The following is a 60,948-nucleotide window of genomic DNA, read 5'->3' on the forward strand; positions in this document are numbered from 1 at the left end:
ATTTTTCTTATTTTGCCTAAATTTTTTTCATTTAGTACTGCCTTTCAGAAGTGTTTACATGTTTCCCAGAAAATAAGTTAAATTTACCCTAATCAATCAAATTCAAAAAGTTTTCACCCCATGGCTCTTAATGCATGTTTTTTCCTTCTGGAGCATCATTGAGAGTTTAAACCTTCATGAACAACTATCACTAAACAAAAAAACACAACTATGGATCATTCAGGTAACAACACAGTATTAAGAATCAACCGTATGTAAACTTTTGAATGGGTCATTTTTATAAATTCAACTCTCTTGTGGGCTATATTTAAACATCTTTTATGTGAAATATCTTATTCGGGTTAGTACTAAATAAAAATGACATGCATTTTGTATGATCCCTCTTATTTTGGTAAAATACTTAACATTTTGCAAGGTGCATGTACACTTTTGACCTCAACTGTATATAACATAAATTTAGGCTATATTTGGGGTTGTGCCGATAGACAAAAGTATGGTGTATCGATGATAATCAGAGATATTTGCTGTGGCTGATGCCTTTGACAATATCATTAGGGCTTATTTGTTCCCTCATATTTCTTTTTACACGTTTTACAGTGTTGCACGTTATATTCCATTGAGTTCATGAACGCAATGGCCAATCAGAGGCATTCAGATGAGTCATCGTTAGCTGACTGAATTTTGCTCTGTTGCGAATTCTCTCTGCAGATGTACGTGCGATGTAAGTAAAAGAGATTTATTCATCATACAGTGTAAACAGCTTCTCAGATTATAACGGGAATGTATTTTAAAGTGCATAAAAGTGAAGAAATGTAAGCATTATAATTAACTTGTTAACAATGTTTTTATTAAATTGCTATATGTTAAATACAAATTCAGTCGTATTAGAAATATTTTATGACCTGACATTGATATGCTAGGCTACTACAAAGATACAATGTTTAGTTAATATATCACACTTACATTAGGCTGCTTTTAAAGATTCACCCTAGAGTTGGTTCACTCTCCAGCTATGAAACGAAGTAGGCTAATAAATAATTAAATAAATTAGCACGATAATGTCGTGTATCAGCAATCTCACAGGCTGAAGATAGATTTAGTTAGACTGGACCCTAAATAGCTTTAATGATGAAATTATACATTCCCTCTGCGTAATGGACACTAATAAAACCTGCTAATAAACAACAAAAAAATCACCCTATTTTTCCTTAACAATTTAAAATGTTTTCTCTTTTGCTTTTTTCCTGAGAAGAATGCCAATGCAAACATTATTTTAGAAGGCTGTCACTTAAATGTGGTGTTATGACATCAGCTAAGACTAGAGTACTGCTTTCCCACACCCTTAAATGGGTCTCATACTTCTCAAAGATGGATTTATAGCCAAAACGGAGTGGGAAACTATGAAAAGCAGCAATAGAATATAGCATTTATTAAAAATGAATAACTTAAAATTCCTTTAAACATTATATAACAAACGTTTATTTAAAGATCATATGTTTTATATATATATATACTGTATATATTTACAATATTTACAAACGGAACTCTAACTTAGATGTTTATACATTTGACAATAGCAATATTTAATAGCTTGAATGTATAAATACATAATATAAGACATTCAATATTAGCAAAACGCAAATAATTTCTTTCACAGAATAAACTGCAACCAGTAGCGTTCATCACTGCCAAGACATGTCTTGTAAAGACAAAAAAAGGCAAGAAAATATCATGCAATTCATAATTCAATCAAAGGATTTAGCTCTGGCTTTGAGGAATGTGACTTTGAGGTTTTCAGGATATATTGGACCGAAGGCTGCGTTCAGCCAGTAAACACCTTTGAACATCTGCAAAACAACATCTAAATTCTTCTTCAACCAAAAACTACTGGACACACGACCTGTGAAGGCAAATTCAACTTAGAATACATATGCAGTTGAATGTGACACCCAGAGCTTATTGTTTGGCAGCAGGACTTTTTTTTTTTTTTGTGTTTGTTTTTCCATAAAACATATTCTTCTTCATTTTCACCATGACCATTGCCAGTAAACTTGCTTCTAACATCAGTTTTGTCAACTCACAAGACTGACAACCTTTGTGTGAGGAAAAAAAAAAGGTCAAAAGAGGAGTTCTATTTCATTGCAAAAATAGCTATGTTCACGTGATAAATATGATTGTTCAGAATGAATTTCATTTCTCTGTTTTTCTCCAAGGCACTTTTCTTGGTTCTCTTTATTTCTTCAGGTCTGTTGAAATCTGTAAAAGGAAAAATGATTGACATTAACAAAAAAAGTACACAACAAGCCTTAATGAAACACAGTGGGATGCTGGTAAAATGTCTGAAATACAAAGTAGAAATACATGCTGGAGGACTGATGTATGCAAAACTAAAAGGGGGCGTTAGAAAGCGCTGATGTTATTTATTTAATAATAATAATAATAAGTATTAATATTATCCACCTAGACATCTCATGTTTCATGACTGCACACCTTTTTGAAAAAGTGTCAATTAAAAAAATAGCAATTGTTATTATTAAAGCATACAAAGCAATTATAAATGCAAGTTATATCGCTATAGCTATAATTACTTTTTACAAGGCAGAGGATGAAAAGTTCTCAAATGAACCTCGTGATTATATAGCTTCTGCTCCTCAAAGGCACAATAGTGTGGACACAAAGCAACACAGAAGAGCAAATTGTGCAACACAATTGCTGAAAGAACTGAAGGTTTAATGTTACACAGAGAACTAAAGCAGTGTCATTAAAAAAAGGGCCATTGTCCATAAGCGTGGCTCTTAACTTCAAATGGTTAACGTGCCATTTACAGTCAATTGAGAATGTAATCCTAGATTATATTCATGTGGTCTCTTTCACAGGTGCCACAGTTTTGACTTCTTTTTGCTTTTCTGATGTGGTAATATTCAATTAAAGGAACAGTACACTTAAATAAGATGTATTTATGTCTATTTTTATTAACCAAACCACCTGGAAACTCCTCCAGAACAGCCTTTTAGCCCAAACGTGAAAGCCCTTACATTCCGATCAGGTGACGTACAAACTAATCTGGGTACTCCGTAATATTAGAAAGGTCATAAAACAGTTGTTTTTGTGGTGTAATGTTTCTTAGAGTTACGTTTAATACTTCTGTACGTAACCAGAAACTGTCTATCAAGTTCTTTTTTTAGAATGTAGTAGCAAGAACGATAGGATGTTTGTGTCCTTGAATATAAAGACCAGACATTTGATCACTTAGTGTTTGTTCTGGGCAAATATTTCCATAACAAGCATTTTCACAGCAATATATCACACAGCGGAAACAAGTTTACTATTAAATCGGTGTATGCATTGTGTTAACTATTTACCTGCGACATCTATCCCTCTGAGCAGCGCTGGCTCCCTGCTAGTCTTGTAAGAAGCCGGGCACATCTTTTATAATCTAGAAGAAGACAAAACAGGGTTAGACAGATTGTAAAACGTAGTGACTCCCATAGCTACTGAAGTCATGCTAATGGTATTGAATGAGGTGGCACTTACAAGCAGGTATTGTGCAGTCCCTGGTATTATGATACAGTTTATAAAAGTGTTTGCTGCATTTGGGACTAAAATAAAGCGGCCCTGCAAATATAGAAAAAGACAGATTTTAATTGTCGGTTTACAAACATAATGAAGAAAGTGCGTAGAGATACTAACACATGCTCACCTGTTAAATGTTTTAGAAATTTCTCCTTCTGTCGAAGATCTCTCGGAAAGACCTCTGTTAAAAATAGAGAAATTCCTTAGGTTGCGCAAAAATGTGGTTATTGTTTCTATTTGTTAGTCACAAGATATGTAGTGCCACCCAACAGATTAAATAACCACTTTTGTATTCCCACAAGTATAGAGCAGTTCTCATTGTCTCATTTTATCAGTGAGTGAATGTGATGCTTACCAAGAATGCGTTCATGTTGATATGACTTTGTAACTTTATTAACGTCTTTTGTTTCTGCCAATTGCTCGGCGACTTCAGGGGGATGCTGTGCGTTTTCCTCGCTGCGATGCTCCTGTGCTAGTCTCACTCTGTCCCTCAGGAGGTCCAGCAGACTGGCGTCGTCCCTGTCTCTCGGTCTGCAGTAGCCGGTGGTGAGGATCAGCAAAAGGAGCCCTATGAAGACAGGTGTGCGCACTGCACTCATGCTGAAAGGTGGGCGAAGAGAGCCCCTCTGCCCTGCGTCCAGTCGTGTAGCCCTGCAAATACAACACAAGATAATTTCAGTGCCATGGCACTTACAATTGATTCACTGATTCATATAAATCTAATTAAAATATGCCACGAATATGTAGTTGAAACATCAACACAGGTTAAAACGTATATGTATATAGACATCTTTTAAGTTCAATTCATTTTTAAAATGACAAATATTCTGTGAATCTTTCAGTTAATACATTGTAAAAAGTACTCCATTGTTGGAGTAGGTTTAAAACGATTGTTACTTTTTGTTTCTTTGTTGTTCATTGAAAAATTCACTAACAATTTCTGAGTAGAAATTGTTCCTACACCATTTTCTCAGTGTGTGAGTTCGTAAAAGCTGCCTGTCTAATAATTATAAAATCATTAGTGAAAAGCTGTTTAATATAGTTTCAGATAACGTACAGCTGGATGTCTATTTCCAATAAGTATTTTATCTCAACTACATTCATTCGAATGCTGAAGTTTTGTTATTAATTTAATAATATCCAGCTAAAAGAAGCAAACTCATTGTTACGCATTAATATCTCTCTTCTTTTAATATTAGGTTGTAACGTGCAATAAGTTTATGATTCTCTTAAAAACAAGTAAATGTGTTTTCAGCCACTGTCCGATATATCTAAGGAATCACAGCATCACAGATCCACGCAAGAATCCCGAGTTTTCTCCACTTTTACGCACGAACGCTTCTGCGCAAAAAGCTTTGGAAACAAGTGTTTGTTTGAAAAAGTAGCACATTACCTGTTCTTCTTCAATGCAGGTTTAGTTAACACTTGTTTGACAGCCTTCCCGCGTGTTTAAAGATTAATAATGTTAACGCAAAACACATGAAATAGACTCCGCTGGCGTCGCCTCTCCAAAGGTACTTCCACAGGCTCTAGCGCACCATGACATAAGGAGAGCGAGTCTCTTTTATATGTTTAAAGACAGCCGTGGTCATCTGTTGATCGTGTTGACTCGAGGTGGGTGGAAATTGACGAAAGTCCGCAGCTTTTTATTTATTTATTTTCCCCCTCCGGTGCGTAAAGTTGCTTCAGATCATCCGGCATGGGTTCCTCACTTTTTATTGTCAGTTGCAGACGTAAGGAGCTGTCCCATGTGGATTACCCCGGCATGTCTTTAATTAGAAACGCGTTAAGAGCACTCCTTAAAAAATGCATTTTAATTCTGTTGGATCACCGTCTCGTAACGCGCATCTTCCGGTGGTCCAATTTGGCACGAGTGGAAAGATTCTCACCAGAAGTGTTTTCTCTGTCCTAATGCCTCTTTGTGTCTTCTTATGAAATACGTGCCCGCGGTGCTCTTCTTTTCTTTTATCTTTAAAGTTTTTCCAAAGAGGATGCTGCAGTTTTGTATTTCAGCGCGAAATATCATCAGAAACCATCATGGTAAGAGCGGGAGTGGGAAGGCAGAATCTCCTGGAGACTATCCACAGCAGCGTCTATGAGAAGACTGAGGCCTTCTCTAATATTGGTTTCGTTCTCAATCTCGACATTATACCACTCCCTTTGAGTATAGAAAAAAAATCACTCATATTTCATTCCCCTCCTCTTTGGCTCGCAAACGGTTTAAATAAGGGTTGCACACCGTTCTGCCGCGCGTTTCCATTTCCATAGCTGGTGATAATCAGGATTATATACCTTGGGAACTATTATTAATCATGTTGCATGGATTTATCTGGGATAACGTGATGCGGTTTTGAGGCACAGCTCAACAGTGCCACACAGTGAATGCGTTAGTTTGAATGATGTGTTATGAAAGGTGAACATACAGTACCAATCACCCAGTTGTAGTTCCAAACCTGTAGGACTGACTTTCTTCTGTGGAAGAAAAAAAGAAGATAAACCATGTAGTGTTTCCTTTTTTATTTTGGGGTAAACTATCCTTTTAACTTCATTATGAAGCATGTGAAATATAACAAGATTGCCTTGCACAATAAACCCACTAAACTTGAAAACTTAACTTTAAAAACTTTATTACTTGCGTCTTATGATAAATTGCTAATGATGTTCCTCATTTATAAGTCGCTTTGGATAAAAGCGTCTGCTAAATGAATAAATGTAAATATAATTGCTTTCATAAATGTTTTAAGTAAATCCAAGTTGTTCCAAAGTGACAGCATGCAGTTAAGAGTTCAGTGCAATTGATACTCATAAAACAAATGGAAATTACGGAAGCCCGTTTCCGCCACTGAATAAAAAATAAAATAGGTAATTGCGACTTTTTGTCTCACAATTATGACTTTTGTCGAGATATAAAGTCAGAATTGCGGGATATAAACTCACAATTGCGAGTTACAAACTCAGATTTGCGAGGTATAAAGTCAGAATCGCGGGATATAAACTCGCAATTGCCAGAAAAAGAAGCCAGAATTGTGAAATTAAAAGTCGCAATTGTAAATATAAAGTTATAAAGTCCAGTTCTGATGAGATTAAACGCAATTCTGACTTTATAACTCGCGATTGCGACTTTTAATTTCACAATTCTGGCTTCTTTTTCTGGCAGTTGCAAGTTTATATCATGCAGTTCTGACTTTATTTCTCAGAACTGCGAGTTTATATCTCGTAATTCTGACTTTAACACGCAATTCTGACTTTATTTCTCAGAACTGTTTTATATCACGCAATTCTGACTTTATTTCTCAGAACTGCGAGTTTATATCTCGTAATTCTCACTTTAACACGCAATTGCGAGTTTTTATCACGCAACTCTGACTTTATTTCTCAGAACTGCGAGTTTATATCTCGTAATTCTGACTTGATAACACGCAATTGACTTGATAACACGCAATTGCGAGTTTTTATCACGCAATTCTGACTTTATTTCTCAGAACTGCGAGTTTATATCTCGTAATTCTCACTTTAACACGCAATTGCGAGTTTATATCACGCAATTCTGACTTTATTTCTCAGAACTGTGAGTTTATGTCATAATTCTAACTTTACAACTCATAATTGCAATAATTTTTATATCACAATTCTGACTTTTTTCTCGCAATTGCAAGTAAATATCACAATTCTGACTTTATAACTCGCAATTGCGGCTTTTTATCTCACAATTTTGACTTTTCTTGCAACTGCGAGTTTATAACACGTACTTCTGACTTTATTTCTCAGAACTGCGAGTTTATATCTGGTAATTCTGACTTTATAACACTCAATTGCGAGTTTATATCACACAATTCTGACTTTATTTCTCAGAACTGCGAGTTTATATCTGGTAATTCTGACTTTAACACGCAATTGCGAGTTTATATCACGCAATTCTGACTTTATAACTCGCAGTTGCGTTTTTTTATCTCATAATTGCGATTTTTATCACACAATTCTGGATTTTTTTCTCACAATTGCAAGTTTCACGCAATTCTGACTGCGTTTATATCTCATAACTCATAACTCATAATAACTCAGAACTGCGAGTTTATATCTGGTAATTCTGACTTTAACACGCAATTGCGAGTTTATATCACGCAATTCTGACTTTATAACTCGCAGTTGCGTTTTTTTATCTCATAATTGCGATTTTTATCACACAATTCTGACTTTTTTCTCGCAATTGCAAGTAAATATCACAATTCTGACTTTATAACTCGCAATTGCGGCTTTTTATCTCACAATTCTGACTTTTCTTGCTACTGCGAGTTTATAACACGTAATTCTGACTTTATTTCTCAGAACTGCGAGTTTATATCTGGTAATTCTGACTTTATAACACTCAATTGCGAGTTTATATCACACAATTCTGACTTTATTTCTCAGAACTGCGCGTTTATATCTCATAACTCATAATTGCGAATTTTTATATCACAATTCTGACTTTTTTCTCGCAATTGCAAGTAAATATCACAATTCTGACTTTATAACTCGCAATTGCGGCTTTTTATCTCACAATTCTGACTTTTCTTGCTACTGCGAGTTTATAACACGTAATTCTGACTTTATTTCTCAGAATTGCGAGTTTATATCTCGCACTTCTAACTTTATAACACGCAATTGCGCGTTTATATCTCACAGTTGTAAGGGGAAAAAAAAGTCAGAATTGCACTCTCACATCAATGATCATCACACAATTATTCCTGTCATTGTGCCAAATACATCGTTGTATTTTTACTAGCCCACTTTCCCTCTCACCCACAGAGCCTCTTTCTTTCAGTCTTGTGTCATTATTCTTCTGCCCCATCCTCTTTTCTTTCTCTTTCTCTCATGACAAATGAGCCATGCTGTACTTGTGAATGAAATGTTCCTGCCTCTCTTATTTTATCATCTGTGGTTAAAACTTTCTTCAAAGCTGCCCCTAGTTATCTAAGTAACTTACTAAACTTGATATAATGCACCACATAAGCGGGTACAACTAAGATAACAGCACAAGTAGTGGCAAGTTGTCGCCCTCAATTCCTAAATGTGTGAAGTGTTCTGTGTTGTTTACTGACTACATCTTAGAGATATACACACACTATAACTTTTGTGTGTACTGTAACATTGCAGAGACCTTGAAACCACAAGATTTGAGTTGCATCTCAGCTTTGCAGATATGTTCATTGGTTTTAAGCTAGATTCCATTCATCTTTGGTTTGTGTATACACTGTGAAGAATGTTTTTTGAAGTTGTATATAAAGATTTTTGGAGTATGCTTTACAATAAAATAGTATTTCAGTACAGTAAAATTTCTTGTTTAATTAAATGTGTTACTTGCCATTTTTTTGTAATTGTGAAATTGACTAGCAATTTCTGAGTGAAAACTGTTATTAAACATTATTTAACTGTTTCTATACCATTTTTTTATTTATATATATTTTTTTCAAACCATTTTCTACACAAACATTGTAATTATTCCAAAAGTAGACTCAGTGTTTTAAAACCCTTTTTTTATGTTTACCTAGAGTCTATATATGGGGAGACTGGGACTAGTTGTCACATTTTTTAGCATTTAAAGCATTTGTTGAATATTCATCATGCATTCAAAGATATGTTAACAGATTATATACTATGGGAATGGCGATTATGTATGTGCTTAATTTTTTCCTTTTTAATTCTAAATTATAAATATTTTATTGAATTAAAACAATGAATACTTCATGCAGCACATGCTTGACACATTTTTTATGTTTACCCAGAGCTTATGGTAGAGACTGGGGTTAGTTGCCCCTTTTTTTTAACCCTAGTTTTTCTTTTAGTCAGTCATTTTTTAGGTTAGGTCTTATTTCTACCCAAATAAAAATATAGTTAAATTAACATGCATCAGCATGCCTGGTTACAGCCTATGGTATTTGTCACTATGTGAACCCGTTACTGAATAGCCTATTATAAATGAATTCACAAAATTTATTCTAAGTTAAGAAGGTGTTGAACATGAGATCAGGGCTAGAGAATGCTAGAGAAAACAATAAATGATACATATATCTTGTACATGTACTCTTACATGTATGCGTATTGCCCCCTATAGGTCTTGTGAGATAAACAGTAAGATAATATAACTGCACAGAGCCACTAATCTAGTAAAAATAAATACATACATACATACATACTTTAAATTCCCAATACAAAAAATGCCCCTTCCCACTCAGTTACGATAAGCATAGTAAAGGGATAATTCACTCAAAATGAATATTCTGTCATTAATTACTCACCCTCATGTCGTTCCAAAACTGTAAGACCTTTGTTCATCTTCGGAACACAAATTAAGACATTTTCGATGAAATCCAAGAGCTTTTGACCCTGCATAGACAGCAAAGCAACTGTCATATTCAAGGCCCAGAAAGGTGGTAAGGACATCATTATAATAGTCCATGTGACATCAGTGGTTCAACCGTAATTTTATGAAGCTACGAGAATACTATTTGTGAGCAAAGAAAATAAAAATAACTTTATTCAACAATTTTTTGTCTTTCATGTCAGTCTTTGATGCGTATTCATGAGTACTACGACGTTTGCTTGTGGCGCTGCTGACACAGTAGCCAGCGTTCTGACGTAGAACATCCATTTCTCTTAGTTCATTGTCTGTATATTCTGATTCAAATAAATAAGGCTGGACAAAAAGTTGCAAACCATTCTTTCTGTCGAAATCTTAATTTACGAAAACTTTTATGTACAGCGTTCGTCGCCTTCTGCTTGTAAACAAGGCAGGTGCATCTATATAAACTGAACAAATAATGAACTGTAAATGTGTCTTCTTGACATTTAGTCAAGTCATAAAGTACGCAGGATATATTTAAATTCATCACAAGATTTGGCAAGCACGTAAAATGATGATACTAAGTGGGGCAGTCGTGCCGGTGCCCTCCCAAACTCAACAGCGCCCCACAAATTTTACAGTGTAAATCTGTGGTGAAAAGTGGAACTGCAGCACGCTCTAATGGAGAGCCGCTGGCCAATTTTGAGACTGCCCTGCTTCACGTTACCTTATCTCGCTCCGGATCAAGATGACAAGGTCAGAAATTAGTTGGCATGTCTGTTTTTCCTATATATGGAGAATAGGAATAATGCTTTAGTTTAAATGTACTCACGCGAAAAGCCTTTATATAGTTAGGTTGTGTTTGCTTTGTGTTTGTTTTGAGATGAGACATGACATTCATTTCCTTACTTAAATTCCTCTGCAACTTGTAACATTGTAAATCAACACTCGGAGACAATAATAAGGAAATAATTGTATCGCATTCTATGTGTGTGTACTTCGAGCCTGTCAATCAACATTAGCTTGCCCCCCCACAGGCCGAATAACGCAAGGACATTAGATCTCTGCTAAAAGTGTGCATGCATGAGTTCAGCAATTAGACTAGAAAGACTATAAGCTTTCTTGAGTTTATTATAAACTAGCGCTACGACCAAGAATCTGCCCTACATAAATTTACATTCAAGAGGCGAGCTAAGTATTCTCGTAGCTTCATAAAATTACTGTTGAACCACTGATGTCACATGGATTATTGTAAGGATGTTCTTACTGCCTTTCTGGGCCTTGAATGTAGTAGTTGTGTTGCTGTCTATGCAGGGACAGAAAGCTTTCAGATTTCATCAAAAATATTCGTATTCTGAAGATAGACGAAGATCTAACAGGTTTGAAACGACATGACGGTAAAAAATTAATGACAGAATTTTCATTTTTGAGTGAACTATCCTTTTAAGCTGTTTTTGTAGCATTTGTTGAATATGCAAGGCATAGTCTAACTATATATACTTTGAAAAGGTCAACTGTGCTACAAGTATGTGCTTTAACATTTTTTCATTTTCATTTTAAAACTTCTAACTTCTGCTGAATTTCACTCCAAGAGAATTAAGTAGTAGGCCTACTTTACGTAGCACGTGCTTGACACAGCACAAACAGCGACACTAAACCTCCCACGTGTGGCCTTTATCTCCTCCCTGCCTCCCTACAGACCAATCTGTTATCAGACTATCACATAATAAGCGCTCCGGATTGGTCATAATTCAGTGCTTGGTAAGACACCAGTCACATCGACCTGTATCCAAACATACACTGCACAGTTTAGCCTACACATTCAGTCACTGATCCTACTGTAAAATCCACTGATCTTCTTTCAGCCATTAACTCATTAATCTTGGCTCATGCCAGTTCCCTGTCCACAGCCATAATCCCTACTGACCTCTTTGCCATATTTGATATCATTGACAACTTTGACAGCAGTTTTGATATGTTTGTGTGATTAGTTACGTCTGTTCGTTGTCACGTCAGCACCATATGTTTTGACTGAAAGCCAAAGCAGCTGTCCATACACGGCCATACCTGATAATTCTAGTTTTTCCAGGCATTCCGAGACTTGTTTATACCAGAAAATTTGTTGAGGGATTTTTTCACACTGTAAAACTGCTGAGTCAGTGAGCTTGGTTTGATAACTGCTGTATATCTAGTGCCATGCTATACTTAAAGATTGTCACTAATAACTGGTCTGCTGATGTCTGTAGTAGATTAAAGGTGAAGTGTGTAATTTCTAGCACTGAAGTGAACTGTAAAAATTGTTTCTTCACCTACCTTTAAAGGAGAAGTTCACTTGCAGAATAAACATTTTCTAAAAATGTACTCATCCCCATGTCATAGATGTTCATATCTTTCTTTCTTCAGTCGCAAAGAAATATGTCTTTTTAGGAAAATATTCTAGGATTTTTCTCCATATAGCGGATTTCTATGGTGGCCAACGATTTAAAGGTCCAAACTGCAGATTCAGTGCAGCTTCAAAGGGCTCCACACGATCCCAGCAGTGGAATAAGTGTCTTATCTAGCGAATCGATCTGTAATTTTCTTTAAAAAAAAATAATTTTATATACTTTTTAGCCACAAATGTCTTGCACTAGCTCTGTGATGCGCGTCTACGACTTCACGCATTAAGTAATCACATTGGAAAGGTAATACATGGTTAGTTCTTCGTCTGTGTACTTTGGTTTAGAAAGGTAGGGTAAAAAACTCATCAGACATTTTTGTTTTACCTTCTTTTGTAAAGGCCGTGTGACTTTCTTTGCACGTTCATTTGTAAACACTGGGTTGGTATTTCCGTCTGTGTCACGTGTGACCTTTCCAACATCATTACGTAATGCGCAAGGTCAGGCTGGTGCAAGACGAGTATTTGTGATTAAAAAGTATGTAAATTTTTGTTGTTTTAAGAAAATGACCGATCGTTTCATTAAACAAGACCCATATTCCTTGACTGAGATCATGTAGAGCCCTTTGAAGCTGCATTTAAACTGCAATTTGGAGCTTCAACCCGTTAGCTCCCATTGAAGTCCACTATATGGAGAAAAATCCTGGAATGTTTTCCTCAAAAACCTTAATTTCTTTTTGACTGAAAATAGAAAGACATGAACGTCTTGGATGACATGGAGGTGAGTAAATGATTAGGAAATTTATATTCTGGAAGTGAACTTTTCCTTTAAGATTTCTGAATGATTTTGAAAAAAGTTTTTTATGCTCACCAGTTGGGGCGCAATAGGATTTCATCGGAGGGTATGAATGCGCAGTCGTTGTTTTTGTTTTGTTTGTTTGTATTTCAAAAACAGCACTTAAAAGTTAAATCAATATATGTTAATCATACAGTTTTTCATTAATATGTAACTATAGGTTATTGTAACTATATCAGTAACATCTTTAAAACTGGAGCAACACTGAGCAGAACAAAGATGACACACACATTAAACCTTTTAAAAATGGATCAAAAACAGTAAAAATCAACAAAATGGTAAAGTACATCTCAATAAGTTACCTCTCAGTTAGTAGCCTTTTGTTTCAACTATTTCTAGGCATTGCTATACAGTTATGAAGAGAGAGCGTATGAATGTTAGTTATGAGCGGCTTTCCCGAAACGATTTATTGATATAGTCTCTTGCGCTTAAATGTCTTGTGTCTTGTGTCTTATGTCAAGTGCTAAAAATGTGAGAACAACAGAGAGAGACAGAGCACGCTGTCTATAAATCAAGTGCTAAATTAAAGTGCTTTTTCTAACTGTTTGATGCCAAGGACCTGCAAATATAATAACAGTGTTTACAGCCATACAGCTGCGGGCACCACTGCTCACCAAGGCTGCATTCAACAAAACAATGAAAACAGTAATATTATGAAATATTATTACAGTTTAAAACAACTGTTTTCTATTTTAATTTATTTAAAAAATGTGATGGCAATGCTGAATTTTCAGCATCATTAGTCTTTAGTGTCACATGATCTTTCAGAAATCATTCTAATATATTGATTTGCTGCTCAATAAACTTTTTGTATTATCGATGTTAAAACAGTTGTGCTGTTTAGTATTTTTGTGGAATTTGTAATACTTCTTTCAGGATTCTTTGATGAATAGGCTTTATTTGAAACAAAAATCTTTTGTAACATTAAATATATTTAATGTCATTTCTGATCAACTGAATGCATCCTTGAAGTATTCATCATCATTGAATAAGGATGCTTTTTGCATCCAGATGATGTAGTTACAGCATCTGCCAGCAGGGGCTAACAGGATTGTGCTAACAGCCAATCCTTGAGATATTGTGATCTGATTTGACATTGCCAGTAAAAGCCATGTCTTCCATAATTGTCCTCAACACTTCTTTATAGTCTTAGATACTTGTATGACCTCTACAATATGAAAAAATGAATCAAACATTCTATCATCTGTGAATTGCTTGGTTAACATATTTTTCTGAAAAAGAAAAAAATGGCATGTACTACATGGTTTTACTTTTAGTTCCGTTTTCTATGGTTCTGTGAAATTACTTTTTTTTGTGAGGGAACATCTAAGTTTGTCAGGTTTGTTTTTTGTACTATTTACATGCATCCATAAATAGCATGTGCACACAGTTAAATAACAGTAATATGTTATAGCACATGTTCTGATTAGTTAGCATCACCAAGGAATCCCACTTAGAAAAGTCGCAGGGGTCTTGCTGAAATATTTTTTTGCTTTGTGTAAAGCAAGCAGACATGATTAAAGGGGTCAAATCATATTTTTCTTCTCACAAGGTTAGAAGATCTTTTCTTTTTTTGTGCAAAAAAACAGTTATTATTGAATTTACTTACTGAAGTGTTTGGATAATTGCTCTTCTTTTTACTGGATAGTTTTACGTTTTAAAAATTGCAGTATGTTTTTAAATAGTATCAATTTCTTATTTGTGACCCTCAACAAGAAAACCAGTCATAAGGGTCATTTTTTTTTTTTTTTTTTAGATTTGTAATAAATAAGCTTTCCATTGATGTATGGTTTGTTAGGACAGGGCAATATTTGGCCAAGATACAACTATTTGAAAATCTGGAATCTGAGGGTGCAAAAAATACTTAGAAAATTGCCAAATGAAGTTCCTAGCAATGCATATTACTAATCAAAAAAAGTTTTGATATATTAACAGTAGGTAATTTACAAAAAAATCTTTACTTAATATCCTAATGATTTTTGTCATAAAAGAAAATTTGATCATTTTGACCCATACAATCTATTTGTAGCTGTGTATTGCTACAAATTTACCCATGCTACTTAAGACTAGTTTCGTAGTCCAGGGTCACATTTTATCTCAAAACATCAAGAACAGTTTGATTTCGAGGTATGAGGAACAAGAACTCACAAATGCAAAACATTTTTCGTGTTTCTGTTGGGAAATAGATGTGTGAACATGTCTCATGTATCCAGCAAAACTATTATCCCCTCTCTGGATTTGTGTATGTGGTTTGTCGTCAGTAACCTTAGAGACCAAGCAAGCAGAGACACTTCTGAAATGACTCATTCAGAAGCAGAATGCATGTAAGCGGATTTAATCTTAAAGGAATAGTTCATCCAAAAATAAATTTCACCTGCATATCATTCCAAACCTGTTGGGCTGTTATTCTTTTCGGAGAATGATAAATGCAGCTTTTTTTCATACAGTGACAACAACTGGCCTTTTTTGGAGTTTGGGAGCTCCATAACTTAATTGCTTTTATTGAATGGAAAACAGCTGCATTAAGATTCTTTAAAATTTCTTCTCTGTTCTTCGCAGGTGTAACAAATCTATTTTAGTTTCAGGGTAAAAAATTCCTTTAATCATTAGCATTCTCTGATGCTTTGTTTTACTAACGGCTACAGCTATAGAGGTTCACTGTGGTGTTGATGGAATCAAACATTTCTATGTTGAGGCTTGTGAACAATCTTCGGAGTGAAAGCTTCTGTGACGGAGGAAGGATTGAGCGGTCTGAAGAAAAACTGTGTGGTTATTGTTTATACAGGATTACAAATTCATACATTTTTATTCCCATCTATCTTTTTTGAAAGCTCATAGTCCTTTGAGAAAACCTAGAAATCCTTAATAAAACATGACTTCACCTGAAGAGTAATTTCACAGAATCTTTTAGACAACACAAGCTGTCGGTTTGACACCACACTGGAAAAAGATTTACCGTCGCTTCAGGGCTTATACCACACAAATGACTTTCTATACAAGTATGACACTGTACAAGAGGCTTTTTACTTACAGTAGTGACAGTTTATTTAACATTTTCCTGAGTTATCACATTTTTAGTCTTAAAGTTGACTGTTGAAATTGATCAGATAAGTCAAAACCACTGTGTGAGTTTTAGATTCATTTCGCAGTTGTACTTTCAAAGCTCGCACTGGTACTTTGTCATCTGTTAATATTTCTCTTTGATGTCTAAGTTTGACGACCTAAATAAAAGAGGGAATTCCTTTTGATAATTTATTAATGATGGCGTGTACTGAGAGACTGAGCTGCAGTCTGATGGGATATCCTTATGACGCGATGACAAATTGAATATCATAGCATAGCAACTCACTATCCACTATCTTACTAAATACCTGAAAAATAGTAATGTCTCTTACCTTCATCCAACCTGAATTACTGTATGTCCTCATGATATTCACTCTGTAAAAACAGAAATATAGCTGCAAGCAGCGATTGCCAGGGTTCAATCGCTTAAGGCATTTAAACAGGAAAAAGACATCACATATTATTTATCAAGGCTGTACACACCTAAATCAATGATTAAAAAAGCATTTTTGGCAAATCTAAATAATTTACCAAATACAGTATGATATTTTTTAATATATATATAACTGTTATAGCGCCAGCTGTGTTCTGATACCCTTAAAACTTTGCATGCTTGTTTTAAATCACCTGTTACATATGCTCATCAGGTTTTGTGAAGTTTTGAGTTTTCCTTTAGGCTTTATAGGATTTTGGGTAAATTTGGACAGGCCCCTTTTCTAAACGACCCCGTTATAGCTTCCCAAAGGATAATTTTTTTTTTTTTTTTTGATCATTATTGGCCTAGAGAGTCAAGAGAATTTTTTTTTTCCAGATTTAGCAAAAAACCTAGGACTAGTTTGCAAAAGTAGGTTTTTTTACATCTTCTCAATCATTTAACAAACGATTTGATTGACAGCAGTGGTACTAGAGGCAAAGATCTCTCAGACCTTTGGGGCCGTGAGTCAAACAGGCCCACAGAGTTACGTTCTGATCGGCCTTCGTCAACCTTGTCTAACAGGTACTCAGAATTCGTTGGCTAATGGCTAAGATGTTTTTTGAGGCACTTTGGACGAAGACTGTGCACATCAATTTTCATGTTGATAGGACAAATGGTTGTGCAGTTATATAGTAGCCATTTTTATGTTTTTTTCCTCATACAGCACCACCAAGTGGCCAAACTCAGTGATTTCCCAATTACAGTAGGGTTTCTATTTTCCTGTTTAACAATGTAAAGCTGCTTTGACATAATCTGTATTAAGTACTATATATAAAAAGGGTCAGTTGACTAGGTTTGACAGTTCTTCATAGAAATGTTTTTGTGCTGTCTGTTTTGAACCATTTAGTATTTTTGAGAATTGTATTATTAGCCTTCAGATTTCAATTTTAAAATAGTCAGTAAAATAAGATTAGATCAAATCAGTCAACTGAATTGTGTAATTACACATACAGAATACGTTGTGGTTACTTAATTTTTTCAAGGCAACGGGTTTCCTCAATTTAAGCAAGTAGACAGAAATCAGATTAACTTAGTTACGTAGATTGACACTTTTAAGCAATTGCAAGTTAATTAAGTTAGTCCAACTTAAAAATAAAAAGTGACCACAACACATTTTCTTTTGTCAAGGTAACTGAGAATTGTCAAGTTCACCTAACTAATTTTTTTTTTTAAGTATGCATGAAGTTTATTTACTTATTTAATTTTAAGGCAACGGGTTTCCTCAGATTTTTTTTAAGTTATGTCAACTTATTGCTTTTTACAGTGTAGAAATATGTTTTTTAATATTTATGACTGTTATAGCGACTGTTAAATTTGAACAGGCCCCTTCTCTAAACGACCCCGTTATAGCTTCCCAAAGGATAACTTTCAACATTTTGAATCTCTGATCTGTGACCATTCTAACAATTACAGTAGGGGTTAAGCGCTATGTGCTTGAACCCCTAAAAAAGTGTATATTCATAGAAATTAAATTCAAGAAACATTGTGGCCAGTGTTGGGGGTAACGCATTACAAGTAACGCAAGTTACGTAATAATATTACTTTATTCAAGTAACTAGTAACGCAAAGTAACGCATTACTTTTGAATTTCTAAGAAAATATCTGAGTTACTTTTTTCAAATAAGTAATGCCAGTTACTTTTTTCCCCATTTATTGATTGACAAGTCTCCTGTCGGGAAATGGGGAGTAAACATGATGTTACTGTATTCTAGACTAAATGTGAACATGCATTAATTCATCTCACTCACAAAAAACAGATTCAGTATTCCTCAAAATATATAAAAACAGTGAAATGCAAACTCAGAATATGACACAACCTTGCAATAATTAAATATGTTAAATAAAACAAATGTCCTTTATGTATTTAATCCTATTTTATTAACTAGTGTCTTTGCTGCTGACCTTCGATGATGCAATTCAACCATTCTAATAAGCAAAAATTACTTTAGATTAACATTTGTGCTTTTTTATAGCTTAAGAGTGATCGCCTGCATAAATGTACTTTTCTTTCAGCCTGAGGTGAATTCATTTCACTTTTGGTGTAAAAGGGCTTTTACATTAGAATTGTTTTATATTAAAAACAAAGAAGCAAGCCCTGCCCAGATTTAAAAAGTAACACAAAAGTAACGTAACACATTACTTTCCATAAAAAGTAACTAAGGTAATTAGTTACTTTTTCAGGGAGTAACACTGCATTACTTTTAAAAGTAACTTTCCCCAACACTGATTGTGGCAATGTAAAAAAACACTAGTTCAGTTTGTTGCAAATGAATATCGCTCTTCTATTAAATTCTTTAAAGTTAAAAAACTCAGCAAGAGACAACAATACCTTTGCTGAGGATTTCGAAAGCTTACAAGGATTTCGAAAGCTTTACGATGGCATTAGCTAAAGACCATTAATGTTATTACACACTCTTTGCCTTGCCAAAAGCTGTAATGATAACTAATAGACATTTTTCTGACACTTTTGCACATAAACCTTCTTTTAAGCTTCGCGCTGAGATTACTTAAGATACATAATGCAAACATGAACTTGACGCGTGTCAAATCACTACCTGAAGAATCACACGTACATGAGAACGTGGAGCCAAAATCAATATATTTTGATTGCAGGTGTCTGGTGCGAGACTCCAGATCTTCGAATTCCATCCCGGCCGCTGTTGAGATAACACATTATCACGTCTGTGTTGGCCAACACACTGCGATGAACTCATGTAAATATGTGACACATGCTGTGGTGAGTGAAACTCAATCCATTGCTATCTGCATTTTTTTTTTTTTTTTGTTCAGCTACTGCATTTCAGTTTTAAAAGCTCATATGGCCTTGTTTCACAAATAACTACTCACATTAAAGCTGATCAGCTTGAAAAGTCACTTTAAATTCAGGTTTCTATTTTTTAATTTTTTAAAATTGAAATCAATTTAAATTTAGCATTGCATCACTTGCTCACCAATGGATCCTCTGCAATGAATGGGTGCCCTCAGAATGAGAATCCAACACAGCTGGTAAAAAACAATAATCCACAAGTAATCTCGTTCTGATGGCACCCATTCACTGCAATGCTTAATTTCTCCAAATCTGTTCCGATGAAGAAGCAAACTCATCTATATCTTGGATGACCTGAGGGTGAGTACATTTTCAGGAAATGTTCACTTTTGGGTGAACTCTTCCTTTAAATGGTTAAATCATTTTAAGATGACATCTGGAGCATGCAGACACCACAAGACGAAAAAATGTGTATGGCTATTTAGCAAGACTAATAAGTCTCTTAGGCTACATCTAAATCTTTTTAGAAAGACTGCAATAGTAAAGGTTGAAATAACTCTGTGTGAGTAATTTTGACGCCCCCCTCGTGCAGACATTAAGGTCATCTGTGCACGACTCCCTAGAAGTCATCAGAGGAAAGACACTTCAGGCAATCCCGTGATGAAGAGCCTCATGCACTCTGTGCAGCAAATTCCTCTGCGATGTCCAAAAGCTGATTCATTCTTAAAGACTTTAGACCACAGATGAGCATCTTTTGCTGAGTTGGAATGATAAATATTTACTTGAAAACATTTCTATGGACGTTGATGAGAGGAAAGGACAGAGGTTGTTAATGGAGCTTGTCAGGAGAATTGTTTTATTATTTGTGTAAGTAATCAGCATCAAAATAGAGAAGGTTTACCAAAAGAAAAATATTTGCAATCACACTGCCTCCTATATCAACATATGAAAAGGAAAACCGATTTTATGGACTTAAAATATGTTTAACAAACACAATATAAACTAAAAATGTCCTAAGACTTATTTTCTAAGCCCTACTGTTAAGAAACTCAAAACTCAATCTGTAAAGATAAAACTTAAGGTTACTTTTAATTTATCCTACATACCATTTATAAAATATGTCTTGGAAGAGTTTTCTCGCAGCTGAGGGGAGGCTGAAAATGAATCATTGCATTTTGAACCAGCTCCTGGTGGTGTGGCTCTGAAAGTTTATATAAGGCAAAATAATTCCCCTTTAGAATGTGTTTCTTTATACAGTTAGTTCCAAAAGCTGCACTAGACCGTGACTTTTCACTGTACAAATCACTCTTGTCTGTGTGTACATAAAGAGCTCTAGGAAGACATGAGCGTTTTTTACAAATAAAAAAAAAAAAAATTCAAAATGGCATGAATGTGCCACACCTAAGTATTTGTGGGAGGATTTTTTTAAGTGATACTTAAAAGTTGACATTACGAGATAAGAAGTTGAAGTGATGAGATTAAAAATTGAAATTATGACTTTACAAGTAGAAATTGACTTGTAATGGCTTTATAAATACATTGGTCACAGAATAGTGGTATAATACAACTTTTTAAAATCATAATTTTACCTTTTTATCTCATAATTTTGACTTTTAAAGTCACAATTTTGCCTTTTTATCTTGTAATTTCGACTTTTTAGTCATAATTTTGACTTTTTATCTCATAATTATGACTTTTTTTAAGTCATAATTTTGACTTTTTATCTCGTAATTTGACTTTTTCAAGCCATAATTTTGACTTTTTATCTCATAATTATGATTTATGTCATAATTTTGATTTATTCCATAATTATGACCTTTAAAGTCATAATTTCAATTTTATATCTTGTAATTATGGCTGAAGTATTTCATAATTTCGACTTTATAAGTCATAATGTCGACATTTTATATTATAATTATGACTTTTAATGTCATAATTTCAACTTTTTATGTTGTCATTTTGACTTTTTTATTTCAAATAATGACTTAAGTCATAATTTTTTAACTTTTTATTTTATAATTTCAACTTTTTTAAATAATAATTTTGACTTTCTCATAATTTTGACATTTTAAAGTCATAATTTTGACTTTTTATCTTATAATTTCAACTTTTTAGTCATAATTTCTACTTTTTATCTCATAATTATGACTTTTTATCTCATAATTATGACTTTTTTTAAGTCATAATTTCAATTTTATATCTCGTAATTATGACTTAAGTATTTCATAATTTCGACTTTATAAGTCATAATATTGACATTTTATCTCATAATTATGACTTTTTATCTTATAAGTTCAACTTTTTTAAATCATAATTTTGACTATCTCATAATTATGACTTTTCAAGTTGCCTTTTTATCTTGTAATTTCGACTTTTTGTCTCATAATTATGACTTGTCAATTTCAACTTTTTATAATTTTGACTTGTAAAGTCATAATTTTGACTTTATCTCATAAATGACTTTTTTAAGTCATAATTTTGACTTTTATCTCATAATTATGACCTACGTCATAATTTCTACTTTTTATTTCATTATTATGACTTTTAAAGTTATAATTTCGACTAAAAGTCATAATTTCGACTTTATATCTCATAATTATGACTTAAGTATACCATAATTTCGATTTTATAGGTCATCATCAAAGTCATAATTTTGACTTAGTAAGTCATCATTTCGACTTATCTCATAATTTTGACTCAAGTCATAATTTCATATTTTTATCCCGTAATTATGACTTAAGTATGTCATAATTTCGACTTTTTAAGGCATGAATTTTTTTCTTATGTGGTGGATATGGGCTTCCATAGAAATGGGTTTCCATAGATATTTGTCTGTAGACACACACAATGATTCAATTCGACCGCCGCTTTGTTTGGATCTATATTCATTTGCGGAGCAAAAACAGCAACTAGAAACATTTTTTTCTAAAATGTAAGTTATTCAACATTACCTTTTTATTTAAATGTTGTGTAAAAATGTCACATTTACAGTCTTGCGGCTAAAACAGTAATGTTTAATTTACACGTTTAGTTGGGTAAAACTCACTTGATATATATGGAACTCAAATGACTTTTATTGAGATGGTTGGTTGCGTTGAGAGAGTGGGCTTTGTGTCACACTGCTTTTGAAAATCTCCACCCATGGGACAAGTTACATGGGTTGATTTGTCACAATCACACCTCAGATCTCATCTGTCCCCAATCTGCAGAGCTTTGAACATGAGGGAATCCCCCTTGCTCTGAGATCAAAGCATAGGAACACCAAGCTGCAAAGCAAATCAGACAGGGAAACCCTCTGTTTACCTTAGCTAGTCAGGTCTTTTGAGGAAAATGTTGAAAGAGATTTACAGTAAGAGCTGTATTTATATTTATTTCACTAGCAAGAACTAGAAGTTTCCACATTTTACATATTTGAAATTTTGGATTAGATAAGATTACAAATGGATGGTTTGACCAAGTTATTCTTTTATGTGTGTCTAGTGTTTTGCAGTTGTTTTATAGTTATTGTTTGCGTTCTAATAATTATTTTAGCATTTTGAGTTTTTGACTAATGCTCAATGTACTATTGATTGTAATTAACAATGAAATATGAGAACATGTGACTGCTAAAATGCACACCCTCAAAACTGACCAAAAACCTTTCCTCCCTACTACTCCCAGATATTTTAACATACAATATGACATGTTATGTTTCAGTGGCTTCTGAAGTAATGAATACATGAAGACTTTATATTTACTTTCATGAGAATTCCTGTGTGTAATACTATATTTAATGTAGCTGGCACTAGACCTTGACCAAAACTTTCCCAGGCTCGTCATGTCATGTTATGAAATCATGTGAGAATTTTTGAAATTCAGATTTAGTGATTTATCATTTTCTAAATGTCCATTGACACATTCTTTTTACCATATCTGACGTACATATAAAAATAAGGATTTGTAAGAGAGGGAGGGAATTCAGTCCTCCTCATTCTTGAGTCTCGCTGAACCTCTGTGCCGTGAGAAAGAAGCTGTAGACAAACATAAGACATTAAGTGTATTTCACATTCAAAACAACCCAGAGGCAAAAAATGTATTGCTCAGAGGATGCTCATACAAAGCCTGGAGTCTTATGCTGTAGTTAAGTTTCAATTAATTGTTAACTTCTCAGATGCTCCTCTTAGTGCATGCAAAACATTTGACTAATAATTGCATATTTCTTATCATAGCAGGAAATAACCGAGATTAAACTGATTTTTCTTTCCTATGGGAAAACATTAGCAAATCAGCCGGAAAATGTTTAGAAAAAAACGAGTAAATGTAAACCTGTGGTTTATTTCTCAAACTGAAGTGTCTGTAGGAAGTCATGTTTTTATGCTCTGGCATGTGTATTGATTTTGGCAAGCTCTTGTTTGTTGTTCTATATCCTAATATAACCTCTGCGAACAAAATTGCACAATTCAGGATTCCACCTGGTCAGCCAGGCCTGATGAATCCTTCTTGGGGAGTGTGTCTGTAGTTTATAAGACAGGCCCACATCTTGGCTGCTACTTACTGCCCCATATCATCACTTACCAGCTGCACAGACGGCAGGCTAAAACAAAGCCCAACTTTGGACTGTGCAGTGTGTGTGTGTGTAATATTTGTATTTATTTAACCCTCTCAAGTATTCTTTGCAGCTTTAACAGCCCAGCACTACATATTTATCTAAGCAGCTGAGCGTGTAGTGTGCTGGCACTGCTCTTGCCCTGAACTTATGAAATAATGTACTGTCTTTGTTTTTGTCTTCTGTCTTATCTCTGCCTTGATCGGGAACATATGAAAATGCCATTGGAGATTACTGGCAGGATGTGCATACTACATTATTGTTCAAAATTTGGGGTCAATAAGATTTACTTTTAATCAGCCAGGGAGCATTAAATTGATCGAAAGTGACAAATGGTGTTATTTTGAATGTATTAAAGAATATTGGAAATATCACAGCGCACCCTCATACTTATTTTAATATTACCGCCTCTTAATCTGCCATCGTGTTTTCACAAGCGACAACAGTGTACCAGTTCGAACGCCATGGCAAAAGTTCAAGCAAAGCATGCCGAGTATTCTGTCGCTGTCTGCACAGACGAGCAAAGAACACTATTTAAAATCCCAGCCTCAGAGGAGACAAGACAGTAGTGGATTTATTGATTTATTTACTGTATATTACACTGCTGCCACACAGATCTAATATAAACATGCAATTTCTTTCCCAGATGTTTACCTTCACAGACATAACTGACTGTTTTTGTAACTTCTGTGTTTTTAACATGAACTTGTGTGTATTTGACAGTTTAAGCACAATAAGACATGAAAGAGAACTTTAGTACTCACTTGACGTGTGACAGCCGCTTTCTGTGCACGTGCTTCAGATGTGTGCGCTCAGAAAATCCTATATCAGAAGTTTAGACTAGTATGGCTTTAAAGTGCATGATTTCAGTGCAACAGAGTTTCTGAGGTAGGAGCTGTAAAGGCATAGCTCTATTCTGGAAAAGGGGGCGGGGAGCTGCAGCTCATTTGCATTTAAAGAGACACACGAAAACAGCGTGTTTCTGCTTCTACTCAGAAAAGGCATTTTCAAAATGATATAATAAATGATCTGTGGGGTATTTTGAGCTGAAGCTTCACAGACACATTCTGGGGACACCTGAAACTTATATTACATATAGTAAAAAGGGTCATAATAGGTCTCCTTTAACAACAGCAGCAACAAAAAAGCTCAGATTTGCAAATATACTAGAAACAAATTATGAAAGTTATATTGTCCACCTTAGTTTGATAACTTAATAGGGGCAGTACCTTTTTAAAAAGTATTATTATGGTTGGCGCCGATAGCCTTGTGGGCAGCGCGCCAACATTCAGCGCCTTTGTGCTACGGGCATCCTGTGTTCGAATTCTGACTCGAGGACCTTTCCCGATCCCGCCCCCCTCTCTCTCCTCCACTTCGCTTCCTGTCATATCTGATCTGTCCTATACAATAAAGGCAAAAATGCCAAAAATCTTTAAAAAAAAGAAGTATTATTATGTACCATTTATATAATATTATGCACACTATAGATACTAGATACTAGTGTGTACCTCTTAAAGAGTACTGCCACAGTACCAACTTTTGTAACTTTTTGTCAGCTTGTCTCTCGTTGTCTTTATTTCTCTTTCAGGAGAAACATTTAAGGCAACTTTTGAGCAACAAAATGTTCCCCTGCACTGTAAAAAATAAAAAACACAATTTGTTGAGTCAGCTTAAAATAATTTGTTACCCTGCTGCCTTAAAATTTTAGGTTCAGTCAACTAAAATAAGTTTAGTCAACTTGAAATGTTGTTGTACTGAGTAACAACTTAGATATTTGTGTTTGCTAAACTTAACAGATGGGTAAGTAACCCAGCTGCCTTAAAATTTTAAGTGGATTCTAAGTTGTCACTTAGTATAATTTAACATTTCAAGTTGAATAAACTTTTTTTGAGTTGACTTTACTTAAAATTTTAAGGCAGCCAGGTTACAAATTATTTTAGGTTAACTCAACAAATTGTTTTTTACAGTGTGGGCTAAGATGTGTCTACACTTGAGAGGAGATTTTCTGCCCACATGAGTTTGTGGATGAGCTAATCAAAATGACAGCCCACAAAGTGAGTTCACAGCGCTGGTTTCCAAGACTCAGCTCAAGTCAGCTGCACTGTAAAAAACAATTTGTTGAGTCAACTTAAAATAATTTGTAACCTGGCTGCCTTAAAATTTTAAGTTCAGTCAACTCAAAGAAAATTTTGTCAACTTTAAATGTTAAATTATACTAAGTTACAACTTTGAGTTGAATCAACCTAAAATTTTAAGGCAGCTGGGTTACTTACCCATCTGTTAAGTTTAGCAAACACAAATATCTAAGTTGTTACTTCGTACAACTTAACATTTCAAGTTGACTAAACTTATTTTAGTTGACTGAACTTTAGGCAGCAGGGTAACAAATTATTTTAAGCTGACACAACAAATTGTGTTTTTTATTTTTTACAGTGTGGTAGTTAGCTCACACAAGGTAACTTAAACCTAATCCACTATAAGCCACAGCAGAGTGTTTGATGGTTCAAAGTGCCTACAAGCTGATCCTCTTTAGCCACCCACACTGGAATGAGAAAGGCATACTTGTCTTAAACAGGTCATCGGATGCCTATCAAGTTAATATGATTGTTTATGGTCTTAATGAAAAATCTGTAACATACTTTGATTAAAATTTCTCAATGGTAGTGTAAAACAACACCCTTTTTACCTTGTCAAAATCAGCTCTGCAGACATCAACCCGTTTTGTTGCATGTTGCTTTAAATGCAAATGAGCTCTGCTTACCCCACCCTTCTCTTCTGTGGGGTGACGAGCCGTGCTCTGACAGACTATTTACTTTAGCCGCATTTAGCCATGAAACTTGCTAACTAGCACGTTATTAAGAAAAGCAATGGCAAAGATTAATAAAAAAAATGTATACTCACTTCTGCTGTAGGTGAAACTGGATCACGAATGATTTGCGTGAACATAGATGCATTTAGGTAGATCAGGAGGCACATTCCCTTCACAAACAAATGTTATCCACTGTATCTTCAGTGGCTCAGATGTCGGGAGTAAATGATGACTACTATGTTCATTATTACGTCCAACAACAAAAACACCTTAATTGCTTAGGAGCCATTCTTGTCTACTCCTGTTCCAGTGTTGAAACAATGGCAGTCAGACTGTTACAGCTCACTCAGGGCGGGTCTAAGGTAAGACGGCCGTGTCAATCAGCTATCATGTCACACAGACAAGAAGCTGAGAATGCCCTGATTTGAAAAAGGAGATATTTTTGTAGGGATTAAATAAAAACCACTGGGTGGATTTTTATCATTGTAGGGTGGATGTGTACACACACTGCCAAAACACATTTATATTCAAACATGTAAAAGTGAATTTTGCATGCGATGACCCCTTTAAGAGATCTTGTATTTCATCAATTAAAACACTGATTGTGATGACACTGACTACATTGTCTAACTGTTCTTTTGCTAGACCCAGTTGCACATTTTTGAGCCTAAAGTGAGTATTAAATCCTTATCAGATCCCAGTTATCTACACATTAAGCAATAATTCACACCTGTATGCTGGCATACCTCACAGTTCACTGAGCATCGTCTAACATTCCTGAAATCATACGCAATTTATGTTACTGACTTTTTTTAAGCTGTGAAGGGGCTGCGTGATCTTCTGTAAGAACAGAAAGTGCTGTATAATACACTACCGTATGAAAGTTTAGAGTCAGTATGATTTTGATTTTTCTAAAGAAATCATTTCTTGTATTCAGCAAGGATATATCAAATTGATCAAAAGTGATAGTTAAGATATTTATAATGTTACGAAAGATTTATATTTTAAATAAATGCTGTTCTTTTTATCATGCAGCCTTGGTGAACATAAAAGACTAATTTTTTTGAATGGTAGTGTACTTCTTGGTTTAAGATTCTTCATGATTTACTCACCCTCAGCCTCAAGCCATCCTATGTGTATATGACTTTCTTCTTTCAGATGAATGCAATCTGAGTTATATATAAAAAAAAAATCTGGCAGTGAATGGCTGGTGAGATTTTGAAACCTAAAAAAGTGCATTCATCCATCATAAAAAGTATGCCCTCTGAAGCAAAACGATGCATTTGTGTAAGAAAATATCCATATTTAAAACTTTATAACTTTATAATCTCTAGCTTCCGCTAACTGAATAATGGAACATGGATGAAACATTATCTTTTTCAACTTCATAACTTTTTATACATTACAAACTGTATTAAGATCAATACCAGTATATCCTAACGTGTCTTGTAAAGCACTTGCTGTTTTTCTGTGTTGTCATTCTTCACCAAAATGTCTCATGGGCAAGAGCCCAAACGCTGAGGTTAAAATTGGGCTGGGTTAAATAGCGGCGCTCTTGATTGGTGGCCGGATAGCTAAATGTCAGTTGTAGAGAGTGATGTATCAGAGGGCTGGAGATAGTGTAGGCGTAGTTTGATTAATAAGGTGCCTGAAGCAGTGACTCAGCCAGCCTGAGTAGAGACCTCCGTGATAGGAGCCCCTGCACCATCCGCCCATGATCAATAAGCCAGTCCAAGAGATTTCCAGGTGTGTCGTAAGCACAATAGTAAATTGAAAACAGGTTTTTAAGGTCTGGACTCTCCGTAAATTGATTTTGATTAATCTAACACAGTGTTTCACAATATTTTATATGTCTTTTGCAGATTCATCACTAAGCCTCAATACCCCTGAACTGACACCAACCACTAATATATTTGTTTAAACTCAAAGTGGTCTGTATATCATTAAAGGGACAGTTCACCCCAAAAAAAAAAAAAAAAAAGTGGTGCTTCTGTGTACTTTTGTGAACATGCGTCAAAGACTGACAGAAGAAATTGTTGAATAAAGTCATTATTTTTGTTTTCTTTGCACACAAAAAGTATTCTTGTAGCTTTGCAAAATTACAGCTGAACCACAGATGTCACATGGACCATTTTAACGATGACCTTACTACCTTTCTGGGCATTGGACGTGGTAGTTGTTGTCTATGCAGGGTCAAAAAGCTCTCGTATTTCATCAAAAATATTGCAATTCATGTTTCGAAGATGGACAAAGGTCTTACAGGTTTGGAACGACATGAGGGTGAGTAATTAATGACAGAATTTTCATTTTTGGGTGAACTATCCCTTTAAGCATTTAAACAAATATTATTAAAGTGGATGCTATTACAGTAAAATAAAGACAGACCAAAGCCCTATTTGGATGGTAATTGTTTCTCATGTGGACCTCTGTAAAAATAAATTTACATGACACCTCAGCGAAAAAAAAAAAACTCATGAATTCGGATGGTGATTTATTCACAATCAAGAAACCAGTTCTGTGATCCTGCTGTACCAAACGCAGTGCTCATGTGGCCAATCAAATGCTTTTCTGCTGTAAATGTCATATATCAATGCTATCTCATGACCAGTTCATGTATTTAATGATGTGGCTAATTCATTTGAATGTCACCTCACTTGTGCAATTTTGTACATTTTCTATGAGGGGTAGGTTTAGGGCGGGGTTATGGGTGGTCGTTTGTACGAATTTCTACGAATTGCAACCTTGTAAAATACATACAATTTTTCATAAAATGTACAAATTCGTACAAGCCAGCTCGTATGAATTTGTACAAATTAGCCACCTCATAAAATATGTACGAATTGCTATGAGATCGGGTTGCATATGCTTGGAATAATAATAAATTCATACAGTTGAGGTCAAAAGTTTACACCCCTCTTTCAGAATCATTAAAAATGTTAACTATTTTACCAAAATAAAAGGGATCATACAACATGCATGTCATTGTTTATTTAGTACTGATCTGAATAAGATATTTCACATTTGGTTTTTCAGCATTTTTGTATATTGGAACCTTTTCCAGCAATGACTATATGGTTTTGAGATCCGTCTTTTCACACTAAGGACAACTGAGGGACTCATAAGCAACTATTACAGAAGGTTCAAATGCTCACTGATGCTCCAGAAGGAAAAACCATGCATTAAGAGCCAGGCGTGAAAACTTCTGAACAGAATAGAGATGTGACATTTTTTTTATTTTTAGTAAATATCATATTTTTTCATTTAGTACTGCCCTTTAAAGGCTACAGAAGATAGTGACACGTTCCCAGAAGACAAAATAAGTTAAATTTACCCTGTTCTTCAAATTCAAAAAGCTGGTTCACATTTTTATGTATATAATATATAATACATATTGTCATAATACATGTATTGCCATAATCATGATCCATTTCAAATGTTTACATCTTTTCTTCTCTTGCTTCTTTTAGGTCTTAACAGCTTCCAAGCACCGTGGTGGAGCAGTTATGAAATTTTGTTCTTGTAAATACTTTCCAGCATTTCAGTATTTTTGTTCAGTAATAAATACGCATGAAAAGTGCAGCAGTTACAGTATGGTGTTCGGCAGTAGTCAACAGCGAATTTTGAATTGATTTCTTGTAAACTCAGATCTGCATTCGGACGACAATTAAATTACAATACATCTTTGGCATTTGCCAAAAAAACAGGTAATTCAGAATATTTTTATATTAAGGGTTAGGGTTAGGCATGGTGGGAGAAAAACACCAGCACTGTGGATTTGGACGGCAATAAAATCAACAAATAACCCCTGTAAAAATCACTTACATCCCCATTAAAAAACAACTGCCGTCTGAATTGAGCTCAAGTAGATCTTTCAATTTGGATAAAAGCATTTGCTGAATGAAAAAAATGTACATGTAAGTAGCTTTTTCTCAATCTGAAGCAGCTTGAAAATTTTACATTTGTTAATACTGGCTTGATTGGCACTTTTGATGTGAAAAAAGATGTGAGTTGGAAAGATATTGGAATAAATGAGTATGAATGAAACAAATGAGAGCACAGCTTAAGAAATCTGCCTGTTTTCCATCATTATATGGGTATTATTATATATTTAGTTCAATATTACTTTTTCCATAAGTAACTGGATGTTTTTACCTTTTTAATCTTTGTTTTAGATTGAACTTGTTTGACTGTCTTAGTATTAGTAATATAATATTATTAATATTTTGTCATAGTTTTTGTTTTTATAGATTTAAACAAAAAAGCAGTGTTATTGAATATGAAAGTCTGATTTTGCCAGTTACATACTGTTATCCAAATTACACTGTCTTAGATCTGTCTGTCGCAATAAGTTATCAAATATTTAAAGTTTCTATCTACTTCCACCAGGCCGCTGATTCTTGTTTCTTCTTTGTAGGTCAGATGTTATTATTGGAACGGAGTCGGTCAGTCTGTGTTTGATTGTGACATTATGAAACACAATCTGTCAATGTCTTCAAGCGCTGGGAAGATTTCGGCTTTTTAATTTGCACCCAGTATATTTATTGACCAAAGCATATTATTTAAATGATGAAGTCATTGTATCCTTTTGTGTCTTGACAGATAATAACCCACATTAAGGCCAAGCTGACCAGCAGAAGGGTAAAATTTGGGAAGACTGAATGGCAGATTTTAATAATTGCAGCCTGCTGCTTCTAATAATTTCTCAGCTGTCTTTTTTTATCAGAGCGCATGCTCATCACAGATCAGAAGACTTTGGGTTTTATCCCTAACAAAAACACCTCGCTTAAATTTATTAAACAATACAAACTGACAGTAATTGAAAATGAATATAAGGAGCTGGAGATAAATACCACATTTATCAGACAGAATCAGTGGCATCATGTCTTTTAATTGGATTCAGCTTTCTAAATTCACTTTTTGGGAGGTCTAATAAATACTGGCAAGACAACAGAAAGCTGTGTGTAATATCGGCAGACTTTTAAAAATGCTTGATGTTGACTTGAATTAGATTGATATTTAACGGGAACTTGATAAGATCAAAGTCAAAAATATTATTAGAATCAGAATATAATATCTAATAACAAGTCTGTCTTCATCAGTAAGATGCTTTGGGAACAAAAACAGATTTGTAGTGTTGTTTTGTACGGTTGTAAAACTACATTTTAAATTTATTTTTAAATTTTGTATTGTGTTCAGCTTAAAAAATGCAAACAAACAATATGAACTACACTGTAAAAAACAATTTGTTGAGTCAATTTAGAATAATTTGTAACCTGGCTGCCTTAAAATTTTAAGTTCATTCAACTCAAAAAAAGTTTATTCAGCTTGAAATGTTAAATTATACTAAGTGACAACTTAGATATTTGAGTTGAGTCGACTTAAAATTTTAAGGCAGCTGGGTTACTTACCCATCTGTTGAGTTTGGCAAACACAAATATCTAAGTTGTTACTTAGTACAACTTAACATTTCAAGTTGACTAAACTTATTTTAGTTGACTGAACTTAAAATGTTAAGGCAGCAGGGTAACAAATTATTTTAAGCTGACTTAAATTGTGTTTTTTTATATTTTACAGTGTATAAGATTAATTTACTCAGTAATATCATAATTATATGATTAAAGTATGCATTTAATACTTAGTTCAAATTACTGCTGATATATTCTTTGTGGCAAGATATTGTCTTAAAGGAGAAGTCCACTTCCAAAACAAAGATTGTCTTGTCATCCAAGATGTTCATGTCTTTCTTTCTTTAGTCATAAAGAAATTATGTTTTTGAGGAAAACATTTCTGCATTTTTCTCCATATAATGGACTGCTATGGTGCCCCGATTTTGAACTTCCAAAAGGCAGTTTAAATGCAACTTCAGACGATCCCAAATGCGGTTGTAAACAATTCCAGACGAAAAAGAAGGGTCTATCTAGTTATCTAGTTTTTAATGCCAAACGCTCATCTTGTCTTACTCTGCCTAGACTGTTTTTGTTCCGGTTCATGACAGTTAGTGTATGTCGAAAAACTGCCTGTCTCATGTTCTCCCTCAGCTTCAAAATCGTCCTTTTTTGTTAAGTGTGTTTGATCTTCTTTGCATGTCCACTTTGCGAAGATTTTGAAGGATGATTTTGAAGGAGAAAATACGATTTTACAAGTTTTTCGACATACCCTAACTGTCTTGAACCCTAACTGTCAGAATACACAGAGTTCAGGTAGAGCATCAAAAAAGTTTTTAAAAAACTTTAAAGATTAAAAAGTATTTCAATTGTTTTTTTTTTTAAATAAAAATAACAGTTCGTTTCACTAGATAAGACCCTTCTTCCTCAGCTGGGATTGTATACAACCACATTTGGGATTGTTTGAAGCCGCATTTAAACTGCATTTTGGAAGTTCAACATCGGGGCACCATAGCAGTCCATTATATGGAGAAAAACGCAGAAATGTTTTCCTCAAAAAACATAATTTCTTTATGACTGAAGAAAGAAAGACATAAACATCGTGGATGAAAAGGGGGTGAGTACATTATATGTGAATCTCTGTTTTGGAAGTGGACTTCTCCTTTAAATGCCCCCCCAAATGACCTTAAAATATGAGTATATAAAAGATGATTTCATCTTTACAGATATTTTTGTGGTTCTCTATTATGACTTTTAGATTATTAAGCGATGAACGTATTATTAGGCCTGTAGATAAAAACGTAAACGTTTTCTGCTTCATGTACTGCAGAATGACCTGGCGTCTCCTAACAAGAGTGTTTTCTTATCTAGTAACTGAGTGATCACAGCCCACCTATTAAGTCAAGTTCTACCACAGCACCTGTAAGGAGGAGAGTGCCAGCTGAATACACCCATGAACCTTTAATCTCCCCTGGTCCATAGATCACATTTCAGCCATGCATCCCTGTCCAACGCCCTCTGATAAATAAAAAAGGGCAGTTTAAGTCTCAAACATTCTTATCTTTGTAACAGCTGCTCCCCTCCTTGCTGATGGCCATCTTGTTGGCTCTCTATTACCATCCCTCCCTTTGTTAAACAACAGTGGTGTAGATATTGAATTCACTTTATAAATGACTAAAGCTTATCTGGTCGCTTTCCATGCGTAGACTTACGCTAGAGCATTATACGGTATGTTGCGGTGAATGTAGTTCATATGCACTGACTTTATCACGCTCATTCCATTCCATCAATGTGCCTGTTGGCTACAGTATGCGTAGACCTGAAACATAAAAGCAATGAGGTGTTGTGTAAGTGGTGAATCTGAGGTTATGATGAAATGACTGGAAATGAACCTGTGGGAAATCCCTGGCGTGGAGATGTGGATTAAATGAATTAATTAGTAAAAATGGAACAACCTAGAAAACATCAAACATGAAAGAGAAGAGTATTGTGTATGGCAAAGTTACAAAACACAGCCTTTGGTTCTCTGCATCCTTACATTGATTGTCTATCTGGATTTTTAGTGTAACTTTGCTACTCTTTGAGCCCTTTTTGATTCAATAAATAAATACATTTATTATTCATGAGCGTAAAATCAGGTGCTTATCAGCAACTATCAGTCTGTTTATGCAAGTGCAAATTATTTTCCATGTAGTCATTACTTTTGTCTTACACAATGGTGTCACCTATTGGTGAACATGTGAAAGTTTCAGGCTTGAATTAGTTTGAGCAAAATTTGAGCAAGCATTTCAAGCCTAATTTAATCTTCAACACATTTGCTTCATTTGTACATCAGTGTGAATGCATTCATTTACACATTTAATAGCAACGTTTTTGTTCAATTCTAAATCCTGTTAAACACAATTTGTTCATATATATAATTACAAAAATGTGCATAATAGTACAAACTGTGCTGCTGAATCACATTCATGCTCATTCTATGCGCTTGCAACATTTTTAAGAATAATTAAATCTTGAGAAACAATACAGTTTCTGAAAACGCACTTCATAACATACTTAATTCTTCCTGTTCAATGCCACTATTCACTCCACATCTGTTTCCTACATCTGTCTTCTCATTGAGAGCACTACTCCACTGGCCTAACATCCACATTCACATTATTCAACTTACTTTACCCATCATATCAAAGAATAAAATCAACAACTTTTTTGTTTCTCTTCATTAGTTGCGCATTAAGAATATGTGTGTTAAACAGTCCATTGCAGCGATATTTTCTTGTCAAAGATAAATTATCTTACAAATTTAGTCTCAGTGGCACATAAATAAAAATACACCTATTGCACATTCAAATCAGAATTCCATATCGCTGATAAGTGGCTGTAGTAAAAATAGACATCCTGCATTGATCACCGTACTACTCGTGATGTAACTGGCTTGTCTTGTGTCCTGTGTTAAATGTGAGCTCTTGCTCTCTGGATGTCTGGTACTATTGTGGCACCGGCACCCAGCGGCATTGAATAGGCTGTGCTCAGATTCTGCAGTCCAACCACCAGACACTTCCAGCTGTACCGGAAAGCTTTTCCCATATTCTGTAAAAAAAGTTAGATAAACAAAGATGAATAAATATGAGGTAACACTTTATTTTAAGGTAATAACTTTGCAACTACATGCCAACTAGTGTACCAATCATTAAAATGTTAATGCTAACACTTAATTTTGATGGTCCTCCAACAGACAAAGTACATTATTAGTTATTTGGAGCAGTCACAGCCTAATGGTTAGAGAGTCTGACTTGAACCCAAGGGTTGCAGGTTTGAGTCTCAGTACCAGCAGCGAGTGAATGACCAGAGCTCTCTTTTCCACCTTCAATATCACGACTGAGGTGAGACCCTTGAGCAAGGCACCGAACCCCCAACTGCTCCTCAGGCGCCACAGCGAAAATGGCTACCCACTGGTCCGGATGTGTGTTCACGGTGTGTGTGTGTGCACTTGGATGGGTTAAATGCAGATCACAGTTTCCGAGTATGAGAAGTTTTACCATACTTGGCCACATGTCACGTCCTTTCCTTATTCTACAAACCCTAATCTAAAAGTCAGTGAGTTTGTTGATATATAATTGCGAAGTTATTTGTGACCATGGACCACAAAACCAGTCATAAGGGTCAATTTTTCCAAATTGAGATTTAAACATCATCTGAAAGCTGAATAAATAAGCTTTCCATTAATGTATGGTTTGTTCGGATAGAACAATATTTGTTCGAGATACAACTATTTGAAAACCAGGAATCTGAGGATGCAAAAAAATCTAAATATTGAGAAAATCACCTTTAAAGTTGTCCAAATAAAGTTCTTAACATAGCATATTACTAATCAAAAATTAAGTTTTAATATATTTATGGTAGGAATTTTACATATTGTCATGGAACATGATCTTTACTTAATATCCTAATGATTTTTGGCATAAAACAAAAATCAATCATTTTGACCCATTCAATATATTTTTGGCTATTGCTACAAATATACCCCAGCGACTTATGAATGGTTTGGTGGTCCAGGGTCACATTTACAGTTAGTAGAATCTCTGAAGTGGACTATCAAATGTAACCGAACATAACTAACACAGTTGTATTAACAATATTCAACATTTTTCAAAGGTTTATTATTGTTAGTGCTGGGCAATGATTAATCGCATCCAAAATAAAAGTTTTTGTGTACATAATGTATGTGTGTGTACTGTGTATATTTATTACGTATATATAAATACACACACATGCATGTATATATTTAAGAAAAATGTTATGTTTATATCAAATTTATTTATATATAATACAAATTATATGAATATAAATATATACATGTAAACATTTTCTAAACATATGCTGTATGTGTGTCTATATATACATATTTAAAATACACAGCACACACATATGTATACAAAAACTTTTATTTTGGATGCAGTTAATCATTGCCTAGCACTAATTATTATAATTATTATTATTAAAGAGAAAGCATAGTTAAAACAGACTATTTTAATAGATTTTAATTACGTTTCAAGAACTAGCTATATATGTTCTTGAACATTTAACAAGAATTGAAAACATAAAAGCAAAAGTTGTTGTCAAAAACTTTAAAAAACGCTAAATTAAAGTAATATATAATAAAATATAATCTGCGTCACTCAAGCAGGTAAGCAGTGTTTACATTTACCGTGTAATAAATCATGATCAGACAAACAAGAACTGTGTCAATCAATCACGTACTTTTCTTAACTTTTTATATTTGTCTTGTTTTTTCTTGACATTGTCATCTTGTTGTTGGTCCACACCATCATCCTCAACCAGCGGTTGGTATTTGTCTGGTAAAAAGGCGATGTGCACTTGTTTGGCGGACTTCTTTTTCTTATTCTCGCATTTCGAAGAGTCCAGCCTGTGAGGCCCGTCTTGAACCTTGATTTCTTCTTTAGCTGGTTGATCGTCGTTAGTACAAACTATTTTAGATTTGTCCTTCTTTTTATGCTTTGTTTTCCTCTTTAATTTGACGCGTTTTCGAGACATTTTACTGACATCTAAAGTACAGTGTCCATCGGAATCACCTGAATGTGTCAGGTGCAAAGTTCACGCAACTTCAGCCGGAATAGTTCTGCGCATGCGCAGTTCAGCGCGGCCCAATCACTGACAGAACCACTGTGATATGCAGTCATTAGTACAAAGGTGATGTTATCTGTTTAGACTGGTTTAGGTATCAATTTTCTTTTTGAAGTCGGTATTCAGTAAGTGTTATGCTACCATAGAGAATACCATTATTCAATGACATAACTAGGCTACAATTACGTCATGTTTTGATGACTTCAAACTGAAGAACTTGAACAGAGTTTATGCAGTGGATTATGTCAAACAATAGATATAAAAATCACATCTCTGACTGCTCTATGCTTTCTACTTTCTACAACAGCTACTGGTGGTAGTTGAGGAGATTCCCCGCTTCTATGTAAAGCACTTTGAGTGCCCAGAAAAGCCTATATAAATGTAAGGAATTATTATTATTATTATTATTACACTGTGATTGACCATTGATTTAAAGTGTATGCCACTTTCAGTTCATGGAAGGAAATATGTTCCTTACACCAATACAAAAGAAGTTAATACATTTAAATAGTCACAATAATTTTATGTGTTGATATGGAAGTTGCACATGTATATTATATTAAAAAAAATATTACATAAAAAAGTTGCAATTTGTTTTGTTTCATAACTTGTAAAATACTTTTTGTTTTGTAGATTTAAAGGGTAATTTTGTACCCCACTTTTAGGATGACTGTGAATATTACGCAACGCTCTTATGTAGTAACCCTATATGAAAGCTACGTGTTTAACATATCAGCTTGGACTCCTATACACAGTGCCTTAATTAACATATTGATTAGATGTGTAAATCAGGTGTTACAACATGCCCTTCAAAGTAGGACAATGGGTAAATGGGTACAGTCAGGAATTTAGGAAACAGTAAAGGGGGTGAATACCCCAGAAATTGTTGTAAGTTTTACTCGGACATGAAACATCACCTTTCGTTTTGCATAATTGTATAATTGCAAAAATTGCAAATTATATATATATTTTTGTACACTTTTTTTAGTCAAGAATGTGTTTTGCATTTATTAACTCTTCATTTTTTTTTCTTGTGTTTTCCTTGTGTTCTCACATTATGTGCTGAACTTTGAATGACAGGTCAGAGTTGTCATTTTTGGTCATTTGACTGATCGGAGGAGGTTTCATTTGTAGGCTTGGGGGTGGGCGGCTGGGTGGGAGTATTTAAGAGAAGCGGGTGAAAAAAGGAGTAAGATAAAGTTTTAGTGCCCATAAAGATGGACACTAAGTTTTGTCTATTACTCATCCTTAGTGCACATTTATTAACAGGTAAGATTTTATATCTGTCTTCCACTGTTTATCTTATTTCTCCTGTAGTATTTACCCTATTCACTTATTTTTCTAATTTTCATCCTGTTGTATTATTATTAGGTCTTTGTCTGTAACTCATATAACTTGTCTTATGAAAGATTTTTTAGTATTTATTGTAAAAAAAAAAGATTATATAAATGTTAAGACAGGAATGGAAATCTAGACGTTCATTTGATCTATTTTTCTATAGTCTAGTTATCATTTACTCAGATTTGTTGTTGTTTTATCAAATATAACGTATTTAATTCAGACACTTTTTTCTCTGCCTCTCTAGAAGCAAACACTGAGGTAGCTGCGGAAGACATTGTAGAAGGACAACCACCCGTATGCCCATGTAAGCGACCAATACACAACATGTTGATTCTCATCTAACTAACCTCAGGTTAGTTCGTTGTGACATACATTAACCTGTCTGCAGCCAATCAGGATGAGATTCTTTAGTCTGGCCTACTGTGCTACTATCGACTGCTGAAGATAGCAGCACTGAACCCTGGTACATGAACCCTGTATGTGTCGAGAGTATTGAATCAGAGGGGTGCCACTCTGTCAACAAATGGTCCAAAGGTCTCCAGTTCATCTGATTACTTAGAACTAACTCTGAAATACTGAAGAAATCATGATAAACTCTAAACATGTGAAATCAGACAATTGTGAAACTGTTACAACAACAAAGTTGTTGTTATTTTTATCACCAGCATTATAGTAACACTTACGTACAATTATTAAATGCTTGTTTTCTTTTCAAGTGTCCGCAAGGTTCAAGAACCTCAGAAAATATGTTTATCAGTATACAGCTGAGAGCAAAAATGGGGTGACGGGTACAGCTAACCTCAGGAATGGGCCAAAGATCTCCTGTCAGGTACAAAAAAAATGAAAAATCTTTAAAATGATTTTGAAAAAGTTTGATTTTTAAATGTTTGCAAACAAATTCTCTTATGCCCTGAAGTCTGCATTTACTTAATTAAAAATACAGAAAAAAAAAGGTAGTGTATCGTGTGTATTTTCTTTCTCCACCATCAGGTTGAAATTGAGGTCCCACAGACCTGCAGCTTTGTCCTTCACACAAAAGAATGTGTCCTGAGCGAGGTGTCGGTCATTGATGCACAGGGTCAGCCTGTTTACAGGCAGGCTGCTGGAGCCGAGGCCTTCCAGCTTGCCATGGAGAAGTATGTGGAACAGCCTATTATATCTGGAATATTCCTCCCCTTAAATAGAGGAAATACATCCTGTTCCTTCACTAATAATAATGAATCTTATATTTTGGTTTTTGAGCATTTGGTTTATGAAACCCTCTTTCCAGGAACCCTCTGAATTTTGTGGTGGAGCAGGTAACCAGTGTTTCCATCTATCCAGAGAAGGATGAACCAGAAAACATTTTGAACATCAAAAGAGGAATCATCTCAGCTCTCCTCGTGCCAGTCCTGGAGGAAGAACACAATGAAAGAATGGTGAGATTAAAACAAAAATGTAAAGTACACACACAAATGCAGTATTAACAATTAATTTTTCATATGTTGTTTATATATCATTTGTGACCTTGGACCACAAAACCAGTCATAAGTAGCATATTTGTAGCAATAGCCAAGAATACATTGTATGAGTTAAAATAACTGATTTTCTTTTATGCCAAAAATCATTAGGATATTAAATAAAGATCATAAGATATTTTGTAAATTTCCTATCGTAAATAGATCAAAACTTAATTCATGATTAGTAATATGCTTCATTTGGACAACTTTAAAGGCGATTTTCTCACAATTTTGATTTTTTACCACACTCAGAATCCAGATTTTCCAATATTTGTATCTCGGGCAAATATCGTCCTATCCTACAAACCATACATCAGTGGAAAACTTATTTATTAGTGTTCAGATGATGTATAAATCTCAGTTTCAAAAAAATGACCCTTATGACTGGTTTTGTGGTCCAGGGTCACATATGTAAAACACACAATCTTTTATATGCAATGTGACCACTTTGTGTTTGGTCAGAAAAAGAAAAGGTGCTGGATCTTAATTTTTTTGTTCAGTTTACGTAACTTTGTATCATTTTTCCCCTAAATCCTAAAACTTTGATTACTTCCCGGTTTAATTGAAAAAATGCTGATTTTCAGTGTGGTTTCAGACTTTGGCTCCCTCTGTAAACCTATATAGACCTAATATAGATTTTCCCTAACAACTTCTCTGTTCTTTTATTTTTAAGAGTACAATCCATGGTATTTGCAAGACAGATATCACAGTCAACTCCAGGAAGGATATCGACACAGATGTCACCGTGGTCAGAGATCTGTCGGACTGCAGCCATTTCTCACCTCACAGTCTCCCCACAAGCCCCCTGTCACTCTTGCCTGGCCTGGTGCGACACACATGCATTATTTCTTTTGATATCCATTCTTTCATAGCAAAAATGTCATTTAAACAACTTCTGAACTTTATCTTTGCAGAATGGACTTATTTCCAAGCTAATCAGCAGTACTCAGACTTGCAACTATCAGTTTGATAACAGGAGAAAGCACATGACTGAAGCTCAGTGTACAGAGAAGCATCTCTTCATCCCGTTCTCACATGAGTATGTAATCTCTACACATAAAGTCTTTGTTTAGTAATGACGACATCACAATTGATGTCAGACCTGCCAAAACACATACAGTTGAGGTCAAAAGTTTACTTACACCTTGCAGAATATGGAAAATGTTAATTATTTTACCAAAATAAGAGGGGTCATACAAAATGCATGTTATTTTTTATTTAGTACTGGCCTGAATAAGGTATTTCACATAAGAGACGTTTATGTAAAGTCCACAAGAGAAAATAATACTTGAATTTTTAAAAATGACCCTGTTCAGAAGTTTACATATGCTTAATTGTTAATACAATGTTGTTACCTGAATGATCCACAGCTTTTTGTTTAGTGATAGTTGTTTGTGAGTCCCTTGTTTGTCCTGAACAGTTAAACTGTCTGCTGTTCTACAGAAAAATCCTTCAGGTCCTACAAATGGTTGGTTTTTCAGCATTTTTGCATATTTGAACCCTTTCCAACAATGACTGTATGATTTTAAGATTCATCTTTTCACAATGAGGACAACTGAGGGACTCATATGCAACTATTACAGAATGTTCAAACACTCCAGAAAGAAACACAGTGCATCAAGAGCCGGGGGGGTGAAAACTTTTTAAATTTAAAGATCAGGGTAAATTTAACTTATTTTGTCTTCTGGGAGAGATATACGCATCTTCTGTAGCTTCTGAAGGGCTGTACTAAATGAAAAAAATATATAATATTTCAGCAAAATAAGAAAAACGTACACATATTCATTCTGTTCAAAAATTTACACCCCCAGCTATTAATGCATCGTGTTTCCTTCTGAAGCATCAGTGAGTGTTTGAACCTTCTGTAATAGTTGCATATGAGTCCCTCAGTTGTCCTCAGTGTGAAAAGATGAATCTCAAAATCATACAGTCATTGTTGGAAAAGGTTCAAATACAGAAAAATGCTGGAAAACCAAAGAATTTGTGGGACCTGAAAGAATTTTCTGAAGAACAGCAGGCAGTTTAACAGTTCAGGACAAACAAATGACTCATGAACAACTATCACTAAAAAACAGCTGTGGATCATTCAGGTAACAACACAATAAGAATCAAGTGTATGTAAACTTTTGAACGGGGTCATTTTTATAAATTCAACTATTATTTTCTCTTGTGGACTATATGTAAATGTATTTTGTGTGAAATATCTTATTTAGGTCAATACTAAATAAAAAATAACTTTTATTTTGGTAAAATAATTAATATTTTGCAGATGTTTATAAAATGTGCTATTATTTCTCCTATAGGGGGCAGTATGGTATCTCCTCAGAAGTAAAACAGAGTCTAATGCTACAGGATTCAGTGAAAATAAACAACAGATATTTCAACAAAGATGGTAAGTGGAATAAGCTCTAAAAATCTAAAAATTACTTTGTACTTTACAAGAATTATTCAGATTTTGAAAGGTTTGGAGGTATGAATATATGAATAAGCAAATGTCTTTGCTCTGTTCAGATACTCTTGAGAAGAAGCTCTTTTTGGAGGAGGTGGAGGACAAACTTCCTGTTCAGTCAAAGGATGATGTGCTTGCCACAGTGAGAGAGCTGAATATGCTTAGCAGCTCAGGAAAGAGTCAACAGCGAGCCAGCCTCTTCCACAAGTTGGTGTCTGAAGTGCGTGGCTTGAAAAACGAGACGCTGTCTGGAGCTGCTGATGAGATGATGAAGATCTCAGAGTGGCTTACGTGGCAGACGCTCTTTCAGTGTGGAACCGATGAATGTACCAGTGCCATCATGCAGATCCTCAGGACTTTTGATGAATCAGCCAGAGAAGTGGATGCTATAGTTTATGCTTTGAGTCTCTTACCCCAGGCCAGCCCTCAGAAGGTTAGAGATATGTTGAGCATGGCTCAAAACAAGCAAAGCAAATCCATCATGTATGCTCTTGCCAACACAGTGAAACAGTAAGTGCTAGTAATATTTACACAGTTTGGATACAGTAGGTCATTTGATTTTCTGTTCAGATTTTTGTTTACAACTGTCTGTAATTCACACCAGACTTCCTCAAGACCAAGCAACATCAACACCAGAAGTTAAGGAAGTAGCTGAATTCATGGAATTCATGCTAGGTGATTGTTCTAGAGATGAAGACAGTACTTACCTTACATTAAGGGTATGTGTCACATCTATTTATCTGATCAATATGTAATGAACATTAATTATTCAATATTAACCAAAGTATGTGTTGTATAGGTTATTGGAGTCATGGGAAAGTACATGGAGGGATTCCCATCTCTGAAGTCTTCTCTTCTAAATTGCATGGGCCAGACGTACGCTTCTCTGCCAGTACAAAAAGCAGCTATCCAGGCTTTCAGACTCATGGAAATGGAATCAGATGTAAATCAACTCTTGTTAAGATTTACAGTGTTTAAATTATCATTATTCCACACTAGACATTCTTAAAGATGCATTAGTCACCCAAATGAATTTTATTTAGTACCTGAACCACTTGGACACTTGAATTTAAAGTAAAAAACAGCCAGTATAATTTGGATTAATTGCTAAAGCGCTTGATATTTTGATTTCTTGCAACTAGGTGAAAAATGCCCTGATACAGCAGTATGAGAATTCAGAGGCACCTGCCCAAAAACGCATTTCAGCATATCTGATGCTCATGAGGAACCCTGAAGAAGCAAACAAGGTGCTGAGGACACTCAAAACTGAGCAAAATGAGCAAGTTAAAAGCTTTGTCTCTTCTCATATCGCTAACATATTGGAATCCGAAGATCCGACCCTAAGCACGTATGTACACTAATATTTCAAATGCTGAGTGTGTTTATTATTAAGATTAATTATTAATTACAAAATTATTTGTCTTAATGTTTTTTATTGGAAACAGAAAATGTGCTGAGGATGTTGTACAATGGATGCTGTATTAAGATTAAAGATTTTGTCATTAGAGGATGAATTCTAACCTTAAACAAAATAATACTTTTTATGTTGTCAAGATAAGCTCAGTCTTCATACCTTTTATCAGACATAACTTTAGGAATGTACCAATATTAAAAGTTCCATTAGTTTAATGCTATTACAGATAACTAATTAGTTGCCGATATTAAACTTCTGTATTATTTTGTCATAATAAATTAAAAATAAAACAGTACAAATTAAAATCAGTTGCTTATAACATAATGTGCTGCAAGAAAAATGTATATTACATTTTACAGTGTTATTAAATTTGTATTGTTTTAAAATATTAACTTTAAGTGACCATTAGATGATGATAAATGTAATCTAAAAGTAAAAATAAGGTTAATAATATTGGCCGATAACCAATACAGGCAATGATATGTTGTGCATCCCTAATTAATTTATGTTTTGTGTATTTTTAGAACAAAGGACTACATTCTAAAAGCTATACGGGGAGATGCGAGCTTCAACCCTGTGGACTTCACAAAGTTCTCACATAACTACAAAATTGAAGTCCCGCTGGTTGGCTCAGTAGAAAGCAACATGATTTTTGACTCTGCTAATTACATGCCCAGAGAAATCATGTTAGCCACCACACTTGACAATTTCAATGCAGAAATACTTGAGGTACTGTATGAGTTTTTTATTAAAAGGCTCTATGTTCTATATCGAGGTGCCCAATCATGGTCCTGGAGGGCTGGTGTCCTGCAGAGTTTAGCTCCAACCCCAATTAGACACACCTGAACCAGCTAATCAAGCTCTTACAAGGCATACTAGAAACTTCCTGGCAGGTGTGTTGAGGCAAGTTGGATCGAAACTGCAGGACGCTGGCCCTCCAGGAACGAGTTTGGGCACATCTGTTCTATATGTTGTGTCCATATTTTCCCATTATATGAATGCATGTGATGACTTCTTTTCTAGATTGGTCTTGAAGGTGAAGGCTTTGAGCCGGCCATTGAAGTTCTCTTTGGTGAAAATGGTTTCTTCCCTGATACAATCTCAAAAGCTTTGTACTGGGTCAATGAAAAGATTCCACATCCCGTCAAACGGGTTTTGGATAAGTGGATTTCCCCACTTAGAGGTGAAAGGATGAAAAGACAGGTATGTAATAAGGAATCTTTTGTGTGTATAATGAAAATCCATCTAAATAAAAAATAATGCTTAAAAGGAACCCTGGGTATTAAGACTTGTATGGCTTAATATAACGTAAACAATGTCACAACCGGAACACAACTCGGAAAGTCTTCACTGCTTTCCTAGCAATAAGAAGAGGAGAAAAGAATAAGAAGATACCTGTGGACGAATAAAACTTCCTAAACAGCTTACATGCATTTGGTTTAAGCCTACGCTTATATTCATCACTACCTGTAAGCTCTTTCAGTAGCTGTGGTCTACTAAAATCCTCAAAGGCATCAGGGCGAAAGTGGAAAGAACAAAGACGCAGGTCTTTAGGAAGTTTTATTCGTCCACAGGCATCTTTCATTCTTTTCTCCTCTTCTTATCGCTGGGAAAGCAGTGAGGACTTGCATCGCTTCTCTTGTTGCCCTTTGACTGAAAATTACAACCAGAAGCCGCACAATGTGGCATTGTATCGTCACAGTTGTGCTGTTGGAAAAATGTGGTAAAAACATCAGCACAGTTGTGTTGTGGTGAAAATAGCAACAAGTAGTGCCAGTAGCACACTGAGTGCAACCATTTGACATTGTAAAATAATAGCTCCCCCTAACATCCAAAATATGATAAAACAATGTGGATTTTTTTAAATAACGTAAATCTTTCATGGGTTTTCTACTACATATTTCAGTAAGAGACATCATTTATGTTATATTAAGCCATACAAGTCTTAGTACCCTGGGTTCTTTTTTAAAGAAACACATTCTCTCTCAGGTTCCTCAGGATATCATGAGAAGTGTGGAAGAATACCTATCAGAGTTCAAAAAACGCCTTGAACAGATTGAAGACGCTCCTAAAGGCTTGGCCTACCTGCGGTTTATGGGAACAGAACTGGGATACTTGAAGACTAATGAGCTCAGTCTCATCATTCACTACATTAAACTATACACAGAGACATTTAAATCGATGTCTATGAATGTAAGTGTTATTAGATTTTGAAAATAAGATACACTATCTGTATTACTCTGAAAATATCAGTCTTCATCAACTAAATCTAACTCTACTAAGTGTGATATTCTCTTTTCATTGTAGTTCATGGGAAAGCTAATATCTAGCTTAGAGAATGAGCTTTTTGTCCACTATATGTTCTTGGACAAAGCCTTTATGCTTCCTACAAGTGCTGGCTTTCCACTGAAGCTTTCCCTATCTGGAGTTCTGGCCCCTGGAGCCAAAGGAGGCCTGACTATTGACCGCATGATGGTAATCCTTCTCGCTAATGTGTTTTGTCAAATCACAATTAAGTAGCAAATTGTTGATGTTTTTCTGTTATTATTCTCAGCAACAGCTCTCATTCATGCCATCTGTGGGCATTGAGTTTGTTACCCAAATGGGCGTTTATATCCCGGAATTTGTGGTAGCTGGGATTGAAACACACACAAACATGTACCATGAAAGTGCTGTGAATGCCAAGGTCACCATAAGTGACAGTCAGATCAAGCTTTCCATCCCTGCGCCACAGGGAAACATCCAGGTCTTTAGCATCAGGTAGGCCAGCTGAACTCTCTGTATTCTACATTAGATGCTTTCTTACCATGCATTTGTGCTTTTGCATAAACATATTTAAGGGTCACTTCATTCTGTACTACTGATAGTAGGAGAAATACATTTTTTCAAAAATTAGAATGGAACATAATGGAATAAATAAAATGTTTCTTCTCTCTTTTCCACTACAGCAACAAGATGCTCTCAGTGACCACCACTCAGACTAAGATTGTCCCCTCCATGGTAGAGGACAGGACTGACTCTACAGAGTGTAATCCCATTTTTCCTGGGATGAATTACTGCACAATTTTGCGGTATTCAAATGCTAGTTCCACCAATAATGCACCATACTATCCTCTCACAGGAGAGACAAGGTGAGAAACAGGTGGATGCAGAGTATGCAAACAACTTATTTACTTCCAAGGTCTGTGCACTAAAAAATAGGAATAAATCATTTCTTTCCAGGTTTGCTCTGGAACTTCAACCTACAGGAGAAGTGCCTGAGTATACGGCAACCATTGCCTATGCATTGCTGAGAGAAGGAAAGGATGGGCGCCATAAAGTCGACTCTTTGAAAGTTGTTCTCAAGGCTGAGGGTAAGTTGTAAAACAATTTTAAAGGGATAGTTCACCCAGAAATGAAAATTCTGTCATTAATTACTCACCCTCATGTCGTTCCAAAACTGTAAGACCTTTGTTCATCTTTGGAACACAAATTAAGAAATTTTTGATGAAATATGAAAGCTTTCAGACCCTGCACAGACAGCAACGCAACTCAATTTAATGCAATTCAACGCCCAGAAAGGTAGTAAGGACATCGTTAAAACTGTCCATGTGACATCAATGGTTAAACTTTTTGTGCGCATACATTCTTCCACTCGTAAACAAGGCGCAACGGAGCATCACGCATACATTGTGGTACTCTCGAGAATAATGAGAATAGTGAGAATAATGATTCATTTTGCACTACTGAGATTTTTTCCAATCAAATCCATTTGCACCCCATTAACAAGTAGCAAATCATTGTTCAAGGCTGTGATGTAACTAAAATGGTATATTTAATGAAAAATGTGTAAACTAAGGAAATTTTGCACTTTTAAATGTATTTATTTGGTCAAGATTGCTTGCATTTCAGTGAATGTGGGTTGTATAATGTCTAAGAATTTGAAATCGGTCTAAAAACCAGTTCCTTTTATTTTAAGGTGCTGAGCCAACTGAAGCCACAGCAGTTGTGAAATACAACCGCAATAAGAACATCCTCACCACCGACTTCCAGATTCCTGATTATGACCTTGAAGCTGGCATCAAATTGGCAGTTACAGATAGCATTGCTAAAGGAAAGAAGATGCGTGGCATTACAATTGACGTAACTAACAAAGACATCCCGCAACTTTCCCTAGTTGGACATGCCAGGTAAACATTTTTTTAAATACTCTAAAAAGAGTAAACACTCAATAGTAGGGGGAAAATATCTAGGAGTAAATATCTCTATTTTACATATAGTCCACAAGAGAAAATAATGTCGAATTTATAAAAATGACCCTGTTCAAAAGTTTACATACGCTTAATTTACACCGTATTGTTACCTGAATGATTCACAGCTGTTTTTTGGGGGTTTTTTTGGGTTTAGTGATAGTTGTTCATGACTCCCTTGTTTGTCCTGAACAGGTTTAACTGCCCGCTGTTCTTCAGAAAAATCTTTTAGGTCCCACAAACTTTGGTTTTTCAGCATTTTTGTGTATTTGAAACCTTCCCAACAATGTATGATTTTGATGACTGTATGATTTTGAGATCCATATTTTCACACTGAGGATAACTGAGGAACTCTATTACAAAAGGTTCAAATGCTCACTGATGCTTCAGAAGGAAGAACTGTGCATTAAGAGCCAGGGGTGTAAACTTTTGAACAGAATGAAGATATCACTAAAAAACAAACAAAAAAACAAAAAAACAGCTGTGGATCATTCAGGTAACAACACAGTATTAAGAATCAAGCGTATGTAAACTTTTGAACGTGGTCATTTTTATAAATTTAACTATTATTTTGTCTCGGGGACTATATGTACACGCCTTTAATGTGACATATCTTATTCAGGTCAGTACTAAATTAAAAATAACATGCATTTTGTATGATCCCTCTTATGTTGGTCAAATAACTAATATTTTGAATATTCTGCAAGGTGTATGTAAACTTTTGACCTCAACTGTTTGTATGTGTTTCTGAGCAGGTTAGAGGCTATGACGGACGGTCTGATTGAGCTTAAGTTGGCAGTGCCAGCACTACAGATGGAGTCCTCTGCCACAGCCACACTAAAGCATAACAACGGGCTCATCCTGCAGCTTGAAACTGCCTTTAGCATGCCAGAGACTACATCTGTGCAAAAAGCCATCCTCAGATACGGTAATGAAGCACACATAGTTAATGAAGCAATCATTCCTGAAATTAATTTGTCATTGAGTTTTTAACTGGTGACTTTGCAGATAATAACAAGGTTGAACTTGAAATGAAGTCGGACATAAACTCTGAAGTTGATCAACTTTTTCCAAATATGGAGGAGTACCGTAGCAAGCTGCAGGCGAGTATTGATGATGTCCTTGATCAGAAAGTCACCAAGACTGACATGAAACTTCGTCACATTGTTGCAAAAGGGTTAGAGGTAAGTGCATCAAATCAAGCTTGTCTAAATTACCAAATTTTTTTGAATGACTGTTGAAAATGAACATTTCATAATCAGTCTTTTTATTCGTAGGCAGCGAATATTTGGCTGGATAAAATAGCAGCAGGCAGTACATTCGTGAACATACAGAGGGGCAAAAGAAGCACACCTGAACTCACCTTGCCATCTTTGCCAGAAAAATTATATCTTAAATCGTGAGTGATATTTTAGGAACATTTTGTTATTTTTAAAAAATAAAACAAAATAAAATCAGCAGATATAAGGGAGACCAGCTAAAAACTATTGGGGCATGTTGTCACAAAAGACATGTTACATTAAAGGGGACATCAGATGCAAAATTCACTTTTAAATGGTGTTTGCATATGTGTCTAAGCAGTGTGTGGACACAACCACCCTAAAATGACGGAAATCCTTTGACTCCTTGTTTAATCCCTAAAAGACCATAACAGTCTCAATAATCAATCTGTTTTGATTTTCTGAGTAGTATGATGTCATACTGTTCAGGCCCCGCCCACAACAGCTGACGGACTGTGCCGTATTAGCATATCTCCACCCTCAGACAGTTGTATGCTCTCCGCCATTTTCTCCGCACTTGTTTTTTTTAAAGGTAACGCGCCACAAAATACACCAAAAAGAAAGAGAGGCGCGGAGTGAACAGTAGCTCATTATCATTTAAAGAGACACGCATCGAAACGGGTCACTATGAACAGAGCTGATTTTGACATGGTAAAAAGGTGTTGTTTTACATTGCCATTGAGGAATTTAAACCAAAGTATGTTACAGATATTTAATAAAGACCCTAAAGAATCATACCAACTTGTAAAAAAATAGGCATCCGATGTCCCCTTTAACATTTTATATAATATAATGAAAATGTGTGTAATGTGTGTCCAAACTTTAGACTTGTAATCTTTATATACAGATATATTGTATACATTGATATTGACTATAAGCTTCTCTCTCTTTTTTATGTTCAGCGATGCATTGATGAGATACCAGTTCAACAAAGGCAGAATCTCCATTTCACTTCCTCTTCTCTTGGGAGGAAAGTCATCTGCTGAACTCAACATTCCTCCCACCCTCACACTCCCACAGATTCAAATTCCCTTCATTGGCCTAGAAATTCCTGAGAACAACTACAAGATTCCAGCATTCACAATTCCCAAATCTTTGGACTTCTCCTTACCTATGTTAGGTGTAGCAGAGGTGTCTGTCAAGACGAACAGCAACTTTTATGACTGGGAGGGCTCTATCTTAGGGGGAAACAACACTGTTGATGTTCCCAATTACATTGCTAAGTACAAAATGATGGCCAGCTGCCCCTTGACACCCCTGTCATACAAAATTGAAGGTATTTAAGGCATCAAAAACCATATTAACCTAATCTACAAAAATGTTTGTCATAATGGCATCTTCAGGTTTTTATTTACATGTTTTTTCTTCTCTTCACATAGGTATGGGCATGATCACTGGTACAGTAGATGATACTTTGAAGTACCTTGTAAATGGATCTATCAGTCATTGTTTACTTGACGCCAGCCTTAGCGTCTCTGAAACTATGAGTATGGCTGATAAGATCAGTGGTAGGACCAACTACAGGATTGAAGCATCTAGTCCACTTGGTCTGCAAACCTCTTTGCATTATTCGGCTCAGTCAGCTTCCATGAATGATGAGATCATTGGAGATGGAAACTTTGATGGATTTATCAGCATAGGCTCTCTCTATGCCAACTCCACCCTCAGCCAGTCCTACATCTTCAGTATGCTCAAAAGAGAAGGAAAAGGAGAGTCCACATTGAAGTTTGACTCTTCAATCATCCAAGGCCAGAATGTGATCAAAGGATCCTACGTCAATGGAGAGCTGTCGCTTTTGTCCAAAACAAATGTGCAAAATGACGTTCTGAAGCATGTGGTGGAGTTAAAGCACAAGAAAGGGCAGCTATCTGTAAAGTCGGATGGTAGTACAACGGCACTTGGAAAAGCTCTGCGCTGTAAAGCTGAACTTAATGTCACAAGTGAACAAGCCACACTGAAAGTTGAAACCCAGGCGGATGATGCAACACATCGTGCGTACTCCCTCCTTACTGGATCCTTAAACAGTAACGGCCTTGAAATAAACATAGAAGGTTTGCTGAATTTCAAAGACGGACGTGGGACACACAAAGGCGCGCTTACTTTTGGAGCAAATGGCTTGACCTCCAGTTGCATGACTACCATTGAGGGAAGCTTTTTTACTTTTGAGAAAACCATCAGTGTTGGTATCAATGGTGATGGAGCCTCTATGTCTCTTGTATCCAAAGGATCAGCACAGGATAACACAGTTGAGCTCAGTACGGAGGGTAAGATTTCACCCAAAGAACTGTCTCTAACCAGTGTTTTGAAAGGAAATGCCTTTGGTGGAACTGCAAGAAACACCATGAACTTTGGTATTGATAAGCAAGGACTGAGTCTATCTAATACCATGATGGGTAATTTACAGAAAATGAGATCGGAGTGCACACATACCCTTACTGTAACTTTATGGACCTTGGCTTTCCGTTCCAAAACTGACAATTTCATCTGCGATGGAGCATCCTACAACCATGACATGAAAATTAACATGAAGCCGTTTGTCACATCACTAAGTGCAAATAACAAACTTGAGATGTTTGATTTTGGACTCAGCGGTGATGGCCGCCTTAAGATAGAGCCATTTAAGATGGATGTAGCTGGAAGCCTCAGTGGAAAGTATGGGGATGAGGATAACGTTAAGCACAGCTGTCAGTTTACTTACGCAGATCTGGCTGGTACTGTCAAGTGCAATACAACAGTGAAAGTTTTCGATTCCCAGATGAGTAACAACTTTGACCTGGACTTTGCAGGACTGTCTTCTGTTATGAACAGCAAGACTCAAGTAAATTGCGAATCTTTACGTCTTGAAAATAACATTCGCACAATGGCCATGCCTTTTAGCCTTACAATCGATGCCATTTTGAACAGCGATGGCACTGTGAAGTTTTATGGGAAACACACTGGTCAGCTCTACAGTAAGTTCCTTTTGAAAGCTGAGCCATTGGCCATTGCTAAGTCCCATGAATACAGAGTGTCTGCTGTACACATGTTGCCAAACGGACAGTCAGCTGAAACACACATTGAAAATAAGTGTGACAGCTTGCTGATACCTAACGAACAATCTGTGGTGTGGAAATTCAAGTCGAAGCTAAATAATCACGCCTACAATCAAGATGTCAGTATTTACAACAAAGAAACCGAGATGGGGGTCCAGCTCTCTGGAGTGCTTCAAACTAATCTTTTGAACACGGAAGCAAAATCTAGTGATATTCCGTTAGACAATCAAAAGTTTAGTGCTTCTGGGTTTGTCAAGTATGATAAGACCAGTGACTGTCACATTATTTATCTTCCATTTATTGAGAGCTTCCCTGCTGCCTTTGAAAGCATTAAAAATGCAATTCTGCATAAATTCGAATCCCTACAAAACTACCTCATCAGTTTGGATATCAATGGTTTGATTGGAAATTTTAGGAACAAGTTGGATGAACTCCCTCAAAAAGTGAATGACATCATAATGGACATGGACCTAGAGAAAAAAGTCAACATTGTCAAGAACCAGCTGATTTCCCTCATACATGAATACACCATATCAATAGATGACCTTGATGCATATGCTGAGAAATTTAAGGAGTCTTCTAAAAAGAATATCATTGATTTAGCAACAAAAATTAGGGATGTGATGATTCAAATCAAAGATGGCATTGAGAGTGGATCGTGGGCCAATTCCGTCTCTGACATTTTGATGCAGATTGGAGATGAGATAAAAGCTTTTGATGAGAAGTATGAAATAACCAAAACAATTATCAGAGGCATTGATGGTATTGAAGATATAATAAGACAGATTGATTTACAAAAGCTGCAGGACAGCAGTGCTGCTTGGTTGAAACAACTGGATGCAAAATATGAAATTAAAACCAAACTTCAGGAAAAGCTGAGCGAACTGAGGAAGATTGTTGAGACATTTGACATCAAGATGTTACTTGAGGGTCTGAGAGACTATATAATCTCATTCGACTTGACTGAATATGTGGAAGACCTATCCGGTCAAATCCCATACGATGACATAGAGAGAGTGCTGGATTCTGCGAAAGATGTAATTGTAAACTGGATAGAGGAGTACGAAATTCCAGAGAAAATCAATAGGGTTTACTTAAATGCACAAGAGCTTATTTTACGCTATGAAATTGACAAGAAAATTGAAGTTTTTGTGGAGCAGGCCATTATATTAGTCAAGCAGTACAGAATCCAAGAGCTGGTACAGGCTGTAGTGGAAACTTTAAAATCTATCCAGTTTGAGTACATCTCTGATAAGGTTATGGAGGTCTTGGATAGCATTGTTTCTCTGTTAAAGCTGATGGATTTCAAACAAATTATAGATGATTTAAATGAGTACATTCTCATGATTATAAAGACCTTAAGGACTTTTGATTACAACACATTTGTTGATGAAATGAATGAAAAACTCAAGGAAGTAGTTCATTATATTAACAAGCAGATAAATGAAGTGTATGAAATCCCACAAAAAATAGAGGCATCAAGAGAATTTATTAAAGAGATGCAGGTGACTGTTGTTGATTATTTGGAAAGACTGAAAAATACAAGGATAGCTGAGGTTTGCAGGAATGTTATAGATGTAATCGACACCACTGCATATAAAGACATAAAACTGAAGATCCAAGACATTCTTGAGGATGTGAGGCAGAGAATCAATGACATGGACATCACAGATGAAATCTTAGTTTACTTGGAAAGAGCGAGCATTGCTTACGTCAATATGATCGAATTCATTTCATCAAAGTTCACAGAACTCATTGATAAAATTAAGAAGATGGCTGAAAATAAGGAGCTTCTCAATCAAATCAGTCAAGCTGTGGAGGGAATTCTCAATGCCGTAAAGACAGCAGAAATTGACGTACCTACCTTTATTCTTCCATTCACGACTCTTGAGGTTCCCGGCTTTAAGATTAAAATGGCAAAGCTACGCGATATTACAATTCCAGCAATGATAACAACACAGGAATTCACCATTCTGGACCTATTTAGTGTTCCTTCCATCACAGTTGACTTTGATCAAATCAAGCAGAGCATTGTTGAATTCATTGACAAGGTTCGCCAGATAGAAATGCCAGAAGTGGATCCGGAGGCCATCTTTGGAGACTTAAGAGCTTTTTATCTTTCCGACTTGCCTGATTTTACTTTCTCAGAGATCACTCTTACGGAGATCAAATTCCCAGAAATTACTGTTCCAAAACTTAAACTGGAGAGTTTTGAGATCACCATGTTGCCCATCCCTGAAGTCAAAATCCCTGAAATTCCATTTGAACCATGTCTGCCAGCTTTTGGCAAACTTTATGGAGAATTCAAAGTAGATTCTCCTCATTATACACTGATGACGTCAGCAGCTCTTGAGAACACAACAAAAACACCCAAATCTCCACAGTTTAAAGCTACTCTGAACTCAAAGGGAAAGTCGAACTTTGAATTCCTTGATTATAACCTCGATGCAGTGCTTCAAGTTGAAGCTCCAAAAATGAGAAAAATGGTTATTAGCGAAACCATGAAAGTCAGTCACATGGCCTTTGGAATTGACCATGAGGGTTCTGTCATCTTAAGTGGTCCTTCAGCCGAAGCAAAAGCCAAGACAGCTGCCAAAGTCACCACTCGTATATACACAGCTGATTTGATTAATAATGTAGGGATTGCTTTAAAGAATGGAATATCTGCAAATATGGACACAACTTACACCCATAATTTAAACATCCCCACCATAGATCTCTCCAGTCAGGCTATAATAACCAAAAAAGCAGAGGCTCGCTTTGAATCCGGGACAATAACTGTAACAGTCGGAACAGTGGGAAGTGGCAAGTGGTCTCCATCAAGTCCATCAAGGACCACCAAGTCCATTGATGACTATTCCGATGAAATTACACACAAGAGCAATTTGGAATTCACTGTCAATGCTGGCACAGCAAAGCTCAATTTTGATGGAGAAACAAACAGCAGAAACCTAAAGATGAAGCAGTCGGTTAATGCAGAGTCTGTCATTTTGAGCCACATCACCGTTGATGCCAGGGCTGAGACTGAGGCGCCCTTCATCAAAGGCAGTATTTTGACGCTGAAAGGAAAGGCTCAGATGGAGGATGTCCGAATGCAAATTGGAATTTCACATAACGCTGAGCTAATTGGAAAAGTGAGTGGAAGTATATCCAATGCATGTGAGTTCTTGGCTCAACCATTTGAGGTCACACTTGACTGCAGAAATAAAGGGAACTCTAAAATTCTCTTGCCCCTGAAGCTGACTGGAAAAATAGATCTCCAAGATGACTTTGGATTTACTTTGAACTCCAATAAACAAAATGCTTTTTGGGTAGGTCTGGCTCGCTTCAATCAGTACAAATACAGACACAACTTTACTTTGGATAACAGTGAAAATGAAGCTGGAATCTATGCTTTTGTTGATGGTGAAGCCAATCTTGACTTCTTGACCGTTCCACTCAGTATCCCAGAAATTACAATCCCATACCTGAATAAGAAAACACCCAAAATTGAAGAGTTTTCACTTTGGGAAGATTATGGTCTGAAAGATCTTCTGACCACTCCTCAACAATCATTTGACATTGATTTCAAGCTCTTGTATCAGAAGAACCCAGACAAACACACATTTGATCTAAACCTTGAGCCATTCTACGAAGCCTTCGTTGAAAATGCCAAGATCTTGAATTTGCATTTTGAACTCGGACGAGACCACATTTTGGATGCCCTCACCAACTCCTACAACGAAGCCAGAATTCAGTATGGAAAGCACAAAATTGACACATCAAATCAGCCACCAAGATATTTCACTGTTCCTGGATACACAATACCTATACTAAACATTGAGGTTTCAGCCTTCCGAGCCGAACTGCCCGCATTCAGTTATTTCATACCTAAGGAGGTAAGCACACCAAGCTTTAAAGTTCCTTTGATGGGGTTTTCAGTGCCATCATACACCCTTGTGCTTCCGTCTTTGGAGCTACCAGTCTTGCATGTCCCTGAGACCCTTCGAGCCTTGACCCTTCCCACATTTACAATACCAGAAATGCAGAATAGCATAATGATACCCGCGTTTGGAAATATGACGTACGAGTTCTCAGTCAAATCCCCTGTAATAACTCTGAATGCCAATGGCGGCCTGTATAATCAATCTGACGTTATGGTCAAGTTTGATGTCTCATCAACATCCGTGTTCGATGTCCTCAAAGTTAAACTTGATGGCAGTACCACCATCAATAAAAGGAGAGGTTTGAAGATGGCCACAAGTCTGTCCTTGGTACATATGATTGCTGAATGTAGTCATGAAAGCACTGTGAGCCTCTCCAAGAGGAGTTTGGAGGCTTCCTTAACAAACTTGGCTAAAGTTAAGCTCCCAGTTTTTACGATGGACCTAAATCAAGTGCTTCGTGGCAATACCAAGTCTAAACCAAATATAGCCTCTAACATCAAAGTTAGCTACACTTATAATTTACCAGTAATCGAGATGCAAGGCTCTGGAAGCGTGGATCACAATTTAGCTCTTGAGGCACTCTCATCTTATTTCTCTTTGGAGAGCACTTGGAAAGGAACAACAGAAGCAACCGTCATGGAAAGTGCAAATCTTGCTGGATCTTTAAACAATGAAGCAACTATTTATTTAAATGCCAATGGTCTTCGTTCCACACTGAAAACTGATCTAACCTCTAAGATCTACCACCAAAAGGTTGGTTCCTGGAATATGGACGCCACTAAGAACCTCGCTCTCGAAGCTTCTCTTCGGCGTGTTTATGCTACGATGACTTACGCAAGCACCAATGTTGCTAGCATTGCATCGTTTTCAACAAACGGAAAGCAAAATATAAAGGCAACGCTTGAGTTTGTTCCACTGACAACTTTGTCAGCTAATCTTGACATTGACATATCACAACCAAGTAACCTCGGTCATGCTGGCATAGTGCAGAATGCAGATCTTTCCATCACCTCAGACAAGCAAAAATTACTTTGGAGTGGCAAGGAACAACTAGCAACACTGATCCATTCCTCTGATCTGATGCTATCAAACGATCAGTCTGAAATCCGCATGGAAATGTCCGAATCCATTGAGGGGAATGTTGCATTCCTGAAGACCATCAAATTACCAGTCTACCAGAAGAGTCTGTGGGACATATTTAAATTTGGTGAAGTGACCAGTGCTGACCAATTGCAGTTCCTCAGTGCTTCGACTGTTGTTATATACACCAAGAGCATGGAGGGAACACTATTTGCACTGCCTACAAAATTGTTTGAAAATGGCGTCACGTTTAATATCCCACAAATAACAGTCAGAGTTCCTAACTGGTTTAAAAAACTTCAGCAAATGATTAGAGAAGTGGATATGCGAATTGAAGAGCCTGGCCTGGCAGATTATATTTCAATACCACCAGTAATAACTGTTCCAGAGTTTACCGTACCATTGACTACTCTTCATGTACCGTCATTCGTCATTGATTTGACAAATCTACAAATCCCCAATGAGATCAGTACACCTACTTTTGATATCAATTTGCCTGGTTTACCAAAAGTGGAAATCCCTAGCATTAATGCAAAAACAAAATATCTGAAAGACAAAATGGCTCATTTGTTCGTCAGTTTGCCACAGTATGAAATCACCATCTCACCATTTGACCTTCCCAAAGCATTTGACATTGGCGACTACCCAATTCGCCTGGATGACATCACAAAAACGCTATATAATTTTGAATTGCCAAATGTTATCATCCCAGAACAAAAAATCGAAGTCCCAGAGATATCAATCCATCTCCCAGCTGGTGTGTTTATTCCAACCTTTGGTTCCCTATCCGTCACTATCAAAACGTCTACTCCAATTTATAACAATACATGGGCTGGAAATATAGAAAACACAAAGTCAGGAATTGTTTGTACATTGAAGTCCACCTGCGCGTCCACCATGGTTTTCCTCGAGTATAACTTGGATGGTAAGCTTAAAAGACGTCTACACATTCATCTGAGTATTTAATGTTATATCTAATGTTTAAATATTACATTTTTGTCAATGAATATTACAAATTAATATGAATATCCTAGTTATTCCGTTTCACATTCCATTTTTAGCGATTGCCACCATTCTTCTTGAGAATGGAGCTGTGGGTATAGATGGAAAAAGTACGTTTACCCATCAGGATGTGAATATAAACTGGAAGCATGATCTTCATCGGAATCTAAGGTAAGAACAACGTATCAATTTCTCAAATCTAAACATTTGTACAGTGTCCTGTCATAGTTTCCTAATAATGTTTGATGTTTCTTCAGAATGAAACGGGATGAGTCCTCAGTTTCCAGGTAATCTCTTGAATCTCTATTTTACATAGGCCTTGTTTTGCTTTATAGCAATACTAATATTACTGTGAATGTATTTTTACTCCACAGTCCCTCACGACATACACTGGGCATTGACGTGACAAGCCAGACTTTTGCTGACTTGCATTTTCGTTATGCATCACACAACAATGGAATCACGTCTTCGATATCCTCACCGGCAGCTGGCTTCATCGGGTTCCAATTCACTAGGAGGTCACCATCTCAGATTTATGCGAAACTGTTCAGCAGATATTTGGTAAGAAAGTGATCATTTTTGTCAACAATTTGTACAACTTATTCAAATATTCTAATAAATTGTCTGTATTGTTTATCTAGTCAACCCCTGATAAGGACACAGACCTGATGAGTTTCCGTGTTACTTTGAAGAACTCAGAAAAGCTGAGCATCCAAGTTGGCTATCATATCAACGGTCTATCAGATATGATAAATGGCCTTAAAGACAGACTTCCTTCCATCATAGCATCTCTCCACCAGTTTATCAACCAGTACCACGTCAGTTACCTTGGCATTGACCTGAACCGTGCCGCCCTAAAGCTGAAGAACTCACTCTCCAATGGCATCGACAAAGCTTACCAAGAGATCCCACGCATGATCGATTCTCTGCAGACCTCAGTTGAGCAGCTCAGACAACAGGCTAAAAAGATGTGGAGGAGAACGCTGGAGAACTTACCCCAGCTTGATTTCCAAGAGTTGAGCAGAAGGTTCTCCATCAGCGCAAATGAATTTCTTCAGAAGTATGAGTCAAACATGCGGGTTCTTTTGGATGCTGCCATGAAGTTCTTGAGGGACACCAAATTCCACTTACCAGGTCTGGAGGAGAAGCTCACCGGGCAGGAGTTGTACACTAGGATCAGGCAGTCCATTTCCAAAGCAATCGATAGAGCTTCTACAAGGTTTTTTAGTCTCATAGAAACCATTGCTGACACCATTTCAGGTCACATTAATAAAGCAGAATTTACTGTTCCTGGTACCACTAAGGTTATTAGTGGGAAGAAAATTTTGAAAGATCTAAGGTCTGCGATAAAATCAGCAAAGGATCAGATTAAGCAAGCGATAGAGGGATGGGAAAACCTCAAAGTGGAGAATGTGTTCCAGGACCTGTTAAACTCTGTGAAGGTTTACATCCAAAAGGCAGAAGAGTTCCTGAACTCTCTCAAGACAGAAAAACTGGAAGAAATTTCCTCACACATCAATGGCATTTACAAAGAAGCAGAGAACTTAGAGGTGACGCAGAAGATTCGTGAATGGATGCGGGAGGCTAAAAGAGGTTTGTCTGAGCTCAAAGACTTTAGCAAAAGTAAAATCCAGGAGCTGTACAACGAAATATCAAAGGAGAAACTCATCTCTAATCTAAACGATCTTCTCATGATGGTCAATTCATATGTCAATAGTCTGTTTAAGAGCTACCTTGCGTTAATGAAGTCATTGCCATCATATACAGAGCCATATGTACGGGTTTCAAACAAAAAGACGGATGTGGATATTCCTCTTCCTTTCTATTGGAAATCTTTTAGTGAATGGCCCAGCATGGCATAAACCTTTGATCTTAAAATTCTGCATTAGGAACACTTTTTTGTCTACCTTCTTCTTTGTGTCTCCTTAACAGTGTATTATGAACTTTGTATGTCATTTTAGTATTTAATTTGATCTAATTGTAGTAAATTAAAGTATATACCTATGTAATGATTATCTGTCTTGGTGAACAACGTTTTGAGAATATAATTAAGCTAATTTGAGTTTGGAAAATATTGTATTTAAGGAAATGTATAAATAAAAAAGCTGCAAGACATTACATAGATTGGAGTAAAATAATGTGTGCAAACATTATTACAGATAGCAAGTGTTTACATATTCAGAGGACTTCTGCGTGCTTTTTAGTGAAGTTCTGAAAGAACAACATTCCTCAGGTCATCAGAGTGTGGTTTGTTGGTGCTACAACAAATACTGGACAGTTCTCCAAAGTTGTTAATATTACACTATTGGATTTGTGATAGTGTTTACAGCTTTTGGCCAA

The 60,948-nt window shown here is 35.8% G+C and overlaps 3 protein-coding genes across 4 annotated transcripts; 1 reads left to right on the forward strand and 2 right to left on the reverse strand.

Moving 5' to 3' along the window:
- Positions 1 to 1,469: 1,469 nt before the first annotated feature.
- alkal2b (ALK and LTK ligand 2b) lies at positions 1,470 to 5,755 on the reverse strand. 2 transcript variants are annotated; one of them, XM_051134170.1, is made up of 6 exons: positions 5,463 to 5,755; positions 3,929 to 4,224; positions 3,701 to 3,754; positions 3,535 to 3,615; positions 3,363 to 3,436; positions 1,470 to 2,256 (listed from the first exon to the last, which is right to left on the reverse strand). In XM_051134170.1, exons 1-5 carry the CDS (start codon positions 5,597 to 5,599, stop codon positions 3,372 to 3,374), a joined length of 633 nt encoding a protein of 210 aa, XP_050990127.1. In that variant the 5' UTR covers positions 5,600 to 5,755; the 3' UTR covers positions 1,470 to 2,256; positions 3,363 to 3,371. The 2 variants fall into 2 exon arrangements, with proteins under 2 accessions (XP_050990127.1, XP_050990128.1); XM_051134171.1 differs by having other exon boundaries at positions 1,472 to 2,256; positions 4,967 to 5,600.
- Positions 5,756 to 34,443: 28,688 nt separating this feature from the next.
- c17h1orf115 (chromosome 17 C1orf115 homolog) lies at positions 34,444 to 37,345 on the reverse strand. Its single transcript, XM_051134173.1, has 2 exons — positions 36,973 to 37,345; positions 34,444 to 35,301 (listed from the first exon to the last, which is right to left on the reverse strand). The coding sequence occupies exons 1-2, from the start codon at positions 37,264 to 37,266 to the stop codon at positions 35,164 to 35,166; spliced, it is 432 nt and encodes a 143-aa protein (XP_050990130.1). The 5' UTR covers positions 37,267 to 37,345; the 3' UTR covers positions 34,444 to 35,163.
- Positions 37,346 to 38,537: 1,192 nt separating this feature from the next.
- On the forward strand, positions 38,538 to 60,726 carry apoba (apolipoprotein Ba). Its single transcript, XM_051134157.1, has 29 exons — positions 38,538 to 38,625; positions 38,942 to 39,001; positions 39,414 to 39,526; positions 39,688 to 39,833; positions 39,968 to 40,115; positions 40,870 to 41,022; positions 41,111 to 41,235; positions 42,500 to 42,588; positions 42,708 to 43,155; positions 43,250 to 43,364; positions 43,445 to 43,588; positions 43,788 to 43,993; positions 44,584 to 44,788; positions 45,083 to 45,262; positions 46,049 to 46,252; positions 46,367 to 46,534; positions 46,614 to 46,819; positions 47,008 to 47,190; positions 47,282 to 47,412; positions 48,018 to 48,228; positions 49,044 to 49,216; positions 49,297 to 49,472; positions 49,566 to 49,687; positions 50,471 to 50,844; positions 50,948 to 58,531; positions 58,668 to 58,779; positions 58,866 to 58,895; positions 58,983 to 59,169; positions 59,250 to 60,726. Exons 1-29 carry the CDS (start codon positions 38,574 to 38,576, stop codon positions 60,468 to 60,470), a joined length of 13,266 nt encoding a protein of 4,421 aa, XP_050990114.1. The 5' UTR covers positions 38,538 to 38,573; the 3' UTR covers positions 60,471 to 60,726.
- Positions 60,727 to 60,948: the final 222 nt, after the last annotated feature.

This window comes from Labeo rohita, chromosome 17, assembly GCF_022985175.1.
Source record: "Labeo rohita strain BAU-BD-2019 chromosome 17, IGBB_LRoh.1.0, whole genome shotgun sequence".
Taxonomy (NCBI): domain Eukaryota; kingdom Metazoa; phylum Chordata; class Actinopteri; order Cypriniformes; family Cyprinidae; genus Labeo; species Labeo rohita.

Bases quoted from the DNA above. Each gene is read 5' to 3' on its own strand.
- alkal2b (XM_051134170.1), bottom strand. From the start codon at position 5,599: ATGATATTTCGCGCTGAAATACAAAACTGCAGCATCCTCTTTGGAAAA. The intron at 3,616-3,700 runs GTGAGCATGTGT...CTATATTTGCAG, and splicing joins ATTTCTAAAACATTTAACAG to GGCCGCTTTATTTTAGTCCC. The intron at 3,437-3,534 runs GTAAGTGCCACC...GTCTTCTTCTAG, and splicing joins GGACTGCACAATACCTGCTT to ATTATAAAAGATGTGCCCGG.
- c17h1orf115 (XM_051134173.1), bottom strand. From the start codon at position 37,266: ATGTCTCGAAAACGCGTCAAATTAAAGAGGAAAACAAAGCATAAAAAG. The intron at 35,302-36,972 runs GTACGTGATTGA...CTTTTTTTACAG, and splicing joins AATATAAAAAGTTAAGAAAA to AATATGGGAAAAGCTTTCCG.
- apoba (XM_051134157.1), top strand. From the start codon at position 38,574: ATGGACACTAAGTTTTGTCTATTACTCATCCTTAGTGCACATTTATTA. The intron at 41,236-42,499 runs GTATGTAATCTC...TTTCTCCTATAG, and splicing joins TTCATCCCGTTCTCACATGA to GGGGCAGTATGGTATCTCCT. The intron at 44,789-45,082 runs GTACTGTATGAG...CTTCTTTTCTAG, and splicing joins TCAATGCAGAAATACTTGAG to ATTGGTCTTGAAGGTGAAGG.